This window comes from Leopardus geoffroyi, chromosome D1 (genome assembly GCF_018350155.1).
Source record: "Leopardus geoffroyi isolate Oge1 chromosome D1, O.geoffroyi_Oge1_pat1.0, whole genome shotgun sequence".
Classification (NCBI taxonomy): Eukaryota; Metazoa; Chordata; class Mammalia; order Carnivora; family Felidae; genus Leopardus; species Leopardus geoffroyi.
The window spans coordinates 100,923,395-100,995,483 of record NC_059329.1 but is presented as its reverse complement, the minus strand read 5'-3'; the positions used below and the strand labels follow the sequence as shown (position 1 = coordinate 100,995,483).

At 37.5% G+C, this 72,089-nt stretch overlaps 6 protein-coding genes across 6 annotated transcripts; 1 reads left to right on the top strand and 5 right to left on the bottom strand.

Moving 5' to 3' along the window:
- Window positions 1-1,435: 1,435 nt before the first annotated feature.
- Window positions 1,436-2,371, bottom strand: LOC123602645 (olfactory receptor 4P4-like). Its single transcript, XM_045487106.1, has one exon. It carries the CDS (start codon window positions 2,369-2,371, stop codon window positions 1,436-1,438), a length of 936 nt encoding a protein of 311 aa, XP_045343062.1.
- A 13,680-nt stretch (window positions 2,372-16,051) lies between these two features.
- Window positions 16,052-16,981, bottom strand: LOC123602644 (olfactory receptor 4P4-like). The gene has a single exon (XM_045487105.1). It carries the CDS (start codon window positions 16,979-16,981, stop codon window positions 16,052-16,054), a length of 930 nt encoding a protein of 309 aa, XP_045343061.1.
- Window positions 16,982-28,184: 11,203 nt separating this feature from the next.
- LOC123602643 (olfactory receptor 4C46-like) lies at window positions 28,185-29,114 on the top strand. The gene has a single exon (XM_045487104.1). It carries the CDS (start codon window positions 28,185-28,187, stop codon window positions 29,112-29,114), a length of 930 nt encoding a protein of 309 aa, XP_045343060.1.
- An 8,455-nt stretch (window positions 29,115-37,569) lies between these two features.
- LOC123602642 (olfactory receptor 4P4-like) lies at window positions 37,570-38,505 on the bottom strand. Its single transcript, XM_045487103.1, has one exon. It carries the CDS (start codon window positions 38,503-38,505, stop codon window positions 37,570-37,572), a length of 936 nt encoding a protein of 311 aa, XP_045343059.1.
- An 8,933-nt stretch (window positions 38,506-47,438) lies between these two features.
- On the bottom strand, window positions 47,439-48,389 carry LOC123600502 (olfactory receptor 4P4-like). Its single transcript, XM_045482539.1, has one exon. The coding sequence runs from the start codon at window positions 48,387-48,389 to the stop codon at window positions 47,439-47,441; it is 951 nt and encodes a 316-aa protein (XP_045338495.1).
- A 9,670-nt stretch (window positions 48,390-58,059) lies between these two features.
- Window positions 58,060-58,989, bottom strand: LOC123602641 (olfactory receptor 4P4-like). The gene has a single exon (XM_045487102.1). The coding sequence runs from the start codon at window positions 58,987-58,989 to the stop codon at window positions 58,060-58,062; it is 930 nt and encodes a 309-aa protein (XP_045343058.1).
- Window positions 58,990-72,089: the final 13,100 nt, after the last annotated feature.

Genomic DNA, 72,089 nt, shown 5'->3' with positions numbered 1-72,089 from the left:
AATTTTAGGCAGGTAGGGGTTAGTCAACACTTACATTTTGTTATTCAGTCCCTTAAGTTTTAGGGCAAATGTTTTATATTCTAGTCAGTAGGTGGAATAAGAAATAGTTATGTTTGGACTATCTTAAATTATTGATTCTTGTTCTGTCTTAACTAGATATTTTTGTTATTTTTAATATAAATCAGAAGAACTGATCACCAAGAACCACTTTAAAACAGGTTCTACTATTGATTACTTTGTAACACAGATGATTTCTGGGTGCCACTAGAGGAGAAATAAAGACATTCATGATGAGTTAAAGTCATTATTTTAATTGTATATTTCAACTTCACTACTGCAGAACATGTATCATTTTGAGGACTGGTGTATAAGCGCAGTTTATTTACTATAATTATCATTAAAATTTTTTTGCCTTTATAATTCACTGACTTAATAGCATTGCCTTATTTGCTTTGGCTCAGACGGTTTTTTCTGCAGGTGATTCTATCCACACCTCCTTAATACTCCATAAGATTAAGTTTTTAATTAATTCTGGTAAGTGGGAATTCATATTCATTTAGCTATTCCATTAAATTTCTTTCTAATTCTTTTTCTTATGCATTCTATTCATGATAATGATGTTATATAAAGTCTATGAAATATTTCTCAGCGTTTTTAAATTTTATTTAAATTTTTAATTTTTTTAAATGTTTATTCATTGCTGAGAGACAGAGAGAGAGTGTGAGCAGGGGAGGGGCAGAGAGAGAAGGAGGCACAGAATCCAAAGCAGTTTCCAGATTTCAAGCTGTCAGCACAGAGCCTGACACAGGCTGTAACCCATGAACTGTGAGATCATGAGCTGAGCCAAAGTCGGATGCTCAACCGATTAAGCGACCCAGGCGCCCCATCTCAGCATTTAAAAGAAAATTATTTTGGAGCACGTGAGTGGTTCCGTTAGTTAAGCGTCTTATTTTGACTCAGGTCATGATTCCACAGCTTGTGAGCTCAAGACCCACACTGGGTTTTGTGCTGACAGCTCAGAGACTGCTTTGGATTCTATTTCAGTTTCTCTCTCTGTCCCTCCCCCCTACTTGTGCATTCTCTCTCTCTCTCCCTCTGTCTCCCCCACCCCTCTCCATAAATAAATAAATAAATAAATAAATAAATAAATAATAAAGCATTAAAAATAAAAAACAATATATAAAATTTTATTTGAGAGAGAGAGAGCAGGGCGGGGGGGAGGGGCAAGAATCCCAAACAGGCTCCACGCTGTCAGTGCTGAGCCTGATGCGGGGCTCAAACTCATGAACTGTGGGTCATGACCTGAGCCAAAACCAAGAGTCAGATGATTAACCGAATCAGCCACCCAGGCTCCACCCAGAAATATTTCTTAGCTTTTCTAGTTACATCAAGCCCTTTTCGTTTATAAAGATGCTTAGCTGTATGTTTCCTCGGATTAATTGTGTGCTTCTTTCGAAAATAATATTTGACACCAAACTTTCCTCATCGCGCTTTTCATCTCTGTATTTCTCAGGGTGTAGATTAAGGGATTGAACATAGGAGCGATGATGGTGTAAAACAGAGCGAATATTTTGTCCTGGGGAAACGTAGTCGGAGGTCGAAGGTAGGCAAAGATTGAAGGCCCAAAAAATAAGATGACCACAGTGATATGAGACCCACAGGTGGAGAGGGCTTTGTGTCTTCCCTCGGCGGAACGATGTCTTAGACTAAACAATATAATGACATAAGAAACAAATAAGACAACGAAGGTCACTAAAGCGACCAGACCTGAATTGGCAACCACAAGGACACCAGTGATGTAGGTATCAGTACAGGCAACTTTCAACAAAGGCAAGATGTCACAAAAATAGTGATCAATCTCATTCGGTCCACAAAATGGCAACTGGATGGTCATCGATAATTGAGGAAGAGAATGGAGAGCCCCACCAGCCCAAGCAGCCAAGACTAGAAGATTGCATCTTGTCCTGTTCATGATAAGCAGGTAGTGGAGAGGTTTACAGATAGCCACGTAGCGATCAAAGGCCATGACTGTGAGGACAAAGACCTCAGTACTCCCAAAGAAGTGCATAGCAAAGACCTGGAACATGCAGTTACCGTAGGAGATCGTTTTTGTCCCCCCTCGTAGGTCAGCAATGAATTTGGGTGTAACACTAGAGGTATAGCAGATGTCCATACAGGATAAGTGGCTGAGGAAATAGTACATGGGTTGGTGGAAAAGAGGGCTGCATCGAACGGAGACGAGGATCAGCAGGTTTCCTGCCAACAGGGCAACATAACAGAATAAGAAGAGCACAAAGCAAAATATTTGTACGTTCTGGTCATACGAAAGTCCTAGAAGAACGAATTCTGAGGTGTTTCTCTGGCTCTCCATATACTTGAGTTTGCTGTATGTGACACTGAAATGAATTAGGTATCTGAAGGAAAGAAAACATAAATTTGTTGGACACAGTATGAACACAATGATATAAAATTTAGTAAGTAGCTTGACATGAATATAATATTAATATTAATTATTCTCAATTTATTAAATTAAGCTGTCTTATCATTTTCATTAAGTCTTTTAGTCTATAAAAGTATTGCAGAATAATTCTATAATGGGGATAGTGGGAATAATGACGTATTTTTCTCAATCTTACTGGTAATGATTTTTAAATATTTAAATATTTAAAAAATTAAAAACTATCATTGTTAATTACATTATTATGTAGCAAAGAAGAGTTTTAAAACTGAGCTTAAGTCAAAAAATGCTTTGTTGCATGTATTTTAAATGTGTGTGCTTATAACTGAAGTCCACTTTCCTATTTTTATCATTTTTTTGGTCAAATGCCCTGACTTATCTGGCACTGAATCCTCAGGAAATGCCAATATACAAGACCAAATTGCTAAACTTAATTTGTTTAAAGCACACTCTTTTTTTGCTATGTGACCAAACATTGCCAATGGGTCATACTAAACCAATGGAATTGCTGTTATTTTAGAAAGCAAAGAGCAGTGAAAAAGTATACAAGAAAATAAGAATGTCAACTAATGGCTGAAAATTGTGGAAAATATTTAGCAACTTCATTCCTTTTTCTATTTACATTTCATGTGTTAAAGACAATTTTAAAGCTACAAATACTGTTTGTGATAACAAACATTAAAGATTGGATAAAATCATTAAATTGCCCAATTTTGGGGGTGCCTGGGTGGCTCAGTTGAGTGTCCTTTGGACTCATGTCATGACCCTAGGGTTGTGGGATCGAGACTTGCATCGGGCTCTGTGCTGAGTGTGGAGCCTGCTAAAATTCTCTCTTTCTCCCTCTGCCTCTCTCCCTTGTTCTCTCTCTCTCTCAGGAAATAAATAAATAAATAAATAAAATAAGCTGCCCAAGTACATTTGAATGGTGCACACGTCATGACTCTTGTATTTGAATCTTTTGTATCCGATACATAATTTTAAGACATTATTTAATCAGTACAAAATTAGTCAAGAACTGAGAGAGAATGGACTTCCAGGAGTTATCTTCCTCATTGATGAGGAATTCTCTGTCCCCAGTGGGTTTGGACAGCTAGTGCACCTTCTACATTTCTCCAGACCTGATATGACAGTCATATCTGAGCCATCAAGTGTCTATTTAAAACAAAACAAAACAAGAGAATGCTTTGGTAGCAAAGTTATATAGAAACCATCAACTCTAGGGATTCTCAAAATAAGTATCTATGCATTTTATAGTTTTGGACTCTATTATATATACACATACATATATACACATATATGTGCAGTATATCTCTACAGATATAGATTTAGATACAGATGATATATATATATATATATTCTTTTTAAGAAAGAGACATTTAGGAAACGGTCCTTACTGTAGGACAGCAATTCTGTTTTAAATTGTTATTCAAAACTCTAACTTCACAAAAGAGTAATTTTTAGTTTGTTCCTACTTTTTTTGAAAATAATTATCAGTTACAGAGTATTCAGCAGTTCACCTTTCCTAAAGAGCATTGACAAGTTTTAAGAAGGTAGAGTTCATTGACCTAAATCTACTCATGGCAATTGATGTTGATTCTTTGATAATGAAGTGGAAACAATGTGAATTTTTCAGATACATTTATTTACCTGAAATGATTTGATTTAAAAATAATTATTATACAACAAGACTGCAAACAGTTTAAAGGCAGAATTCACCTGACCAATCCAAATCTCTGAATTTATATAGAAAAGACTTAGATCAAGAGAATCTAAGCAATTCTCAGGATGTGAAAGGAAGACACTGGAGATGTGGCCAGACAGAAATCCTGATTCTCCCTCAATCTGGGGCTAATTTCATGGGGACAACTGAGAGGGACGCGATGGATGTCATAAAGGGCAGCAGGAAAAGACCATTTTGAATCCTTATCTGGGTAGAAAAGAATATGCACGATGGGTTAACAGACAGCCAGTCTGTCTTTCTGAGTATTTATGTAAATAAAGATATATGGACTATTTAATATACATGTTTTTGGAATTCTCTCATTTTTAATCATTTTGAAACAATTTCCATTCAGTTTTACCAACATGTAAATTGCTTAAATCAGGATTCTTCTTTGTTTCTAAATCATCATTGGCATTGAATCCACAACAGTTCTTAATATGTATCTTATCCTGTAATCTGATGGAACATTAGACATGGTCGCTGCAGTGAGAATATGTAAAAGGGAAACGTCAGGACAGGAGAGTTATTGTCATAAAAACATTTTGATCACAGAGATATTAAGGACCCTTCTTATGTAAAAACTAAAGTTACAGTTGATGAATAAAGAACTTCAGCCAACCATTGTACAAACGGTTAGAACAGTAACTACAGAGAAAGAGGTGGAAACATTGAGGCACCTTCAATAAACTGACCAGGGGGATCCTTGAGAGAATCACTTCATCTCTTTAAACTTCATCTTACTCATTTTACAATCAAGATATCATGACATAATTCAGAATTTTAATGAGGAATAAATGAGGCAATACGAAATAGCCCATGACACGTGTGGTTCAAAACATTCATCTTTCTTTTACAAACTTCCTTCTCTGAGTGATTAGTTTAGAACCACAGAAAGTGTCAGGCACACATATGCAACCAAGGCCAGTGGGAAAATTAAAAAAAAATCATAACACGGATTTAATAACTGATGAGGTAAACCTCAATTTCAACAATCTGCTAGGGAAAACATTTAGGTTAGTTTAATGGCAGATTGGTCCTCTTAGGGAATGTTTAACCCCAATCCTTAGCCTGATTTTTTTACACTATAAAAGTATAGTTAGGGGCATCTGTGTGACTCAGTCCATTAAGCGTCTGACTTTGGCTCAGGTCATGATCGCACAGTTCCTGGCTTGAGTTCATATTTTCTCTTAGTGTAACAGAATGTAGCATGAACTTACCTTCGTTGACTCGGATGAAACTAGTCTATTCTAGGATGGCAAGTGTTTTGAAATACAGGAAATTCTTCATTATTGTAGATGTTCAAGCATAAACAAGGCTGTATCTTAACCGCAATATGGAGAATTGTAGACAAGCCCAAGAATGGGGCACAAGGAAATTCACTGCCAACTTGAAAACGTTTTAATTTTCCTTAACTAGAACTTCGCTTATAAATAATGCATAACTAAAACTAACGTATGCTAAACCATTTTTATCGTAACCAAATTATCACACACTGCGAAAGAAGTTACAGTCTTTAAAATGAAATTATATGGAATACGAGCATATAAATAGTTAAGCACATGGTTGGCGGGACCCTAGCAAACCCACATGACATGGGTAGCTCCCTAACCATCAGATCTGAGTGGCTGTCAGGTTGGTTTTAGGCTACATTAGGAAGAATTCCACCCCCAGATACTCCATCTGCCAAATCATCCCTAGTATCAAAATCTGGAATAAAATGAAGAGAATGATAAGTCAGTAATTTCAATACATCCAGATTAATTCTTTGCAAATACTTTGGAAATCTCAATATGACTTAAACCTTCGACAGGTTTACAACGGACTTCAAACATTTACTGAAACTATCCGTGATGAAGAAATGTATTGCTTTGTCCCAGGAAAGCAGGCTAGGAATTTTGAAGGATGATTTCAGATCTCAATCTTAGCTCACTAAAAAAAAAAAATTCTTTTTAAGTATTTTTTAATTCTTGCAAAAGCTAACAAGAGTGTTTAGGTCCTGAAAATCATCTATTTTATACCTATTCCTGAAGAAAATTTCATTGGGAAAAATAGAATGTAAACCTAAGTGACAGCACAGATATTCATAATTCGTGGAAAGCTGTAAATAATTACATTCCCAAAGGCATTTCTAAACAGATTCTGGCCAAGTATTGCTAAACCACTGTCCAGAGTAATGTTGCTGGTTCTCCTGGGTGTTTTTCCATCTTTGCATTAGCTTGCCTCAGGCACCATTTCTCTGGAGACCCAAAAAGGCCATTGAGCAGTTCAAAAAACTGACTGTTCTGTATTCATCCAGCTTTCTGAATAATCAGAGGGAAACCAGGGTAGCCTGTAGCAGTATTTGGTTAGCTTCCAGGAAAAATGTGAGACGAAATAGAGCCAAGAGAACCACACGCAAGCATTTGTAGTCCAAGTGCGAGCCATTGTCAAGATCTTATGCGAGTAGAATAGACAGATCAATAAAATCAATGACCAGCAATATCAGAACTGGTGAAAAATTATTTCTTTTTCTTTTAAGTTTATTTATTTTGAGAGAGAGAGAGAGAGAGACCACATGCATGAGTGAGCAAGAGAGGGACAGAGAGAGCGAGAGAGAGAATCCCAAGCAGGCTCCCAATGGTCAGCATAGAGACCAGTGCAGGGCTCAAATTCATGAACTGTGAGATCATGACCTGAGCCAAAGTCAAGATTCAGATGCTTAGCTGACTTAGCCATCCAGGCACCCTGCAAAACTATTTCTTGTTCAGGACTAACATTGTTGGAATAGATGGTTGGATGATGGGAGGCAAAAAGAAGGAAAGATAAAACAAGAAATATTTCTTTCCCCATGAACTTGGAAGGTAGGAGAAGAAGAAAGAAAGAAAGAAAGAAAGAAAGAAAGAAAGAAAGAAAGAAGAAAAGAAAGAAAGAAGAAAAGAAAGAAAGAAAGAAAGAAGAGGGGAGGGGATGGAAGGGGAGGGGAGGGAAGGGAAGGGAAGGGAAGGGAAGGGAAGGGAGGAAAGGAAAGGAAAGGAAAGGAAAGGAAAGGAAAGGAAAGGAAAGGAAAGGAAAGGAAAGGAAAGGAAAAAAAAGAAAAAAATTCAGAGGAGGGAAGCATTCAAATACAGCAAAGCATTCATTCTTCACCAGAGTTCTCTCTTCTGTCACTGAGTATTCAGTAGTTGCTTAGACTCCATTTCATCAGCCCATATTGAGTTTAATTAGTCTCTACCTCTCTACCATATACAAATCCACACCTAAAGTTTTCTCTTGTAATGAAAATGTCAGGAAAAATCAGGCGCCTGGGTGGCTCAGTCAGTTAAGCCTCTGACTTCAGCTCAGGTCATGATCTCACAGTTCATGAGTTTGAGCCCCGCATCAGACTTTCTGCTGTCAGCACAGAGCTGCTTTGGATCCTCTGTCTCCCTCTCTCTCTGCCCCTCCCCAGCTCACTCTCACCCTCTCTCTCTCTCTCTCAAAATTAAATAAACATAAAAAAAAAAAAACGAAAAAGCCTTGGTTGGTTCAACTTACCTTAAATTCATTAAATTATCTAATGTTTTCACTAATGCATATTTTGACGTAAGTATTATTACTTCTATTATACAAATAAGAACACAGAAGATTCTAGCACTTAAATGCCTAATTCAAATAGCCAGTCAGCAACAGAAGCAAGAAAATGAATATGTGTAAATGTAACACTTGCTTCCAGGCTTGAAAGTTTAGTATCCTGAGAGATATGAAGATTGTAACTGAAGGGTTTCAGGACAGGTGTCCCAGAGCATACTCCTTTGACATGTGGATTGTTTCGAGCTGAAAAGAATCAGGCCCAAAGGATTGAAGAGGAGTTTTTTCTTCCCCACTTACTGCCCTGGAGAATTTAGACAGAGGGTCTGGTCTGGTCTATGAAGAGAGCTAACTACAAGAAGTCTATGAAGGAGATAACTACAAGGTCTATGAAGGATATAACTACAAAGAGTATGGGGTGGGCTTGGTAAACAGGGGGACTCTGCAGGGCCTCCTGGTTCAAATTCCCCTCGGTGGCCCATTAAATCCCTACCCCCTTCTCCATAGCTTAGGATAGCATATAAACCTATCAGGGACCTCATTTTTTTGGGGTTCCCATACATATGAAATTAAAATTTGTTTTTCTCTTGTTAATTTGTCTCATGTCCATTTAATTGTTAGACCAGCCAGAGAACGGAAAAGGGAAGAAGGGAGAAGTGTTTTTATCCCCTATGTAGCGCTCAAGCACAGAGGTTATCAAAGCCAGATGACTTACAGATCGCCCACTCCAACAGTAAGCCCCATGTTGACCAAGCTTTACTCAAGCTGGCCTGTATCAGTCCCCAGAGAAGATAGCTGGTCACATCTCTAATACCCTCCCCTGAAAGACACGCCCAAGGACTCCGGTTGGAGACATATACAGGTGTTCCATTAACATCCTCAAATCTTGAATTCACCCCCCGGTCATAAATTCGCCCCTGCTGAAAAAGTTTTAATCATGATGAGGTGCATTTTATCTTTATTTAATGCGGACCACACTGTTGACACTTTATTTTTTTTGTTTCTGTATTTATTTATAAAAGTTTATTTATATTTATTTTGAGGTAGTGTGTGCAAGCGAGGAAGGGCAGAGAGAGAAGGAGGGAGAGAGAATCCCATGCACTGTTCACTGACAGACATGAGGTTCAAACCCACAAACCGTTAGATCATGACCTGAGCCAAAATCAAGAGTCTGACGCTCTATCGACTCAACCGCTCTGGTGTCTCTATTGATGTTATATTTAAAAAATTTTTTTTCTGGGGCTCCTGGGTGGCTCAGTTGGTTAAGCGTCCGCCTTAGGCTCAGATCATGATCTCACTTTTTATGAGTTCAAGCCCCATGTGGGGCTCTGCGCCGACAGCTCGGAGCCTGGAGCTGCTTCAGATTCTGTGTCTCCCTCTCTCTCTGCCCCTCCCCTGCTCCTACTCTGCCCCTCTCTGTCTCTCAAAAGTAAATAAACATAAAATTTTTTAAAATTATTTTTCTAAGCAAAGATCACAAAGACCTTGCCTCATGTTTTATTCTAAATATTTTGTGCATCCACATTCTACGTCTTGATCTATGATTCATTTGGAAATAAATTTTTACGAGCTGTGATACATGTGTTTTGTGGGATTGTTGCTGTTGGCACATATGCATGTCCAACACTTCACTTCCATTTGTGGTGAAGACTATGTTTTCTCCACGAAATTGCCTACAGACCTCCAATGAGAATTAGCTGACCGGTATGTGCATGTCTATTTCGGACTGTCTGGTCCAGCCCATTGACAGGATTGTCTATCTTTGTGAAAACAATACCCCGTTTTGAACACAGCAGCTCTATAATACACCTCGAAATGAGATAGTGTAAGTGCTCCAGATTTGTTCTTTTTGCAGTTGTGTGAGTTCATCTTCGTTACATTTCTATATACATTTTAGACCACCTTGGAAAAAGAATGAATACATTCCCGTTCACATTTTATATGGGGTTGCTGGAATCTAAAGATCTATTTGGAGATAATTCACATCTAAATGGTACTGAGTTGTCTGGCCCATGAACACAATATTTCTTTCTATTTATTAAGTTCTTCGTATATTCTCAACATAGTTTTTAATTTTCGGTATGTGTCTTGCCCCTCTCTTGGCACATTCTTCCTTAGGTACATTGTATATTTGAGGCTGTTGGAGAAGGAATTTTAAAAATCCAGTTTCTGTTTGGTAGTTTCCAGTACAAACCATGCAACTGATGTTATATATTGATCTTATATGTCACAACCAGGCTAAGCTCACATTAAAAAGAAAGTCTCTCATGTTGCATAAGAGCGGTGGAACTGACAGTTTTCATCATGAAACAATTGTATATATAGAAAATTCTGAGAAACGGAGCACCTGGGTGGCTCAGTTGGTTAAGCGTCCAACTTCAGCTCAGGTCATGATCTCACAGCATGTGAGTTCGAGCCCCGCATCAGGCTCTGTGCTAAGAGCTAAGAGCCTGGAGCCTGCTTCGGATTCTGTGTCTCCCTCGCTCTCTGCCCCTCCCCCACTCAAGCTCTGTCTCTCTCTTTCTCTCAAAAATTAATAAACATTTTAAAAAATTAAAAAAAATTCTAAGGAATGTATAGAAAAGCTATCATAATTTAGCAGTATCAGAGAAATGCTGGACAGATGGAATTAGTTTAGATATATTCAATTCTGTTTTACTCTTGTGAAAAATACTTTTATGAAAAGAGTTTGTGGAGAATAAGAATTATTTTTCTTTAATGTTAAGTAGAATTCACCACCAAAGTTTTCTGGATGGGTGTATGAAGATAATACAATAAATTCAACTACTTTGAGATGCAAATGAACTATTGAGCATATGTATCTTTATTTTTTAAGGACCCTGGGTAGTTTATATCATTTCAAGAATGTTTTCCTTCAATCTAAAGAGTTGAACTTATTGGCCTTATTATGATCACTGTACCTTTTATTATTCCTTTAAAAACCTGTAGAATATGTTTGGATGTAAATTTTAAAAAATAAAAAATAACATAAAATAAAACAAAAAACCTGGAGAATGTGTACTGATATCACCTCTCTTATTGAAAACAACTATGTGTGCTTCTTGTTTTGTTTCTTAAACAAATCATGAGTGAAATGATACGGTACTTGTCTTTCTCTGACTTATTTCACTTAGTGTAATATTCTAGAGAGAGATAGAGGTAAAATAAGAAATAGACTCTTAACTATAGAGAACAAACTGATGGTTTCCAGAGGAGACGTGGATGGGGTGGGGGGCAGGGGAAATAGGTGGTGGGGATTAAGGAGGGCACTTGTGTTGAGCACTGGCTATTTTATGGAAATGTTGAACCACTCGGCTGTATATCAGAAACTTACATTACACCGTATGTTAGCTAACTGGAACTTGAATAAAAACTTTAAGAAAAACTGTGTGGTAACCTCTAAGCATTATAAATATCTCAGGAATTGAGATCCAGGAAACTAACAACAAATTAAATCCAAACAAAATAGAAATCATGATATAATACACTAAGGGAAGAAATCAGTGGCATTGCTAAAATTCTAACTAACTCATATGGAGAATAGCAAAAAATTGCTGAAGGTTAGTTCTCTAAAAGAATGAATAAAATTCAGAAAATGCCATCAAGATCAATTAAGAGAAAAGAGAAAGAGAAAACGCAGATTACTAATATGAAGAATGGGACATTGCTGAAAATTAGGGTTAATTTGTACAAAATCTTTGAAATACATGTTGACAATATCTACTCAAGCGAATTATAAGCTACTCTCCAACAATTCCGCCTCTAGATATTTGTGTAAAATACCATAACACTGCATGACTAGCACCAAGTTATCGTCAGATATAGATGGAACTTCATTAGAAATGGATTCATACCTGGTCTTTGGAAGCAATATATTGCATGAGCATCTAGCTCACATATAAAGCACCAGACCTTGCTTGTCATGCATTTCAAAGAGCCAACGACCAAATTAAGCTCAAGTATGGAAAAATAAATCATACTTGCCATTAAAAGTGAGATTATAGAGCTGTTTCAGAGTCAGAAACCAAGAGCTCTGAGGCCAGGCTTCTTACAACATGTGCCCATTTGGATGAGACACATGGGGTAGGAACCTCAGAAAACTGGGCAGGGCGGGCATTCTGGATTCTCAAGTGCCTACTAGGCCTGGTGACTATGGCCTGAAACCTCTCCAGTTGGATTCAGAGGTGAATTCAAGTATAACTTGCTTATTTGGATAGATTGAAGGAAGAGCTTAGGGAAAGCATATTTGCAGAAGGACTAAGAAGCAGCTTGACAAAGAATTAGTTAGAAACAAAGAAGGAGCTCTCAAGACAGTATTAAAACAGTAATAAAACTTTTTCATTTGGAAAAAAAAGAAATATATTTATGTAAAACACGTAGTGTAAAAGGTATGGTCAAATCACTATACACGTTATCTCATAAATTTACCATAGAGTTTAAAATATTGGTGGGGGGAGAGCTAAATAATATTACTGAAAGTAAAACATTGTAGATAAAGCATCTGACGAGCATAATATGCTAACAGTGCTTGAGAATCCAAACAGAAAACGTTGCACGTGCATGAAGAGACCAATGGCCGACCTTGAGGATATTTAGTAAATGGAGAAGACCACTCAAAAGGCTTCCAAGGTGTTTCCTCCCTTCTAGGAAAAAAATAAAGTCAGGGTACCCTCTTGTTCCTCAGAAAACAAGTTCCAGTCAAGACCACAGTTACCTTCACAGAGAAAATCAACGTTGCCGCCTGCCTTCAGCTGGAGAGACAACCAAGAAGCATCAGTGCTTCTTTTACTAACTTAATGATTAAGAACAGAACTTTTGCTGTTGTTAATAGCCTGGCAAGGAGCACAGGTTTTAAAAACTTGAAACTTCAGACTCAGAAAGTCTGGAGACAATCTCTTACCAGTCACACGGTTCATCACCTCTAAACAAAGTACGTAAATTGTAAAATCCTAAAACAAGAGCAATAATGACAATCGCTTATAGGATATTTACTATATCCCAGGAGTTAAACTAGGAATGTCATGTCAATTACATTCAAAATCACACAGTTAGCCCGTCCTACCCAGGTCTTGCTAATTGATACCTTAAGTTCCTGGCCACCACAATGCACCTGGCACACCACATCCCCTCAGAGTCACCTGCATGTGAGAACTTATTCTAATAATTGAGGCTCTAATATATGAACTGGACAGAAATGTGAAGGCCCAAAGCCAAACACAGACTTTCCATGCTCCTCTGACACCTTTAGCTGCTAGACCAGTTGTTATTGTGGTGGCTGCAATTCAGATTGTGGTTCATTGGACAGTAAAAAATATCAGAACTTGATGTAAAATATGACTATTTCATACACTTTCAGATGCAGCAGCTTGTCTAAGAAATATTTATGGTAAAATCCAAATTCTCTGGAAAAGTTGATGATTTGGGTACAGAGTAAAGGATGAAGGATTTGAAATTGATGGCTTTGATATATTTATTTTATGTGACGCCATGATCATGAGGGTCTCTCTGGTGTTGACAAGAATACTAGAAGAGTCTAGAAGTATCTAAATCAGCCCTCACAATGGACGCCTGAAGACAAATATGTGGTTGAGAAGGGATGAAGGATTAGGAGAGAGTGCTGGGATGGGAAATCACATAAAACTATGTCACCCGCAGCTAGATGGGGCCACCAGTCTTTCTCTTAGGCCTCTTGCAAGATATCAAGCTTCTTCCAGCTTGGTGTTTTCTGATAACACTGAGGCTTAAAGAAAGAGCCCATGTAACATAACTGTTTCCTAACTGATTAGAGATATTCCTTTAATTGAAGATGAATTTTTAAATTAGCAATAAATTCCTATGTAGATGGAAAGTCTACCTCACAAGTTGATTAGTAATTTAATTTGCTGTGTTTTGTTTTTTGGCTTTTTATATAATATCATCAGATTTTGCCAATGATATCTTGTGGACCTTCGGAAAAAGAGAAGAAAATATGATAGTAAAAGATTTTTTGTTTTGTTTTGTTGCATAGCATGCTTTCTGATGGGGTGGGAAATTCCCTGATCTGTCCTCAAGAACTCCAAGAATCTCCAAACAATACATGCACAGACACAATCATCATACACTCACACGCACAGACATATGCACACACAGGCACGTGACATTTGTATACTAAAAAAAAAATTCCAAAACCCCTTTGGACAGATTCTGCATTAAACCATCGACTTGTCAAAGCTCATTTCCTATGGAAGGGACAGAACTTTTTCCCATCATATTCCAGAGGCTTGCATGGCTCCGGGAGGAAAAAAAAAAATACTAGTTACATCTGTGAAAGTTTCTAAGAGTTCAAGTATCAAAGAGTGGTGCCAGCCACTAAGCCAATCACTATTACCTTCATGATTTCCCTTGGATTTTGCTTTGGCTCTGGGGTAGGAATATTTGAATCAAGCAAACTTTGTGTGGAAGCATTGTAATCATTCTGCTGAGAAAAGACAAGTCTCTGGGCAGTGAGAGATGTCCAGACAAATACGAATGGAAGCACAGAGCTGAGATTGGGTTATATCATTCAATGGACAAAGAGGTAAACAATAATTAGGAGAGAAGTCCTCCTTCATGCAGAAAATAAATAAGTAAAAATATTCTAGGGGCTCATGGGTATCTCTCTTAAGCGCCCAACTCCTGATTTCGGCTCAGGTCATGATCTCACGGTTTGTGAGTTCAAACCCTGCATCAGGCTCCATGCTATCAGCTTGGGATTCCTTCTCTCTCTGCCCCTTGCCTTCTCTCATTCTCTCTGTCTCTCCCTCTTTCTCAAAAATAAAAAAAAAAAATAAACTTTAAAAAATACAAAAAATAAATAAGTAAAAATATTTTAAAGTTCTGGTAGTCTGCTGAATTTCGTTATATCCCTAATAGATACATGGCACTGTATGTTAAATCTTAAGGCTTTTTGATACTATTTATTTTGTTATTAATGCATGATTGTTCATGACAAAAGGAGAAGCTCTAGATATGTAAGAACAATACTTGCAATCAAATAAAAAAAAGATATTACCTTGAATTTACTTCAATTCAATTACTTTGTTTACCATTTTAATTTGTGCCAAGTTTATTGTTAGAAAAAAAGAAAAGGGTGCCTGCGTGGTTGAGCATTCAACTCTGGATTTCGGCTCAGATCATACCAAGGTCATGGGATCGGGTCCTGTGATGGGCTTTGCGCTGAGCATGAAGCCTACTTAAAAGTGTCTCTCTCTCTCCCTGTGCCCCTCTCCCCTACTCACACACTATCTCACGCTCTCTCGCTCTCTCTCTCTCTCAAATTAAAAAAAAGCAAAGAAAAAAGGAAGATAAAAAACTAAAGATATACCACATACTCTTCCTGCTCAAACTAGAAAAAAACGCAGTCCACACGAAGAAGCCACTAGTATAGGACATAGGATTATTTGAAACAGAGAAAACATACCGCTGAATAGGAACAAAAGAACAGGGCAGAAATCTGGTCTGTTGGATCTGCAAAATCTTCCCGAAGAAGAAAACATTAAGTATGTGAATTATACGCAAGACATGGACCTTCGAGCATGGGAGTGGGGAATTCCGAGCAGAAGAAGAGCTGAAATACAGCCATAGAGCTGATAGATTCCAGAGTATGTTTGGGGAATATAGATGGACCCAGTGTAGGCGGATGAAAGCATCCGCGCAAAGGGACATACAGGAGGAAAGGCAGGGAAAGAGGGAAATGCATAACTTGAGTTTTCATTACACCTTATGCCAGGCTAAAGCTTGCTTCACATGTGTTGGTCTAAATGATATTACACCTTCATGAGGTATAATATTACCCCATTTCATAGACACTTTGAAAATGCGACTTAAATAATTAAAGCAAATTGCCAAGACCCAGAGACAGTATGTCACCCATTTCTCCTTGACCCCAAGCCTGTCATTGTAACATCGTACTTTCTCCCAATGTTGTGACCTCTGATATTAGCAAGTCAGACCAGGTCCAATTCGGGATTATTTATGATAAACAAGTGAGAAGGTTGGATTTTATTCCAAGGAATATCAGATTCCATATATATATTTTTGGAGCTAGCAGTGATAGGATCAGAGATGTGCTGTAGAAGGGCATCTCTTAAATTCCTCAAATCCAAGCGCTCACGTCTGGGACTAATTGGACACTTTAAAGTGCAGACTGCAATGTGGAATTACAGTGACTTGTGTCTTTGGCTCATATGATGTCAGAAATCATTCAGCCCAGCTCCCTCAAAGAAACCTTATATGCCTTCTATAACATCTCAAATGATAAATTCTCTGGGCACACAGGATTGAAAGCATAATGAATATGACCTGATTTACTTGCATTCTGAATGTGCCATTTTAGACCACACCTTCCGCATGGCAGTTTTCATCTCCGTGTTTCTCAGGGTATAGATGAGAGGATTCAGCATGGGGGCAATCACAGTGTAAAACACGGAGATTTCCTTATCCTTGTTCTCACTCCCTGCAGGTAAAACGTAAGTATAGATACAGGGCACAAAGAATAAAACCACCACCATTACGTGAGAGCTGCAGGTGGAGAGAGCTTTGCGTCGCCCTGCGGAGGAGCGGGTCCTAAGATTATATAATATGAGTATGTAAGAAGCCACCAGGACAAGAAAAATGACAACCACCACCATCCCGGAATTAGCAATCACTAAGATACTAACAACACGAATGTCTCTGCACACCAGTTTCAAAAGAGGCTTCACATCACATATGTAGTGATCTATCTGATTAGGACCACAGAAAGGTAAGTTGAGTACCATGAGCAACAGAGCAATGGAGTGCCAAAACCCCACAGCCCAGGCCGTGAAGATCAACACGTTACACCTCTGCCGGTTCATGAGGACCGTGTAGTGCAGGGGCTTGACAATGGCAACATAGCGGTCAAAAGCCATGGACACCAAGATGAATATCTCCACACCCGCCAGCAAGTGGGCAGCGAAGAGCTGGGTCATGCAATTGTTATAGGAGATGTTTCTTCTGGCGGCGCCTAAGTCCCTGATTAGCCTGGGGACCACGGTAGAGGTGTAGCAGAGATCCATGAGGGAAAGGTGACAGAGAAAGTAGTACATCGGCTGTTCGATTAGATGGCTGCAGGTGATGGTGAGCAAGATGATGACGTTGCCCATTAAGACAGCCAGGTAACAGAGCAGGAACCAGAAAAAGAACAGGAGCTCCATTTGCTTATTTCCCCACAGACCCATGAAAACAAATTCTGTGACATTGTTCTGATTTTCCATGAGGTTGAGGTGAGTCCAGGGACACAATAGAAATTTAATTCATCTGAAATGATACAGAACATACGACACGTTTAAGAGTACTTTTTTGGAGGATATTTACACTGAAAAACATGTAGGTCACAAAGGAACTATTGCATTTAATCTTTTAAATCCCTCTGGTTTGATGCCATTATTATATTTCAAATGATACTTAATGACAGCATACTTTATGCTGGGAGGTTTTACAAACATTTTGCATGCATTTAATTCATAATATCCAAATAGTTACTATTCTGATACTCATTTGACAAGTGGGGGAACAAAAATGGGTGGGTTTGGATAATAATACCAATTCTTTCAGATATAAGTAGCAACCTAAGATATCATCCTGTATCTGATGCTAAGTTGTATGCTCTTGAGAGCTATGCTACATTATCCACTGACCAAATGGACTTCCGTCTATTTTCCACCTCCTTAAATAGTATGTTTTTTTCATCTCTAGCATTAACACACAAATAACTGTAAGTAATCCCCTCCCCTTCTCTATGCCACATATAATGATTTATAAAATCCCAACCTAACACCACATTCTGTGCATTGAGTGGAATTAATATTCTTCAAATGAAAGCAAAATCAAGGTTCTTAATTGTAGCAGATAAATAACCTGAATTCATTGAGAACAAATCCAGTGACTCTCCTTCTTGGCAGTTTGGTCAAGAGTCAGGACATGGAGATACAGAAAATAGGTATTTGGAAACACTATTTGGGCCTCTGAAAACAGGAACACGGGTTCTTGTTATATAAAAGCTTTCCCTTTTTCCTAATCATTCTAAATACACATGTTAGAGGTTGCTGTTAACATGTTAGAAACACTGAGGACAGGTAGTTGTCGTCTGGTACATATTGAAGAACCCAGTGTGATTAAAGAATGTCCTGCATATTTAGCGATGCGTTTAGAACAGTGCAACCACTTAGACGCAGTAGACCCAGGAGCAGAGAGTGAATATGTGGAAACGTCACCTTTTACCCATAACCAAGCGTCCTCCACAGCAAAATCATGATTTGCCTAAAAGACTATTGATGTCTCGGAATTACTTTAATGGTACCAACGGCGGAACAATATGATGTAGTGGACAGATCCCTCATCTGATGATCATGAAGGTGAGCATCCAGGCTCCCATGTCTGGTTAACTATTTTTTGTTCACACTGAGCAATCCATTCTCCCTGATCCTCCCCCTTCAGCTGGTACGTGGAACTAAAACTTCTGGATCCAAGAGCAAAATGAAATCCATTTAAGAATATACAATAGAAGGTCTTATCATTCTAACTTGTCAGGTCCACAGAAGAGTACCCCCGACAATGTTTGAAGAGGAACAAATGGTTATATAAGAAGATACGTACCAGCATTTTCATCAGCTGATTGCCTTTACCTGTGGATTTTGTTTTCTGCCACAACGGGACGGATTGAAGAACTTATATTCGACATACATTGAGGTTAAGGAAAAACATTCTGTTGGTGTAAGTTTGTCCTGATTTCCACATAGCGCTTAGCAAAGCACTTTTATGTATAAATTGAGAATATCCAAGATGAATGTTTGTTTATATGGAAGAATATGATCAGTTAAAGGACATATAGAAATCCCAGAGTAGGTTTTCATTAAAGGCGTAGAATAAGAACTAGAGAATCAAAACCGTAGAAAATGCAACTTTTGGTTTAGAATGTTTGCCGACATTGGCATAAGCCTCAACATCTAACAGATAGTCCAGTGCTTCTCAACCTACAATGCTTAAATATCAATTGTGAAAATAGAGATCAGTATAAAAAAAGATCCTTCCAAGCAGCTCCCATAAACTCTGTGCCGGGAATCTTCTGGGGAAAAAAAAAAAATGAATTCACAAAATCTCCCTGTGCCTCTTTCTTTCCTTTCCCTTCCCATTTTCTCTCTCCTTCTCACTCTCAAAATATCAACTATACTCACCCTTAGTGTACTCACCCTTCTTCTTGTGATGATAGGAGATGATAAAATGCCTACACGATGAGAGGAAGTGAGGTGGATGAGATAGGCACAGGGAAGTAGGGTTAGGCTACTATTGACCTTCTCACAGTACATCAGATAGAGATCGTCTGCCTCCAGACCGTGGTTGACAGAAGGTGGCCGAAACCATGGAACATGAACCATGGGTAAAGGGGACTGCTGTATTACTGCCCCTGTTTTGCAAATAAGGGAACTTGCATCCAAGGTTACATAAATCCTAAGGGGGAGATCTCCATCTAAACCATTTCTGTATGATTTGGAAGCTTCTGCTTTGTTTCATCTATGCTTAGATGTCTTCTGCTAAGTGAAAATAAAGGCTTAAAACCCTCCTCAGTTGCACTCCAGCATTCTCCTGAATGCCCTCTCAAAATTGCCACCAAGAAGGGGAGCCTGGGTCGCTCAGTCAGTTAAGCATCTGCCTCTTGATTTCAGCTCAAGTCAGTATCTCCCAGTTTGTGAGTTCGAGTCCTGTGTCGGGCTCTGTGCTAAAAGTGAGGAGCCTGCTCGGGATTCTCTCTGTCCCCCAACCCTCTCAAAATAGATAAATAAACTTTAAAAAACACCAATGAAATTACAGAAGAAATTAAAAATTTTAATTATGACATCAAATTTTGTATTAAGTGAAGACTTGTGGAAATCATAATGATTTCATCTTTGTCTATATATTATATGTATTTTTATATATAATATTGTATATAAATGTCAAGGTGATCCTTCTGGCGGTTCCCTTTACTCTCTGTGTCTGTGTTATATTACAGCAGACATGGAGCATCTCCAACTCTCCTGTGAATCTTCCATCCAAAGAGCCTTTCACGAAAACATTGTTGGGAATACCTTGAGTTAAAGCATGAGAGGGTCCTGAGGGGAAATCTCCCACAGGCATTTTACAGAAGCTGATGTGTGTGTGATTATAATTTAAAAAATACAGCCCATGTTAATATAGCGGTCATATAGACGACCTTGAGGCTTACTTCATTTATCTCTAGTAATTCAATACTTCTGAATGTTGTAATACTGATGTAATATGGGCATCTATTTTTCTCTCCCCCTTCTCCTGGGATAATTTCATCAAAGCCTGGAGATATGTATTACATACACATATAGATTTTAAATTGTTCATATCATCTAATGAGGTAAATATGCAAAGAGAGTATAGAAGAGTATTAATATTTTACTCATCAACGTGGAATCATTGCCATTAGCGTGAAGATTTGGAAATTATCCTCAATGGTTAATTACACCCATTGGAAACTTAGAAGTCATGCACATTGTTTTGTGTTACCAGGTATCATCTAATATTAAGGTACCAGTTAGAATTTGGAAAGTGCCACAATGCATCATTAGTTATTTTCCTTATTTTAGTTTGTTTTTGTTTTACTTTGAGTAAATCAGGTTTAATAAATTGAAGCCCTTAGTTCACGCTAGGTCCATCTAAGGTCTAATTTTATTTTATTTTTTCTGCATTGCTCATTTCCATGTCTGCTTGCCACTTCTGTGCCCCTACTGTACTCAATCATACTCAACTCCATGAGCCCCAGGACCTTGCACATTCCTTGTGATTTTCCTCTAATTGTCCACATCTTAAAAATAACCTCTCGCAACACTCCTTAAATAATGGTAGTTGCCTCTGTCTTCTGGCTGCAGACCCTGCTTCATGCATGCACTTAATAATGTAGCCTCTAAATGCACACAACAAGGTTAGAGAAATCCACATGAGGAAAAATATGAATCCACCTTCACAGTGGAAGATGGCAATGTTCCTTTTTCAATTATTGGTGAGGAGAGAAGGCAGGAAGTTCAGAGGGTCTAAAAGATCTGAACAACAGAACTTAAAATATATAGAAATGTATGTAAAATTACACATCTAGCAAGGAGTATATATTTTTGCATGCATAGATAGAATATGCATAAAATTGGTTGTTAGATTATTTTTAAAAGTCTCACCATATTGTAAAGAAGGAAACAATACAAAGTTCTGAGCATGATGAATAGTATAAGTAGGTCTAGATTTAGATACAGGTGGTTCTGAATATAAACACACACACATATATACTATTAGGAAATTACATCTATATTCTGCAAAATAGCTAACTTGTTAAGAAGTAAATAATACTGGAAAATTTAAAAACTACCTAGACTTAAACTATAAGGAACCTACTACCTGTCCAGGTTTATAGGATGCAGAGATAGTGGTGCTTTTGAAGAAAATTATAACCTTAACATTTTCATTAGAAACAAAGAAAATCTGAAAAAGATGCTATCTTTAGAAGACAGGAGCACATAAAAAAGTAATAAGGCAAATGCCATATTATTACACTCATGTGTGGAATTTAAGAAACACAACAGATAAACATACAGGAAGGAGGGAAGAGAAGAGAGGGAAACAAACCACATACCCTTAATGACAGAGAATAAACTAAGAGTTGGTAGAGGGAGGTGGGTGCGAGAGGGGCTAGATGGGTGATGGGTATTAAAAAGGGCTCTTGCTGTGATGAGGACTGGGTGTTGCACGGAAGTGATGAATCACTGAATTCTATTCCTGAAACCAATATTGTACTGTATGTTAACTAAATAAAATATAAATATAAGAAATTTTTAAAAAGTAATAAGAAAAAACATAAGGCAAATCATAGTAGAAATTAAAAAGAAACAAAAAATACAAAAGAAAGAGCAACAAATTTTAATGTGGGATCTTGGAAAAAGCCTTTCAAAATAGTTCAGCTTTTATCAATATGGATCAGTATACATTAAAGAAGATAAATATATAATGTTAATGAAGGATAACATAACTACTGATAAAACTGGAGATGAAAAATATAAAATATTATCAACAACTAAATGCCAATAATTTTGAAGGCATACACAAACAAACAAAGATGTTTCTACAAAAAATTATACCCAAACTAACTTCAGAGGAATTGCCAAAATGGCTAGTCTATAACTAGTAAAGAACAGAATTCATTAAAATTAATCCCATAAAAGAAATACCAGTCACAAATGGATTTACAACATTTTATCAAAATAGATTACTCCACTCTTTTACAGTTTCTCATAGATGAGTAAAAATCAAACTTTCATCCATTCATTGTGAAAGACTAGATTTCAAGGAAATACAATTGTTCACTGGTGCTTTTCCTCCTGAAATTAAGAGTGTAAAAGTCTTAACAAAATATTAAATTACTTTAACTGTCTATAAAAATTAACATTCCATTACCAAGTTTTATCTATTCTATAATAGGTTTATTATTAGAAACTTGATAAATATATCCACAAAAGTGGAAATTAAAAGTGAAAACCCAAATAGTCATTTCAACAGATGCCGAAAAAGTACGTGATAAACTTATATGTTTATCATATAAATGTTTACCAGTATTAAATTCAAAAGTATATTAATGATATAAAGGAATTTTCTTGACGCCAAAAATAATGGTTCTAATGGTTCTTAAAAGCTCTACTGAAAACATTATCCTAAAGGGATTAAGTTAGATACATTCTCCCTACATCAAGAATGAGACAAAAAGATGGGGCGCCTGGGTGGCTCAGCCAGTTAAGCATCGGATTCTTGGTTTCTGCTCAGGTCATGATCTCACAGTTCGTGAGTTCTAGCCCCACACTGGGCTCTGTGTTGGCAGCGCGGGGCCTGCTTGGGATCCTCTCTCTCCCTCTCTGTCCACCTCTCCCCTTTTTGTGCTCTCTGTCTCACAATAAACAAATAAACTGAGAAAAAAATGAATGAGACAAAAATGTTCCTTTCTATCACGATTTCTATTCAACACTATTATGCAGCGCAGTAAGACAGAAATCTGATATGCAGGTAATGGGAAGGAGGAAATAAAGTTGATATTATTTGCAGATGACATGATCATTCACATCAAAATCCAAAAATTTTATAGATATGGTTAGAAATAGCAGAGCTGCATAGTGCCAACCATAAGATTAATATACAATATTCAAATACATGTCTATTTGCCATCAATAAACAATAAGACATGTAATTAAAATAGACATGATTTACACTAGTATTAGATAATGAAATATCAAGCAACTAAGATTTTCTTTAATTTGTTGTGTAGTATTGTGTTGTTTGGCTATGTCACAATTTGCTCATTCATTTACTAGTAAATTTTGAGATTATTTACAATTTTGGGCTATTACAAATAGCCCAAGTTAGAGTCTTTGTATGCACATACATTTTTGTTATTCTTGCATAAATACCAGAGGAATGTCTGGGCCACATGTTAGGTGTCTGTTTAGCTATTTAAATCACTGCCTAGGATTTCCCAAAGTTTAGGAACTACTAAACCTATTTAAAAGCTACCACAACCAGTGGAATGATTCATGAAGAAAGAAGCTGATACGCTTTGGAAAGAAAACATTGTGGAATTTTAACTTACTCAGCATTTCCCACTTCCCAGCTCAGTTGCAGCCATGAGGATGATGGCTCACCTTCTTCCTGTGGCTTTGCTGGTGCCACAACTTGACCTCGAAAACTTGGGATGGTATGTTTTGCACTTTTGGTGGCTCCCTGAAGAATTGGCTCACTGGCTTGATTTTGTTTCATCTACCTTAGAGACTTCTAGAGGCTGGAAAGACCTGCAGGGCAGATTTTATCAAAAGCATTTGGGGGCGCCTGGGTGGCTCAGTTGGTTGAGTGTCCGGCTTCAGCTCAGGTCATGATCTCGCAGTCTGTGAGTTCGAGCCCCGCGTCGGGCTCTGTGCTGACAGCTCAGAGCCTGGAGCCTGCTTCAGATTCTGTGTCCCCCTCTCTCTCTGCCCCACTCCCACTCATGCTCTGTCTCTGTCTCGGAAATAAATAAAAATTGAAAAAAAAAAAAAAAGCATTTGAGCAAATGTACTGGCTACAACTGCCTGAGGCAAAAAGTAAGATAAGGAAAGCAGTAAATCGACTGAAAAATTTAGGAAGAATGAGGTTTGGAAAGTAGATACATGTGAGAATAAGGGCTATGAGAACCACCTATGTATATACCAGGGAATCTAGAAAACCATCCGTAGATGCTCAGGGCTGGATGGGTGCTGAGCAATGTTCAAGAAGACACTAAAATATTCACCACTCATGAAAGCGAGAAGTGAAGGCTAAGGCAGAGTTTTAAACAGCCTGGCAAAGTACAGGCATACTTCAGGTATTGTTGACTCAAGTTCCAGATCACCGCAATAAAGTGAATATCGCAACAAAGTGAGTCAGTGGCTATTTTGGTTTCCCAGGGCACATAAACATAAATTCAAGAATTCTTATGAAGCTCCATGATCAATGCTGTTTGGTATTGACGAAGAGGTAAACATTGAGACCTTGAAACCGATAGAATGCCCAGAAATAGGCCTGATTATGTGACTTTTTACAAAATGTCAAGTAATAAAATGGGGAAAGTATAAGCTTTTCCACAAATTATACTGGATCAATTGTATATCCACATGAGAAAAAAAAAATTAATCTTAACCACAATCTCACGTCATACCATGAACAAAAATTAACTCAAAATGAGACAGAGACCTACATGTCAAAGTTAAATATCCATAGTTAAATCCATAGAAATTCCAGAAGAAACCATTTTGACCTAAGCAGTACACCAATATTTATTAGATACAAAATAATAAACATTAATCATAAGAAAAAAATTAAAAATTAGGATTCATCAAAGTTTTAAAACTGCTGCTATTCAAGTGGCACCATTTTTAAATGAACAATCTATGGACTAGGAGAAAATTTTGTATATATACATAACATATGTATGACAAAGACCTGTACTATATATAAAGAACAATTGTAACAGTGAGAAGGAAACCAGAACCGTTATTTTTGAATTATGCAAAGGACTTGAACAAAATTACACAAAACAAGGGTTACAAATGGTCAACAATATGAAAAAAAATCTCCTCGTTAGCCATCAGGAAAAGAAAATTAAAACCACAGCCATACATCACCACACGTCTCCTAGAATGACTCGAAGGAAAAACTAACAGTACCAAGTGACAAAGATGTGGAGCAACTAGGTCTCTCCACTCGTGTTCTGCTGTCTCGCCACAATTTCAATGTTGCCTAGTATTCTGTACTGACCAGACCATAAATCCCTAAGATAACTCATTGGGAGCCTTGTAGAGTTTTTATTCACATCCGTAGCTTCCTGATACATGTGAAAACCAGCTTTTGGAGTCTTGACTTCAAAGGGGCTGCATGATCTTATGCCCTCATCGATCTAGCTCTCAAGCAATCCTTAGCAGGTTCCAAAAAAGTTTTATTATTGCCATGGAGACAGAAGTTCTCTCTGTGACGTGAGTCAATGGATTAATTACATCACAAGCCCCCACACTGGAATTATGGCATTTTTCCATTCACAGGACATGTAGCTTTCTTAGACACCAAGTTTCACATAGAGAAGGGAACTCTCACATGGTTAGGTTCCAAGTACAAGGAATGCAATTCCCTGTTCACAATTGGATATTTGTCAAACATGTCTCTTTAACATGGCTTTAACACAAGGCCTTTCCATCTGAGGAGATAATTAATTCCTGGGAGACACAGTAGCAGCTACAAGACAAGGTCCTTGAACCTTTATGGAAACCTCTTTAAATATCCATGCAGTGCAAGTTGAAAATGGTTTCTGTTGATCACATTTTCCAGAGCAAGATTCATTATGGTTGGAATGACCCATTTGAATGTGTTTCCTCCATGCTTCTTGCCTCTTGCCTATGGGACCAAAGCCATCTGTAGATCTTTTCTCCAAAGTGTTTCAAAAGAATCCATTCTACATTCAAATCCCAGGTCTTCTGTAACAACTTTTTGAGGCTTTGGGCTAGAAGGGAAGCTTTTGACTTATAAAAACACTTCATTAAAAACTGGTAATTTGATATGGGATTATTTGAAGAATCTCTTTCCAAGCGTGTCATATCTTTCATATTGAAAGTTACTTATCTAGAGAAGGTTACTTTGAAGGTGGGATTATTTCCAAAACTCTCCAAACATCAGGAAGATCTATGTCTGTAAGGTAAGTGTTCAATATTGCTGATGTGTCTTAAAGATTGTTACTTCCCACATGTATTAAACATTGTTTCAGTCCCTTCAAACATAGTAATGGAGTATTTTATCCTCACCCCATTTCTTCAAAAGATGGTTGGTAAATATCATTTACCTAAGTTGACAGATGAAAGCTTTGAACTTCATGGAATTTAAGCCAATTGTAGAACCCAGCTCTCTGTCACCAGACCACTTACAATTGCAGGGAGGTATCTAGTTTAATAATCTAGATTAATCATGAGAGAGGAAAAACTATAAATATACTTCTCACATAGAAAAGACTGAAGTATGAATACAAATGACATATATCATCAGCCATTTAGTCCAAGCATGAGTGGAGAATTCTTCTTGGTAACAACGGCTATGGGTAATGGAGTCTGCATATCTTCTTTAAAAGTAAAATTGCAGTTGATTTTTCCTGAATGCTTGAATAATTAAATTATTGCATAATTATCACTCAACATGTCAACCATTCCATTATCCTAGATGCATAAACAGTTGAAAAATAGATGAGAGCCCTCTGTGTGTGCAACACTGTGGTAATCTGCTCAAATATATTTCCATAATCAATTCTCATAAAAATCTGTAAGATGGATATTACTAATCTTGCTTTATGGGTGAGGAAACAAAGATGTGATGTACTAGATATATACTCCAGATCAAAGAAGATGCAAGTAGAAGAATCAAGATTCTAATCAGGTCTTTTTGATTTTCAAACCAAAACGTTTACTTAACCACATGGCAATCCTTGTCAACATTTTGCAGGTGGTTTGCTTTGGAAGTGGATTATAGTAGGGAGAACTAGGTCTGAGGGAGAAGTCCAGATAAAAAGATTTTTCAGTGAATGTAATACCACATTTGATAATTGGGAATTTAAACATGTCAGTGTGTGTGTGTGTGTGTGTGTGTGTGTGTGTGTGTGTGTGTGTGTCTACTAATGAAACCATTTTATATACCCTTGCCTCCAAAGTAGTAATAAAGCAATTATAATTATTGTGGTCATATAAAGAGGACATTACTAGTTCAATGTTGTTAATTATAAGAAAATAGGGCACAGGTAAGAATTTTAAGGAAAAAATTAACAAATATAATCGGAACTAATCTTGGCTCTGTCCTTAATTAGAATATTGATATTGGCAGGATCTTTAACTTCTCTATGTTTCTATTACATAATGTATAAGACAAGTATTTAAAAAATAGCAGTAATTATCTTACAAGGTTGTAGTGGGGATTATATCAACAGATGTCTACAAAATATTTAGATCCACTAAACATTTAATTTTAGTTAATATTACTGTTATTATTACCATCAACATAAGTCTCTGACTGTTTCCTCATCACAAAATGTATGAGATAATACCAGCCACACAGGATGTTACCAATATTAAGTAGGATCATAGGTACAGGGCACTTGTTACAATGCCACGAACATAGAAATCAGTTGTTGAGGTATATAAAAATTGTTAGCAATTGTAATGTTATTGTATTTAGACAACAAGCATTATGAATTATATTTATAGCAGCTTTGGTATACTCTCTTTACCTACCCACCACCAATGCCCTGTTCCTCCTATGTCCACTGTTATAAATAATCTCTTAACTGGGCTTTCTGTCTCTGGCTTCTGTCTCCTTACTGAACCTCACCCCACTTCATCCAAGGCACAGTAAGATCTTTACTAAAATCATATCCCTTATTCCCCCTTCCTCAAATTCCTCTTCATTTTTCCACTTGTATTTTTGATTTGTGCCAATGGTTCCCCATTTCCTAAGAATAAAGGGAAAGCTCCTTAACTTTGCATTCATAGACTTTACATCATGTTCCATCTCCCTTTTCTTACTTAGCTGCCACTCTGTGTATGATGCACTACTTTCTGTTAGGCTTTGTCATCTCGGGTGATTATGTGCACAAACATGGTCTTCTACCTATTTGTTTACAAAAGTTTCTCATGTCTACATGCAACAGAATCTTCACCCAGGAGATAATGTAAGTAATATTCAAGAACTCAGAACTTATCTCAACAACCTCATAAGAATTCATGACTTGGTAGAATTTGGAATTTATTATTTACTACAAGAAGGAGGTTAATAAATTCAAGGCTGCATTAATCACAAAGGCTTTTTCTTTTCAGGTAATGTAATTAACCATAATATGAAATAATGGAGAATAGGAACAACGTGACAGAGTTTGTTCTACTGGGGCTCACAGAGAATCCAAAGATGCAGAAAGTCATATTTGTTGTGTTTTTGGCCATCTACATCGTCTCTGTGGTAGGAAACGTGCTCATTCTGGTCACTATCTCTGCCAGCCCATTATTGGGGTCCCCCATGTACTTTTTCTTGGCCTATCTCTCCTTCATTGATGCCTGCTATTCCTCGGTCAATAACCCTAAACTGATCACAGATTCACTCTGTGAAAAGAAGACCATCCTATTCAATGCATGTATGACCCAAATCTTTGGGGAACATTTCTTTGGAGGTGCTGATGTCATCCTGCTTACGGTGATGGCCTATGACCGCTATGTGGCCATCTGCAAGCCATTGCACTACACAACCATCATGAATCAGCGGGTATGCGGCCTGCTAATGGGAGTGGTGTGGGTGGGAGGTTTTCTTCATGCAACCATACAGATCCTCTTTATCATCCCATTACCCTTCTGTGGCCCTAACGTCATAGACCACTTTATGTGTGATCTGAACCCTTTGCTGAAACTTGCCTGCACTGATACGCACACTCTAGGGCTCTTCGTCTCTGCCAACAGTGGTTTCATCTGTCTGTTAAACTTCCTCCTCTTGATGGTCTCCTATGTGGTCATTCTGCGCTCCCTCAGGAACCACAGCTTGGAGGCAAGGCGCAAAGCCCTCTCCACCTGTTCCTCCCACATCACGGTGGTCGTTTTATTCTTTGTGCCCTGCATTTTTGCGTACATGAGACCGGTAGCTACTTTATCTATTGATAAAGCAGTGGCAGTGTTCTATACTATGATAACTCCCATGTTAAATCCCTTAGTCTATACCTTGAGAAATGACCAGATGAAAAATGCCATTAGGAAATTGTGTAGTAGGAAAGCTATTTCAGGGGAGAAATAAATATGCCTGGACACCCACGTTGATTCAACTGAGGCAAGGGTCAAAAGGACATTTTGGATGATCTCAGAAAGGAATGCTTACCAAATAAGGAAAAAAATAAACTACAATGAATTATAGATTCTGCAGTGAGTGGAGCAGAAATGTGTGCAAGAGAAAGCAAACATAAACATGGACTATGCTGCAAACTATATCGTATATATTGTCATATATATCATATATATTATCATTAATTATATGAATTATAGTCATTATCTTTAAATTACAACATATTCTTATTAATAATTCTGCTCCTTTTTATACATCAGGGTTGACAGTAATGTGTTGTCTATAAAATTATGGCAAAAAACTACTATAGAGCTGTAAAAGCAAAGGGCCACTTAACCCCTGAGGCGTAACAAAAATTAGCCAAGTTTCCAATTTCCTTGTAGACTTCAGAGCCATTTTGAATTGTTTGTGTCACCCGTTGTTGAATTCCAACCCATCGTAAAGAATGATGATTCAAATAAATGAACATTTTATTATTTGACAGGAATTTCTATTTATTAAATAAAGTCACACTCCCTAGGGTACTTCACTACTTGCTAAAAATGGTTTCTGCACTAAGGTTTAGTGTCTGGTGCACAATAGATATGGAATGAATGAATAATGGTATAAAAGAAGATGAATGAAGTCAATAAAATGTTGAACCATAAATAGTACTGGAGACAAGGGACTTTTTCCTACTTTTATCTGATAAAGACTTTTATCTGATAAATCCTAGCTAGATCTCTTACAGAAACCACAATTTCTTTTAACTCCTGCTTGGCCTGTGTAATGAGAAAGAATTTGAAACTCTGATTCTCAGTGAAGGAGAAAATAGCTTACCTTGATATTCTCCCTGCTCTCAGCAAGATTTCATCATCTTACGATTGTGGGCTGTTTATGTTTTTCTTCTCTGATAATTAGTTTACTTCTTGGTAACATCTCATTATGAAAAGGTGTTTTTAAAAATATGTGGCTCCATTTACACACAAAACAACTTGAGGATAAATATATTCCATTTGTTCCTTCCATCCCTCACTCATGAGTCAACAGTAATTTCTTGAGCCCAAAGGTACATCAGACACATTGATAGTTGCTGGAACTTCAGTGGTGAATAGAGAGGAACCCAGATATTGCCTTCACAGGGCTTAGGATCCACTGACAGACACCCAGAGGGGCGCAGAAAATGACAACACCATGTTATAAATGGTAAGAGAGTGGCAGCACAGGGTGCTATGAAAGCATGTTTGGGGGACACATGACAAAGACTTGGGGGTTCAAGAGACTTCCTAGATGAAAACACAACTAAAATGGGATACAAAGCATGAAAGGAAATCATCAGTGTGAAGAGGCATGTGTTGGGATGAGAGTATTCTAGAAGAGGGTCCATAACAAAGGCCACTGGGTGAAAAAGAATAAGCAGAAAACCTTATCATTTCATATGGTTGTGGCTATTAATTCATCTATTTATTCAATAATGAATTACGGAGCCCCTCCTGTGTGTCAGGTTATAAGCTGGACACTGCGCTTGTAAAAGTCTAATTAGTAAGATGTGAAACTGGCAAATTAGCGACAGAGAAGACCAAGAAGAATCTTGTGTGTTAAAGTTGAACGCCTGCACACGGGGAAGACATTGCGATGTTCTTCCACATCTTTTCATGGCCTGATAGCTCATTTCTTTTTGCACTGAATAATACTCCATTGTCTGATGTCACACAGTTTATCTCTTGTAACCTACTGAAGGACATCTTGGCTGCCTCCAATTATTTTGACAGCTATGAATAAAGCTTTATGAATAAAGATCTGTGTGCAAGTTTTTTATGTGGACATAAGTTTTCAACTCCTTTGGGTAAATACCAAGGAGTGAGATTGCTGGACTGTGCAGTAAGAATATGATGGTTTGGGAAGAAACTGACAAACTGTCTTCCCAAATGGCTGCACCAATTTGCCTTCGCACCAGCCATGAATGAGAGTTCCCATTGCTCCACATCCCCATCAGCTGCATTGGTGGCAGTGTCCCACATTTGGGCCAATCTAATAGGTGTATGGTGGGAAAACATACGTGAGTCACCCACTTATCCAAAATGTGCAGATGAATTAATAAAAGAAAGCTCAGGAAGTTGAAACTAATTGGACGAAGCCTCACAGTTAAAATATGACAGGGTCAGAATCTATGCCATGTTTGACTTGACATAAACCCCAGCCCCATCCGTCATTGTGAATTCTCAGATCAAATTAGTGTGTTTTGGTCAACTTATGTTGAAGTCTACTTACAACACTGCTCTTATACAAAGAAAGAGTTTAACCCAGGGGCAATGGGATATTACCCACATTTTCTGAGGAGGGAGCAGTGGGATCATATTTGTCTGTTAGAATGCTGTTTCCCTCATTCTGCAACTCTACAGACTCACATTTTACAGGTAGACCCTTCACAGTTCAGATTCAAATATGAATGTCAGATTGCTGGGTGGGATGGAGTGACTGACAGCAGACACACATTCCTACATGAAAAGGTGGAAAAGATGGAAACAGAGAATCATCTCCAAAGAGACTGGAGAGCTACTAAGGGAAGAAGGACTAGAAGGAATGAGATGAATAATGGGGGGGGGGGGCGGTAAACACAGAGCTGAGGTGAACAGCGACAACCACATTTACCCTGAGAATTTTCGTTTCTGGGTACAGGATGGAACTGAGGATCCAAGTGTGTGGGTTTTTTTTTTTATTTTTTAACTTTATTTATTTTTGAGAGAGAGAGAAAGAGAGAGACAGAGCACTAACATTGGAGGAGAAAAGAGAAAGGAGACAGTGAGTCCCAAGCAGGTGAGTTGAGTGGAACCTGGGGTTCCATCTCACCTATAGCAAGATCATGACCTGAGCTGAAGTCAAGAGTCAGATGCTTAACTGACTGAACCACCCAAGCACCCCAAGGTTACGTTTTTATACACATTTACAGCTACTGCTGAGACATATAGGAATCAGCAGAGCTTTGGTCAGAGACTAGAGAACCTCAAAGATACACCAGTTTTTCCCTCGATTCGTATGTGAAATATTGAAACCATATAACACAACCCCGAGAGAAATGGACTTCCTTAAAAAAACGACGTAGTGTGTAATTTTGTTACCTTCTTCATTTACCATAATGTTTTAGAGGTTTATCACGTTGTATTATGGTAATTCCTCTTCATTACCGAATAGTATTCACTGCATGGCTCCGCCATATTTTGTAGACTTATTCACCAGTTGGTGGACATTTGAATTGTGTACAGTCAATGGCTACGATGAATGATGCCACTGTGAACATTCATGTACAAGTCTTAGTATGGAGATATATTATCGTTTCTCTTGGACTGATACTTAGGAGTTGAATTGCTGGGTTTTATGTTAAGTGTATATTAGCATTTTAAAAGTGGCGGCGCTATGTTACATTTTTCATGAGCAATGTCTAAGAGCTCCCTGTTTCTCCACAACCTCACCAACACTTGGCATTGTCTGTCTTTTTAAATTTAGCATAGACTTGTTCAAAATATTCTCTTATGGCTCATAATTTCTGTAGGTCTACACAAAGAGTATCCCACTCAGTTTTGATACAATTCTTATTTCCATTCTTTTGTTTGTTTCTTTGTTTGACTTATTGCTTGCCTAGGACCTTCAGTATAATATTGAATAATGTCAATTTCAATTGTTGATACTAAGGGGCATTTGGGTGGCTCAGTAGTTAAGTGTCTGGCTTTGGCGCAGGTCTGGATCTCAGGGTTTGTGAGTTTGAGCCCCACATTAGGCTTTGCACTGATGGTGCAGAGCCTGCTTGGGATTCTTTCTCTCTCTCTCTCTCTCTCTCTCTCTCTCTCTCAATTCCCCTCCCCCCACTCTCTCTCTCTGAAAATAAATAAACTTTAAAAAAATGTGTTAAGTTTAAACTGGTGATACTGAGTGTCACTTCTTCCTGATTTCAAAGGAATAACTTTTAGTATTTCGCAGTTCAATATGTTGTTTGTTCTAAAAGATTTTAGGTGAGGCACCTTGGTGGCTCAGTTGGTTAAGCATCCAACTTTGGCTCAGGTAATGACCTCAGGGTTTGTAGGTTCAAGTCCCACACGGAGCTGTGAGTTGACAGTTCAGAGCCTGCTTTGGATCCTGTCTCCCTCTCTCTGCCACTCCCCAGCTTGCTCGCTCTTTCTCTCTCTCCCAAAATAAATAAACATTAAAACAACTGTAGATAATTATTTTAAATATTTATAGGGAACACTTTGGGGATTAAGATACAATTAGGTTTATTTTCAAGTTTTTATTTCAATCCCAGTTAACATGCAGTGTAGTATTAGTTACAGGTGTAGAGTTTAGTGATCCAACACTTACATACAACACCCAGTACTTTGGCTAAGATCAAGTGTAGTTACAGTAAAGTGGAAACAAATCATCTATGGATGCCATAATGTATGGTTTTGTGCTAGAAATTTACCTCTAAGCATTGGTATACTTTTTTTGATAAATCCTATTTTTATACTTTTATTTTTAGTTATTCTCTAATTTCTCTTATGATTTATTTTCACTTTTTATTGTAAACAGTTTTTAAATTACCATTTGTTTGAGATTGAAAGTTGCCTTTATTTTTTGTTTCCTACTTTAAGTGAATTATCATCAGATAAGTTGCTCTGGTGGTGCAGAGAATTTGACACTTGTGGAGAATAAATCTGTGGCATCAAATTAGGTGAGTTCTTTTGTTTAACTTATATTCAGTCACAAGCTAATGAGTGTAGCATTTTTATATATATCCAGAGTTGGCTGCTTATTGGTTTGGATCAAATCCTCTATATCTTTCCGTATGCACACACATTCAGATTTGTAAATGCTTCAATGTTGCAAATTCTATCAATGTTTAAGAATTTTAAGAATTGAGAATGGCTCTTATCTGAAAGTCTGTTTGGTTTTATATATATACGTGTATATTTGTATAATATGATATATATCATATATATAATTTCTTCAAATGCCAACAGCATTTTGACTGTTCTAACATTTTCATGCCTTTATTTTCAATCTTTTCATGGCCTAGGGGTTAGGTGCATCTTTTGTAAAAAGTACATATCAGCAGATGATAGAGAGTCACCAAAACATGTTTCAAAATGTTCAAAGCAGCTCAACTCATACTATCCGTAAATTACAAATGGCCTCAATGTCTAGCAACAAGAGAATGGATCAGCTGTCACATGTCCATGCAGTGAGCAACTATAAAGGAATGAAAACGACCAGAATGTAGATAAAGCATGAAGACTGAATCGCACAAACTTGATAATGAGAAAAGAGACCCTTAGGAGCACAGTATGCACTGCTCTTTCTCTACAGAATAAAAAATTGGTAATTTTAATCGACTTTATAGGTGAAGATAGTGATTACTTTCAGAAGGTGAGGATTTCACAGAAGTACAAAGAAGACTTGTGGTGTGGTCTACTGGTAACATGTGACTCAATCTGATTGCTCATTACATGATACTGCTCATTTGAATGATCTACCTACTCTAAACATGAAAATTATTTTTCTTCTAGTAATGAAATTGGTTTTGCTTTGTTTTGTTGGGAGAGGGAGAGGGAGAGAATCTTAAGCAGTCTCCAGACCCAGCACAGAGCCCAATGCAGGGCTCAATCTCAGGACCATGAGATCATGGCTGAGCTCATGGCCTGTGCTGAAATCAAGGGTCTGATCCTTAAGTGACCTAGCCACCCAGGTGTCCTTGAAATTGGTCATTTTAAGCACATACCCTTTCAACCTTTCGACTGACAAATGTTTTTGTGATGTTTTTTTAAGAGATAACATCAAATCTTGGGGCGCCTGGGTGGCGCAGTCGGTTAAGCGTCCGACTTCAGCCAGGTCACGATCTCGCGGTCCGTGAGTTCGAGCCCCGCGTCAGGCTCTGGGCTGATGGCTTGGAGCCTGGAGCCTGTTTCCAATTCTGTGTCTCCCTCTCTCTCTGCCCCTCCCCCGTTCATGCTCTGTCTCTCTCTGTCCCCAAAATAAATAAAAAACGTTGAAAAAAAAATTTAAAAAAAAAAAAAAAGAAAAAAAAAGAGATAACATCAAATCTTGCAATATTTTCTTTCTTCCCTTAGTAGTCACTGTGATAGCAATTCACCCAATTTCTCTTTGCTATAAAAGCTCTAATTTTATCTCCCTCATCACTTTTGCCTGCTCTTTATGTTTCTTTGCACAGTTCTCCCAAAACGATTGTACCTCCCGCATCGCACTTGCCTAACCTAAAACTCTTTCAGTACGGTAACTATCTTCCTTTTCCCGAAAATTCCACCATCCAGTCCCTTCTCTGTTATAATTGCTGTGTTTCTTAGGCAATCTTAAGTTTAAAACTGTTGCACATGAGGAAAACACTTTACACTAAAGTTGAAAAGCTTTATCTGGTCCCAGTAGAAAATCTTTTTCAGAAGACTCTTCTTCATTTAGTGACAAGATGACTTCGTTTAGCTATTGTGCCACAAGGTATTTTTAATTAATAAAATGCCGCTATTCTCCCCCTTACTGGGAGAATCTCTCCCTGCAAAGCGTTACATTTGTTATAAGTAAATGAACTTACATCGACACGTCATTATCCGCCCCCCCCAAATTCAGTTTACATTAGAGTTCGTCCTTGATGTTTTACATTCTGTGGCTTTTGACACGTATAATGACAATATCCAAATGAGGTAACATACAGAACAGTTTCACTACCCTAAAGATCCTTTGTGGCCCACCTATTTACCCCTCTCCCTTCCCTAATCCTTGGCATCCACTGACTGATCTCTTTGCCGTTTCCATAGTTTTGCCTTTCCCAGAATGTCATGTATAGGTGGTCCCCACTTACAATGGTTGGACTTATACTTTTCTAACTTTCCCATGGTGCGAAAGTGATACACATGCAGTAGAAACTGTACTTTGAACTTTGAATTTGAATCTTTTCCTGGGCCAGTGACGTGAATTATGATATCTTCTCATGATGCTGGGCAGGGGCAGAGAACTGCATCTCCCAGTCAACCAATCGATCGCGATGGTCAACCATAAACGCACCTGTAACCGTTCTGTGCCCGTACAATCATTCTGGTTTCCGCTTTCAGTACAGTATTCAACAAGTTACATGAGACATTCAATACTTTATTATAAATAAGCCTTGTATTTGATGACTTTGCCCCCACTGTAGGCTAATGTAAGTGTTCTGACCACAGTTAAGGTAGGCTAGGCTAAGCTATGAAGTTTGGTAGGTTGGGTGTATTATATGCATTTTTTACTTAAAATTTTTTCAACAGATGATGGGTTTATTGGGACATTACCCCGTTGTAAGTCAAGGAAGACCTGTAGTTGAAATCATATAAAAGATAGCCACGTTACATTGGCTTCTTTCACTTTGAAATATGCATTTATGTTTCCTGTGTATATCTTCTTATCTTAATAGCTCAGTTTTTAGTGCTGAATTATATTCCATTCTCCCTATTTCCAATAGTTGATTTATTCACCTACTGAAGGATATCGTTGTTGCTCCCAACGTCTGGTGATTATGAATAAACCTGCAATGAGTACCTGTGTGCACCCAAAATGCATTTTGTTTCTTCATTTACTTTGTGGTTAGATCACATCTTATTTATCTTTTGCTATTCTCTCTCTCTCTGTCATTTCAGTAGGAAAAGTCTTAAGTTGTGGATCCAGTGACCAACCATGTACTTACCAATTGTAGGCAAATAGCAGTGAGTCAACACTTAAAGTTTAATAGATATAGTTTCTGAAGTTAATGGGAAATGTTCTTAAACTCTGCCCAGTAGGTGGAATACCAGTACGTGTGTTTCAGCATTCTGAATTCTAGACTTTCATTCTGTCGTCACTACTCATTATTATTGATTTCAATGGGACATGAGGAGAGCTGACCCCCAGGAACCACTTAAAAGCAGATTCTACTCTAAATATTTATTTGTTTGCACAACTGATTTCTACATGAACTAGAGGCTGTATATAAGCATGTTGTACATGAAATTTAAGTTAATTCATTTAATTTTAGATTATAACCTTTTTTTTTGGATTTCAACTTCTGAGCTACCCAAGAATGTCTGTCATTGTGTGGTCTGGCTTCTACGTCTGAAATTTTAATAAAATTATCATTAAAATATTTTCCATTATAATTCACTAATCAATATACCACTGGTTTATTTGCTTTGACCCAATTGTTTTTTTCATGTAGGTTACCCTACATATACACCATAAAACTAACTTAGTTGCCAATTAATTTTGGCATGCAAGAATTAATAGTTGCTTAGTGATTACTTTAAACTTTAGTCCCATTGCTTTCATTCATTCCATTCACAAGAGTGATGGTTTACAAAATCTATGAGATAGTCCTCACCTTTTTCATTCACACCTCCCCCTTTTGTGTCTCAAAGTTGCGTAGCCAATAAGCTTCTTCACATTAATTGTGTGTTTCCTTTGAAAATAATGTGTGACACCAAACTTTCCTCATCATGTTTTTCATCTCTGAGTTTCTCAGAGTGTAGATTAAGGGATTGAACATAGGAGCAATGATCGTGTAAAATAGAGCAAATATTTTGTCCTCAGGAAAAGTAGTAGGTGGCCTAAGGTAGATAAAGATTACTGGTCCAAAAAATAAGACGACCACAGTGATATGAGACCAACAGGTGGAGAGGGCTTTGCGTCTTCCCTCAGCTGAGAGATTTCTTAAAGTGAATAAGATAATACCATAAGAAACAAATAAGACAATAAAGGTAACTAAGGCGACCAGACCTGAAAAGGCAATCACAAGGATACCAGTGACGTAGGTGTCGGTGCAGGCAACTTTTAGCAAAGGAAAAATATCACAAAAGTAGTGATCAATTTCATTAGGACCACAGAAGGGCAAACCAATCGCGGTAGAAAAGAGAGGGAAGGCATGGACGGCCCCACCAGCCCAGGCAGCTACGACTAGCAGATTGCATCTTGTCCTGTTCATGACAATCACGTAGTGGAGAGGTTTGCAGATGGCAGCATAGCGATCAAAGGCCATGGCGGTAAGAACGAAGATCTCGGTGCCTCCAAAGAAGTGCATTGTAAACACCTGTAACATGCAGTTACTATAGGAAATGGTTTTTCTTTCCACCAGCAGATCAGCAATTAACTTGGGTGTAACAGTAGAGGTATAGCAGATGTCTATTAAGGATAAGTGGCTGAGGAAATAGTACATGGGTTGGTGAAAAAGAGGACTGCATCGAATGGAGACGAGGATCAGCAGGTTTCCTGCCAACAAGGCGACGTAACAGACTAAGAAGAGGACAAAGCAAAATACTTGTATGTTCTGGTCGTAGGAAAGTCCCAGAAGAATGAATTCGGAGATGTTTCTCTGGCTTTTCATATATTTGAGTTTGGTGTATGCTTTCACAAGGACTTCTGTTTCTGAAAGAACGAGAACATAATTGGAGGTGAGAATTAACTGTATGAACACAATAATACAAAATTTATTAAAATACATGCTGACATAAATGGAGTTGATAACAATTGGTTTCTTGAATGAGGCTAACGTTTTAATGCTGTCTTTTATAAATGTGTCATGAAATAATTTTGTAATGACAATAATGAGAATAATTATATACTTTACTCAATATTACTAGCAGTTGTCTAAAATATTAAAATGGTTTTGGAAAATAAAGCATTAATACCATTAATTATATATTTAGATAAAGAACTCTGCTAATTATATTATTTGGTCTCATTGACCTAAAACAGAAAAAAAAGTATCCTATATTTCTCAATTCTCGTAACTTACGGATAAAATCAACTTTCCTTCTTTAAAAATTATCTGAGTACATTTCCTTAATTTCCTGGAAATGAATCCCAAAGAGATTCACATTTGTTTAAACATCCAGTTTTAACTCCTGGAGTTTAATTTGTGTAAAGCATACTATACATTGTTTTTTGGCCAAACATTGTCAATGGGTCATGTTAAACAAATGGAATTGCTCTTACGTTAAAAAACAAAGAGTGTTTGAAAACTATACAGCAAAAGGAAGATGTAAATTAATGACTGGAATTGTGAAAAATACTCAGGAAATCTATTCATTTATCATTTTTATATTTTATGAGTTAAATACAATTTCAAAAATATATACTGTCATATCATCCGCATGGCTCAGTGGGTTGAGCACCCAACCCTTGATTTCAACTAAGGTCATGATCCCAGGGTCATGGGATCAAGCCCCACAGCGGGCTCTACGCTGAGTGTGGAGCATGCTTAAGATTCTGTCTCTCTTGGGGCACCTGGGTGGCTCAGTCAGTTATGTGTCTGGCTTCGGTTCAGGTCATAATCTCACATTTCGTGAGTTTGAACCCTGCATCGGGCTGTGCTGACAGCTCGGAGCCTGGAGCCTGCTTCAGATTCTACATGTCCCTCTGTCTCTGCTCCTCCCATATATATATATATATATATATATATATATATATATATATAGTGATATGTATATAGACATGTATAAGTATATATATAGAGAGAGATTGAAGTTTGAGATAGCAAATATTAAAGAAAAGATAAGCATGTTCAATTGCCCCAGTATATTTGAATTATGAATATTCCATGGCTTACATGAAAAATTTCATGTTTTAATTATAATCTGAAGATCAAATGTCAATAAAAGGAGGTAATACAGAAAGCAACTTGCAGACAAACTTTGTGGTGAATTAGCCCTCAGTGGTATTTGTTACAATAATATATGAATGAAAAATTCAGGAATTTGCATCTTTGCATCTAACGTATATCTTAAACATTCTTTAGTTAGTGCAAAATGAGTGTAGAATAGAGAGAAAGCTTTTCCAAGAGCTATTTTACCCACTGTTGAGGAAATATGTGCTTCTAGTGGGTTTACAAAAGCTAGCACACCTTCCACCTTAGTCTGGATCTAGAGTGACAGTTCTTTCTGGCCCCCAGATGCCTATTTAAAATTAAAAAAAAAAAAAAACACAGAAAATACTTTTGTTGTAGTATTACTTAGAAACCATCATCTCTGGGGGTGCCTGGGTGGTTCAGTCGGTTAAGGTTCTGACTTCGGCTGGGGTCATGATCTCACAGTTAGTGAGTTCGAGCCCCACATCAGGCTCTGTGCTGACAGCTCAGAGCCTGGAGCCTGCTTCAGATTTTGTGTCTCCCTCTTTCTCTGCCCCTCCTCTGCTCATGCTCTGTCACTCTCTCAAAAATAAATAAACATTAAAAAAGAAACTATCATCTCTAGGGACTCACAAATTTAATGTCTATGTTATTCATAGTCTTTGAGAAGATTTCAGATGGCCAACGGTTGACAGTTACGGCATTTTTAAAATGGCCTGTACTGTAAGACATCCATTCTATTTTAAATTACTAGTCAAAATTCTGCATTCCTAAAAGTATAAATTTTCGGTTTGTTCTTACTTTGCTTTCAGAATCACTAACAAGGATTCTCCATCCCCATTGATATAACAAAGTAAAATAATTATTGTTACAGTGTCCGGAAGTTAGCAGTCACTAAGGAGTACTGAAAAGTTTTAGGAGTGTGAGGGGCATTGGCCCACCTTCTTCCTGTTGCCTCTGATACTGGGTAGAAAGAATGTTAATTTTCAGATACACTTCTTGATATAAAACAAATTGATTTACAGGCAACCATTATTTCAGGAGACTGTGAGCAATATACATGTGGAAATCACTTGACTGATTCAAAACTCTGATTCTAGATAGAAGAAACATATCGAGAGAATCTAAGTAATTTCTCAGGTTTGAAAAGTAATACACTATGAATGTTAAAAAGCAGAAATCCTGTTTCTTCCTCAATCTGGGGCTATGTTCCAAGGCAGAGTGCTGAGAGATGCCATGAAGGGCAGCAGTGAAAAGACTGTTTTGATTCCTCATCGGAGTAGAAAAAAATATGCAAGATGATGGGTTCACAGATACCCTATGTGTCTTTCGAATATTTCTGTAAGTAAAGAGATAGGGAATATTTAAGATAGATATGTATTCTAGAATTCTCTGATTCTAAAACATTTGAAATTCTTTGCCTTCAGCCTTACAAAAATGCAAATTCCTCGTCAAGATTCCTCCTTGTTTTCTGGGGCACCTGAGTGGCTCAGTCAGTTAAGTGTCTGACTTCAGCTCAGGTCGTGATCTCATGGTTTGTGAGTTTGAGCCCCACATCAGGCTCTGTGCTGACAGCTGGGAACCTGGAGCTTGCTTCAGATTCTCTCTTTCTCTCTCTCTCTCCCTCTCTCTCTCTCTCCCTCCTCTACTTGTGCAGGCTCTCTAAATAAATAAATAAACTAAAAAAAAATGCCTGCTTGTTTTCTAGATCATTATTGGAATTTAATCTATAATAGCTCGCAACCCTGCCCATGCTGTATGATCAATGCTGTTAGCAGGGGTGAAAGCGAAGAGGGGAAAAAATCAGTTGAGGAGAATTACTATCATCAAACAATATAGCGATACTAAGGAACCCTCTTATGGGGAAACTGAAATCACAATGGATAAATAAAGGACTTCGGGCAATCACTGAATAAGTGGCCGAAACAGTAGCAACATAGAAAGAGTTGGAATCTCAAACTGGCCAGGGCAATCCTTGAGTGAATTCTTTAATCTCTTTAAGCATCATCGCACTCATTTTACAACTGACATATCATTACAAAATTCAGAATTTTGATGAGGAATACACGAGGTGATATGAAATAGCCCAAGACACGTGTGGTTCAAAACATTTTTCTCTCACTGTCTTTCTTCTCCGAGCGATTAGGTTAGAACCACAGATTGTCATGCACACATTCGACCAGCAGAAAAACTAAGGAAATAAAGAAGAAGATACGTAACATGGATTTGACAAGTATGATCAGGTAAACGCCGATTTCAACAATCTGTTACTGAAAATCTGTTAACATCATAATCTATTGGTTATCTTAGCATGTTTGTCTACAAAGTGTACTCAAACGATTACTTTATTTTTTGGTATTATTGAATCCAAATTATGTGTACTTTTTGGATCATGCTGTCCATAAAGGAATAGAAGGTCTTATACGTAACTACAAGTTACTATCATACGTTCAAATCTTCTCTTAGTGTAACAGAATGTAGATAAACTCACCGTAGTTGACTCAGATAAAACTATTTTAGGAAGGCAGATGTTTTGAAATAAAAGAAAACAATTTGTTATTGTACATATTCAAGTATAAGCTGGTCTGTTTCTTAATAGTAATATGAAGGATGCCGTTAAACAAGAGTTGGGGACACGATGAAATTCACTGCCCACTTGAAAATGCTTTATCTAGCTCTACTCCTATTCCCCAGAAAGGGAATTTTGCTTGTAGGTAATGCGCAATTGAAACTAAAGGATGCCAAAACATTGTTATCGTAATCTAATTATCCTATGCTGCAAAAGAAGCTATAGCCCTCAAATGAAATTATATAGAATAAATACAAAGTACATATAATCGGGGCACCTGGGTGGCTCAGTCAGTTAAGTGTCTGACTCTTGATTTCAGCTCAGGTCATGATCTCAGTGTCGTGAGTTCGAGCCCCGCGTTGGGCTCTGTGCTGTCAGCCTGAGATTCTCCCTCTCTCTCTGCCTCTCCGATGCCCCCACTCCCTCTCTCTCAAAAAACAAAAGAAACAAACAAAATACTTAAAAGCACATTCTCTCTCTCTCTCTCTCTCTCTCTGTCTGTCTCACACACACATACGCACAATTAGCCTAGCACATGTGTTGTGGGACCGTTCCCAAACCAAGGTGACAAGGGTAATTCACTAACCATGAGATCGAGTGGCTGTCGGGTTAGCTTGGGCATGCATCAGGAAGCATTCCGTCCTCGGACACTCACTCTGCCAGTTCGTCTCTAGCACCGAAATCTGGAATACGTTGCAGAGAGTTTACAAACCCATGATTCGAACACATTCAGGTTAATTCTCTGCAAATATCTGGAAAATTTCAACATGTCTCAAACCTTCTACAGTTTACCAGGGAAGCGGACTTCAAACATTCACTAAGACGAAGTGATGAAGAAGTGGATCTTCAGCCCCCAGAAAAGCAGGAATATTGAAGGCTGATTTAACTTCTTAGTAAGAGCTCGGAGGAAAAAATAAGCAACATGTATTTTTATATTCCTGCAAAAGCTAACACAAGTATTTACGTCCCAGGAATCGTGCATTTATTTTATGTCTACACCCGAGGACAGTTTGGTTCAGAGGAACAGAATACAAACTGACGTGGCAAGAATTAATAGGTCTTTGAAAGCTCTGTGTAATTATATTCCCAAAGGCATTTCTAGACAGATCTTAGCCCAAGTGCTGCCAAAGCCACCGTCGATAGTAATGTGCTTGGTGCTCTTGGGTATGAACTTTCCATATTTGCCTCTTTGGAAAACAACTTGGCCCGTTTCCCCTGCAGGCCCAAAAAGGCTACAGTCAAAGCAATTTGTGAAACCCTGGCCGCCCTGTGTTCTTCCAAATTTCTGAGGAATAGGAGGGAAATTTTAGGCTGTAATAGGGTCAGGTTTTCTTTCTGGAAAATCTGAGATGAGGTAGGACAAGGAGAACCAAAGATGGCCGCTTACAGTCCTTCTGCGGGGATTATCAAGATCCTTGGTGTGCGGAGCAGATAGATAAATAAAATCAATGACTTGTGATATCATACTTGGTATGAGGTTACCATTGATGACATACATGTTGAAAAATGGAAGACAAAAGAAAAGATAAGAGTAAACATCTCTTCCTCATAACTTGGCAAGGAGGAAAAGCAAACATGATATGGAAAAATCAGAGGAAGGGAGCAAAGAACCACAGAGCTTTTATTGTGTTTAACATCCAGTTCTTTCTCTGCTCACTGACTCTTCACATGTCGTTCAGACTCAGTCTCATCTGCAGGCACTGAAACCAGACAGTCTCTCTCTACCATTCATGTAAAGGTTTCTCACGCAAAAAATGTCAGAAAATCAAATTGTATAATGTTTAATCTGTTTCAGATCAAACAACTTAGCCAAACAGTAGCAAAAATACACTGAGAGATGATTGGGCGGATCGGGTTCATCATATTATTCAATGCTTATAATAACACATATTTTGACACAAATATTATTAGCTTTACTGGTAGATAAAAACACGGAAGGTCCTGGAGGCTAAGTAACTAGCTCAACTAGCCAGTAAAGATCTGAAGCAAGAAAGCGTGTTGTTCTAAGTTTAGTGCTTGCTTCCAGGCTTTAAAAGGTTAAGAACCCTGAGTAAATGAAAGATTCTACAACTTCGGCATCAAGGACATCAGGGCCCAGTGATTTCCAACTAGTCTACCTCAACGTTATGCCCAGTGTTGACCGAGCTGTACTCAAGAGCTAGCCTGTAGCAATCTACAGCAGGAGATAGCCAGTCGTATCCCTAACCTTGCCCTGTCCACACCTTCAGAGACAGCTACTAATTGCATTTACGTCTGCCACTATTTAGTTCATCTCTCTTTATATAGTAGTTCTCCTGCATAGTCTTAATATTGGTGAAACACAAATCATTTTTTTTTACAGACACTTTTGCTCCACACGTTTAGAAAATTTTTATCTCCAATTCAAGGTCACAGAGATCTTCTACGTGTTACTCCACTTGTCTCGTACCTTTACATTTCATATAACATTCATATTGCATTCATACATCTAGTCTTCCTGAATGACATGACACCACGGGTGTGAATTACATGGAAGACATGGACCTTCGAGCCTGAGGGTGAGGAATCCTAAGCAGAAGAATGGCTGAAGTAAAGCCCCAGAGCTGATAGGTTCTAGAATATGTTTGGAGAATGGACGCGGACCCAGTGTACCTGGATGAAACCTTCTGAGCTTAGGGACACACAGAGAGAAAAGCAAACAAAAGAAAAATAACTCACATGAGGTTCTGGTAGCCACGTGCCGTGCTAAAACTTCACACGTGTTAGCCAAAGTAATATTACATCTTTGCGAAGTACAATATCTTTTTAAAAGAGAGACTAATATAATTAGAGCACGATGTCAAGACCCATGGAAAAATCTGTCAGGAATCACCCAGCTCTCCCTGACCCTAAAGCCTATCATTGTAATACCACACTTTCTACCAACGTAGTGATTTCTGAAATGGGCAAATTAGACTCAGATAACTTATGGAAGATTTCTAACAAGCAGGAAGGTTGGATTTCATTCCAAGGAAAATGGGATTTCTTACAAACTTTTGGAGAGGGGAGTGATAGGATCAGAGAGATGCTTCAGGACATTTTTAGCTTCCTCACATGCAAGTGGGCACACGTGGAACCAGCTGAATCTTTTAAGGTGCAGATTGCAATCTGATTCCCAGTAACTTGTTTCTTTGGCTCATGTGACAGCAGTCATGGGTGATTTAGCCCAAGTGTCCAGGGAAAGCTTATGTACTTTCTACAACACCTCAAATGTTAAATGCCTTTGCTACACAGGATCAAAGCACTATGAATATCACTCATGTACATGAATTCTGAATGGGCCATTTTAGACCATGCCTTCTCCATGCTGGTGTTCATCTCCATGTGCCTCAGGGTAGAGATGAGACGATTCAGCGTGGAGGCAATCACTGTGTAAAACCCCACATGTAGAACATAAGGATAGACACAGCGGGCAAAGAACAAAACTACCACCGTTATGTGAGAGTTGCAGGTGGAGCTTTGCAGTACCCTGAAGAGGAGCGGGTGTTAAGGTTAAATCACACGAGTAGGTAAGAAGCCAGCAGGGCAATAAAATGTCTGCCACCAACATCCCGGAATTAGCAACCGCGAAGACACTAACAACACAAATATCTTTGCGTCCCTGTTTCAAAAGGGGCTTCACATCACAGATGTGGTGATCTACCTGGTTAGGACCCCCAAAAGGTAAGTTGAGTAAATTTGGTTAAAAGCAACACATTAAATAAAGGGTAAAGCTTGAACTTTTAAATCTGGCAATATTTTTGTTTTATTAGTAACTCGACAAACTGATTATCTGTCCAATTTCTCTGTTATAAAAACTCTATTGAATTACATCTTCCTCATAAACTTTTCTACTTTTCTATCCTTCTGTATATAAGGCCTTTATAATCATCGTAATTTTAGTATTGCATTTACATAGGCTAAAACTATTCGTGTATTTTCATTGTCATTCTGTTCATATAATCTGGTTACACAATCTCTTCCGTTTTGTGATATTTCCTGTTTTCAAAGAAAGCATTTATTTTTGCATCTTATTAGAGATACAAATGAACACATTTCATCAAATTTGTTTCAGGTTCTTCTAGAGAATCCTCATGTTCGTTTCAAAGATGATCTGCCATTTCCACTCATTTCCATGATTTGTATCAGAGGGTTTTTTGATTGAAGTTTGTTTGTTTGAACTCGCTTCTTGTGTAAATAAGAAAGACTCTGGATCTTATAAACAGTGTCCGTCCTCCTAATTTCTGGCATTTTATGATTCAGTTCCTGTATGGATTTTTTTTAATGGACCAATATGTAGAAAATCAGCGAGTGTGTTTTTAATATCTTGAGTAATTGATTTCACTCTATGTTTACTCGTTTATTTCTTATCATTAAAAAAATGTTAAGTGTATTTATTTATTTTGAGAGAGAGAAAGAAAGAGAGTGAGCACAGTGACGGGGTGGCATGGGGGGGGGCGCAGAGAGGAGAGACAGAATCCCCAGCAGGCTCCACACCACCAGCCCAGAGCTCAACACGGGGCCCAAACCCATAAACGCCAAGACCACAACAAGAGCTGAGACCAAGAGTCATACACCCAACTGACTGCACCACCCAGGTGCCCCTTTACTAGTTTATTTTTATTTCCAATGTGAAGTCCAGAGAGTTAAAACCACAGAATCACTTTAAATCAGATTTCATTATGCCCACTTCTTGCTATGTCATTAATTTCTAAATACCTCTGGAGTTCATTTAGGTGACGATCCTATCATAAACTAAAATTTGGTCTTAAAATCATGGAATTTAACCGTCTCTTTGCCTTACAGAATGGCTCATCGTGTGGTCTGGCCACCAAACCTGCATTTTCTAACACAAGATAACTCCAATTTTCTTTTTCACATCACAATTCTCGGCTCCTATAATATTGTCTTAACTATGCATATAACTGATTTTGTGCATGTCAATCTGTTCATAACATCTCAAAGCCCGCAAAATGAACTAAGTTTTAAGCTTATATTTTGTATGGATGACTTACTATTTCTTTATAGTCACTATGAAACTCCAAGTCCTATTTCTGTCACTCATAAAATGTTACCAGTGGAAAAATTACTCTGTGAGATGGTTTCCTCTCTCCCCTATCCGTACCTAGCTGCCCCTCTGTTTTCTATAAAAGATATTGAGCTCCAATATTTGATTCCAGACATTTCTCATGGCGTTTTTCATCTCTGAGTTCCTCAGAGTGTAGATGACGGGATTGAACATCGGAGCGATGATGGTGTAAAACAGAGCAAATACCTTATCCTCAGGGAAAGTGGTTGGAGGTCGAAGGTAGGCAAAGATCGAAGGCCCAAAAAATAAAACTATCACAGTGATATGCGACCCACAGGTAGAGAGGGCTTTGCGCCTTCCTTTGGCTGAATGATTTCTTAAAGTGAATAATATAATGACATACGAAAAAAACAAGACCACAAATGCCACTAAGGTAACCATTCCTGAATTGGCAACCAAAAGGACACCGGTGACATAGGTGTCAGCACAGGCAACTTTTAGCAAAGGAAAAATGTCACAAAAATAGTGATCGATCTCATTAGGACCACAGAAGGGCAACCTGATTACCAGAAAAAATTGAGGAAAGGAGTGCGCGGCCCCACCAGCCCAAGCAGCTAAGACGAGGAGATTGCACCTTGCTCTGTTCATGACAAGCAGGTAGTGGAGAGGTTTGCAGATGGCAGCGTAGCGATCAAAGGCCATGACGGTGAGGATTAAGACTTCAATCATCCCGAAGAAGTGCATGGTAAAGACCTGTGACATACAGTTACCATAGGAGATGGCTTTTCTTCCCACTAGGAGGTCAGCAATGAATTTGGGTGTAATGCTAGACGTGAAGCAGATGTCCATACAGGATAAGTGGCTGAGGAAATAGTACATTGGTTGGTGGAAAAGAGGGCTGCATCGAATAGAGATAAGGATCAGAAGGTTTCCTACCAAGAGAGCAGCATAACAGAATAAGAAGAACACAAAGCAAAATATTTGTGTGCGATGGTCATACGAGAGTCCCAAAAGAATGAATTCTGAGACATTCCTCTGACTCTCCATCTGTTTCAGACTGGCGTATATTATAAACGAATGGGTTAAATACCTGAAAGAAAGAAAACATGAATCTTTATAAAACCAATTAGCAGCACGGCAACAATAATTAAAATTCACTAAAAAAGTAAATTGAGGCCATTGAATGAGTAAAATTAATTATTCCTGATACATAGATTTACACTTCTTTTTATTTTATTTTAGTCTAGTTTAATTTAGTTTAGTTTAGTTTCAGTTTATTCATTTAATATTTCTGAGAGAGAGAGGATGAGAGCACAAGCAAGGGAGGGGCAGAGAGAGAGAGGGAGACACAGAATCCGAAGCAGGCTCCAGGCTCTGAGCTGTCCACACAGAGCCCAACGTGGGGCTTGAACTTACAAACTGTGAGATCATGACCTGAGCGAAAGCCAGACGATAACTAACTGAGCCACCCGGGCACCCCTATTTCTCTCATTTTAGAAATCTAAGAAATAATTCTATAATGGGGAAAATGATGTTAACTTTTCAACATTAACAATAATGATTATGGAATATTTAAATGTTAGTTTGATGTTAAAAAAAATTAGCTATTGTTAATTTTGTAAATTAGAAAACAAAAAGAGTATAATTTACGTCCTTTAAAAAAATTGTGCACATTTTAAAATGCATGCTTTTATCCATAGAGTCAACTTTTTTTTTTTTTTTTTTCAGAATGATCTGGACAAATTTCCTGTTTGATTTGGGAGTATCCTTGGGAATAAAAATTTATCAGAAATATGTCAGTTTGTTCTCTGTAGTTAAGAGTCTGCCTCTTGGTTTTCTCTTTTTCCTCCCCTGTGTTCATCTGTTTTGTTTCTTAAATTCCACATATGGAGATTAAAGACGGCACTTGCTGTGATGAGCACAGGGTGTTGTATGTAAATGTTGAATTGCTAGATTCTACTCCAGAAACTAACACTACACTGTGTGTCAACTAATTAGAATTTGATAAAAAGCTTGAAAAAAAAGGAAAGAAATACATCAGTTTGAATTGTTTCATTTGTGTAAAGGATGATCTTCCTTGCCCTGTCAATAAACATACCAGTTGGACACCTTATACTAAAATAGTTTTAGGTACATTAAAAGCAAAGAATGGTGGAACACTAAGCAGCAAATAGACTGACAATGGATTAAAGTTGTAAGAAATAAAACCAATTTATTCATTTATCCAACTTACATTTTACAAGTTAAAATTAAAAAAATGGTTAAAATTAATCTAAATTTGTGATGGCAAGTGATAAATGAAAGGTAAAAAGAAATTGCCCAAGCATACGTGCATTGTTCATATTTCATGACTTTTCCTAAGAATTTCACTCTCGGCGATAAAATTCAACAAAGGAAGATGATACAGAGGGTAGCTCCAAGAGAGATTTGTTTCAGCACTCAGCAACTAGATGTTGTATTAATGAATGGATCAAAGATTCTCAAATTTGCATCTTTTGGACAACCTTGAGATATTATTTATGTAGAGGGAAATAGTGTGTAGGATAGAGAGAATGCGCTCCGGGAGCCATTTTCTCCAGTGCTGAGGACTGAACTGACACTCCATGAGATGCAAACACTATTCCACACTTTCCACCTTTGTCTGACCCGATGTAGCCACCTTATCTTGGCACTCTGGATGACTATTAAAAAAACAGAGACTATAGGGGCACCTGGGTGGCTCAGTTGGTTAAGTGTCTGACTTGGGCTCAGGACACGATCTCACGGTTCACGAGTGTGAGCTCGGGGTCTGGCTCTCTGCTGTCAGCGTAGAGCCCACTTCAGATCCTCTGTCCCCCCTCTCTCTGCCCCTCCCCTGCTCGCTCTGTCATTCTCTCTCTCTCTTTCTCTCAAAAATAAATAAACATTTTTAAAAAACCACCAAATGCCACTGTAGCAAAACTATTTAGAAGCCATCAAATCCCATGACACACAAATTCAAACTTTTGTCTTTAAGATCAGTTTAGATGGGGAGTGGGTAATTGGTGTAGCATTTAAAATGGTCTATACTATGAGAAACGAATTCTATTTTAAATTATCGTTCAACCTCATTTCATCAAGAAGAAAAAAACTCAGTCTCTTCCCGCGATGACTTCTTATTGCTACAAGGCTTCCTAACCTCTGTATTGTTCTTAACAAACCAAAAATAATTATCAAGTTCATCGTGTTCAATAGTGACCTGTTCTTAAGTAGAGGTTCATAATTTTATGATTTAGTGATCAATTTTCTCCTTACCTTATTATAGTTAATGCTGATTCCTAATGTAGGAGATGGCATGCTGTGTACTTTACAGATAGATGTGTTTGCCTAAAACAAATTGACTTAAAGTTAATTGTGAGATAAGTCGGTTGGTAAACAACGTAAAATGGATATCACTTGACGTATCCAAACCCCTGATTTTCAATAAAAGAGACTCAGATCAAGATACTCTAAGTTATTTATTAACATCAGAAAGTAATCTTCTGTGGAGGACAGATATCTGGATTCCCAGTCAGTCAGGGGCTGTATCCCACGCTTGTGAGCAGAGCAAGAAAACGGGGTGTCCCAGAGGCCAGCAGTGAGGGGAAACACTTTGAATCGTGTCCCAATTTTAAAAAGTATGCAAGGTCACAGATTACCAATCACCCAGTCTATGTTTACGGATATTTGGGGGGATATAAACATGGGGTCCAGGCTTCTTGATTCCAAATTATTCTGAAACAATTTTAGGTCATTTTTAGCAAAATGTGTATTCCTTCAGATAGGATTTTGGCTTGTTTTCTAGATGATCACAGATGTTTCATCCACAATAGCTCTTAAACTCTGATCCTGAAATCTGGGGAAAGTGCTATTATAATCACTGCTATTAGTGGAAGTAAAAGGGACATGTGGACGCAGCCCAGTGAGAGGATTATTGTCGTTGAGACATGCAGTAGATTCTTGAGCACATCTTCCAATTTGTCAAATAATTGAAATCATAAGTGATGATAGGAAGAAATATTACACTCCTTCTAAAGGTGGTTGGAATCACGGAACAAGAAAGATGTAGAAACATGGAGAAGTAGAATTACTGAATGGTGAACTGTTTTGATTCATATTGTGTTTCTATGCAGTAATAATTTGAACGTAAAAAGAAAACCAATTACCTAAATATGTCTACAATATGAAGTGAAATATGCCCTTATATTTGCCTTATTTCACTTTAAATATAGGTATTTAGAGTTGAAGCATAGAGTTTAAAATGGGCAATCTGGCCCATGTTCTGTGAGAAGTCAATCACCCCATTTGAGTAAAGACACTATGCAAACATTTTTCTTACTAACTTTATTAATGTCTTCCTTTCTTATAGACCAATAACTTTTAATAAGAACTCATAAGCAGAATTCACTTTCTCCCCTTCCATGTCATTTATGAACATTGAAGTGATTGCTAATCTCTTAAATCTTCATGGCCCACATTTATAGAATCGATAAACTATTACATAAGGCAAAAATATAATGAGGAATAAAAAATAATATGAAATACCGCAGGGTCATACGTGGTTCAAAACTACACATTATCTTTTTCTCTTTATTTTTCTCTTTATTTGAGTGACGACATTCTGAAATTGCCATGGCTACATATATAACCAGTCTAACAAGGAAACAAGAAACCTGAAACTATCACTATATGTTAATGAGGATGACCATGATAAATTTCAATTTGGAGCAATCTTTTAGTAAAAAGAAACAAAATTACTCTAAACAATTAGTTGTCTTTAGTCATTTCTTTTTTCGGTGTTTAAAACTTTTTATCAAAGTATAGAAAAGGATGTAATATATAAATCTGAATGACCCAAAAAACACAATCCATTAAAGATAAAGTTGGTAAATTGGACTCCATCAACATTAAAGCTTCTGGTCTTTGGTCATTTCTTAATGCTAACCATTAGCATGCAATTTTCCTGTACTCTAAAAATCCAGTCAGATTTTTACTTTATTAGTTTGGTCGTATTGCATAAAAACGCTGCATTTTGACTGTGCTATTAAAACAACAAGAATTATTGCTCTCAAAGTAGTTTCCACTGTAAGTTCATATTTCCTCCTAATGATACCAGAATATGGCCCGCTATAAAGTTAACTTAATTCAATCAAACAAATCTAGTCCATTGTAGGGTAGCAAAATTTTTGAAAGGTAAAAAATAACTCATCATTGGGATATGCAGTCATAAAAGCTGGGCTATTCCTTCATAAGAATATGGGGGAAATATATAAAAGCACCAGAAAAGGACTCAATAAATTTTGCTGAAACTTGAAGATTTCCTTAACTTCGACTCACCTATTCTTGTTCACCCATGGAATTCCGCCTGCGAATAATGTACAATAAGACTAAAGTCAGCTACATTATTTTTATAGTACCCAAATTATCTTATGCTGCCACAGAAAATACACCGTAAGAATGAAATTAAGTGGAATAAATTTAAATAGCATACAACCACCTCAAAGCAGATGGTGAAGCATCTCCAAAGGAAGCGGCATGGTTAATTCACTGATCATTAGATCTCAGGGGCTGTAAGATTAGTTTTAGACCAAATCAGGAGAGCCCCCTCCTGAGGTACTCACTCTACTGATTCTTCTCCAGTGTCTAAAGCTGAAAGAAAAACGCAGAGATTTATACACCAGTCATGCAAACATGCGTAGGTCAATTCTCCAAAATTATCTTGAGAATCTCAGCATGTCTTAGAACATTTTATACATCTGCAAGGGGAGGGGGGTGGAGTTTAAATATTCATTAACCGTCAGGGATGTAAGAAATGGACCTTCAGACTACAAAAAAAAGAAAAAGAAAAAGAAAAGAAGAACACGAAGTATTTTGAAATTCTTACAAAAACAAACACGCATTTTAAGTTTTAGAATGTCATTTATTGTATGCCTTTCCCTAAAGGAAAGCTGATTTGGAAAAGCAGAATATAACATATGACAACACAAGAATTTATAGGTCTTTGAAAGTCTTAACAAATTACATTCCCAGAGGCATTCCTGAACAGATCTTCACCAAAGGCCTCTGTATTGCTCTCCATGAGACTGGCCCTGGTGCCTGTGGGCATTTGGGCATTTTCTGGATATAAGTTTACATCTTATCCTTTTTACATCTATCTTTTTTTTTAAGAGATAAAGAGAGTGAGGGGGTGGGGGGGTGGGGAGTGGGCAGAGGGAGAGGGAGAGAGAGAATCTTAGGCAGGTCCAGGCCTAGGGCAGAGCCTAAAGTGAGGCTTGATCTCATGACCTGAGCCAAAATCAAGAGTTGGACTCTTAACTGAGAAAGGCACCCTAGTACCCCTTTACTTCTTATCTTTGTGTTAGCCTGTGTCCAGCAGTTTCCCTGAAGGCTCCCCAATGCTCTATTCAGACAGAGCAATTCAGAAGCTCTGTCTGCCTTGTGTTCGTCTTACTTTCCGAAGAAAAATAATATAGCGTGGAATAGTATTAAGCTAGTATTGACTTATTAAAAACTTATTGAAAAAATTAAAACATAGAAACATTTATTTGGGCAACTGCAATTGTAATTGGGGAGGCACAGATTCTGGTAGGAACCTAAACTGCATTCCCAGGAAGACAAAGAGAGGCAGAGTTATAGAGGCAAAAGGCTATGAGTGTAATTCTCATTCAGGTCCCTTCTGCAAAACAGAGATTGGAATTAGGGTAACTGGGATTGGTTGGGTTAATATGCAAATGAAGGATTGGAACACTTTTAGAAGCAAAGAATGCTGATGACTCAGGTGTCATGAGGAGGAAGGAAGTTAAGTCCAAGCTAAAGGCTGCCAGCTCTCTGAAAAGTTCAAAAATCTTCATGGTTTCTCCAATGCGGATGTGCCTAAATGCTTCCTACTTGTGGCCTCCTGATCCTTTTTGTAAAAAGAGACTATCTTAAGTAGGCTTGCTTGCTCCATTTTGGAATTTTCCTTTTATAGTAGCTTCAGAAAGATCTGACTTGGGGAGAGACAAACAGAGCCAAACACACGCGGTACTGTCCAATATGCATCGTTATCCAGAGTAACGTATGTGGGTAGAGCAGACAGATGAATAAAGTTAGTGACCTGTAATATCAGGACTGGAACCCAAGGTATTTGTTGCCAGGGACCAATACTGATGAAATAGATGGTTGGGGAATAGAGAACAGAAGAAAAGGAAAGATTCAAGAAGAAACAATCTATCCTATATATATATATATATATATAATCATTAAGTGAGAATATAATAAAATATGAAGGGACATCCAGTCTCAATATGTAGCCCAACTTTTATTCTCTTTACCATTTGGCTTAGTCCTGTGTTACTTCATTTCTGCAGGGTAGTTGGTTCAGTCCAAAATGTGTGCACTGATACGAGGTGAACCAATTCTCCTCCCTCATACACAAATTCATATATGAAAAATTTCCTTAATACATGTAAAACTTTAGGAGATCAACTTTTATAGGAAATTATCTGGTACAAAATAACAAAAATAGCTAGAACTTATTGAGAGTTTATTTTGTGCTTTAACTTCCTTGTATCGTTTTATCTCACAACTGAACATATTGTGAGATAAATAGAGTTAGTTCTGTGGTTCCAATAAGAACACGAGCTTCCAGAGGTTAAAAAGATTCACTCAAAGAGCTACCAAATGAGCATAAGAAAAAGAACGCTGTGCCTTCTGTGTGTGAAAGAAACAGGTTTTTATGTGTTTACTGCTGGCTTCCAGGCTTTTAAAGTAGAGTAACCCTGAGGAAATGAGAGATTCTAGCATGTCAGAATGATGGATATCAGAGCTCATGTTTTACTGGTTGTCCATTTCAGTATAATGCATCTTGTTGACCACGCTTCACTCAAGCTGGCTTGTGTCAACACACAGAAGGAGGTAGCTGGTCATATCTCTACCCATAACACAAAAACACAGCATCATCCTTATAGACATGTGTATAAGTGACTCACTTACAACCCCAATCCCTGCATTTGTCTCAGTTCTCTGCTGAGAATTGATTTTGTTCTTTTTATCCTTCTTTTCTAATCCCCTTCTAAAACCTTCTGTTTTAAGGAGTACATGGATTTAATTATAAAACCGAGATTTTAGGGGTGCCTGGGTGGTTCAGTAGCTTAAGTGTCTGACTCCAGCTCGGGTCATGATCTCATAGTTAATGAATTCGAGCCCCACGTTGGGCTCTGTGCTGACAGCTCAGATCCTGGAGCCTGCTCTAGATTCTGTGTCTCCCTCTTTCTCTGCCCCTCTCCTACTCACGCTGTCCCTCTCTCAAAAATAAATAAATATTTTAAAAAAGATTAAAAAAAAGAGATTCCAGGTATTTTTGAAGTTATTAAATATTGTTCTACAGACTGGAAAGAGAATTCTAGAAAGAACAACTTATAACTGGATAACTAAGTTATCCAGCGTGTGTGTGTATATATATATATATATATATATATATATACACACGCTGGATAACTTATATATATATATATATATATATATATATATATGTATATATACACACACACAAAATATAGCTCAGTATATTTTTGGTGGGCTTACTATATAAAACAGTCATAATTTTTTGCCAATAAAATCTTATGAATTCTTGAGAAAAAACAAATGATAAGAAAATGTTTTGGTTTTGTTGTGTAGTATTCTTTCTGATGGGTCATGTATTTCCTCTGACCCGTCCTCAAGACCATCAACCTGCCCCCTACTACACACACACACACACACACACACACACACAGAGAATTATCACAGACACACAGGAAGAAATATACACACTACATTTCTATATTAAAAATAATCCAAATACTCTTTGGAGAATTACTATATTAAGCCAGTTCAAACCAAACTATGACTAGACAGACTTGATTTCCTATGAAATAGAATGTTTATCTTTGATAATCGACAGGTGTTCCTGGATCCACGAAGAACAAAAAAGGAATTCGATGTGTGAAAAGTTCTAAGAGTAAAACTATCAAAGGAAGATTTCCTGACATTAGAGCAAACACTATCTCATTTATGTTTTGTCCTAGACTTCTCCTTGGCTCTGGGGCAGGAGTAATTCAATCGAGGAAACTGTGAAAACGATGCAATCGTTCTGCTAAGAAAAGCGAATACTTTCACAGGGAGAAATGTCTACACAAATGGGAACCAAGACCCAGGCTATGTGATTCAGAGGGCAAGGAATAAATGAAAATTAAAATAGTAGTACCTCAAAATGCAGAAAATAAGAAAAAAGATATTATAGGGGGCTGAGAGTCTGTTGGACTTCATCCCTGATTGCTACAGGGAATGTATGTTGAAGTTCTAACCTTTCTGACATTACACATTTTATTATTAATGCATGATAGCTCATAACGTAAGGGGAGGTACTGGATACGTGAGAACAATGTATAAAGGCCAATAAAAAGAGAAGATAGGATCTTTGAAAGTAATTCATTACCTGTTAACTTCTTAATTTGCACAGGTTTATTGCTAGAAAACAGATAAAAGAAAATAAATATATACCACTTCTTTGAGTTGGCTCAATCAAACTGGAAAAACACATAAGAGACACTAATACGGGGCACAGGATTATTTTAAAGGAGTAGATGTACAGTTTCATATCAACAAAAGAACAGGGAAGAAATCAGAAATGCTTCTGGTCTGTCCATGAGTCAGCAAAATCTTCTGGAATAAGAAAACATCAAGAGTCTGACTTAGAGGTAAGACATGAACGCTAAGGCATAGTGGGGGCAACATTATTAGCAGAGAAGAGAGAAGAAACAGTCATAGCGCTGACAGACTTTAGAGTATGTTTGGAGAATGTAGAGAAGTCCAGTGCAGCTGGTTGAAAGCATCCAAGCACAGGGAATAAATGAAGAAAGGTAGAAAAGAACGAAAATATGTAACGTTTCCAGCAGCCATATGGCCTGCTAAATCTTCACATGTGTTAGTCAAAGTAATATTCCAACTTTCTAAAGTACAATAGTACTCATTTCGTAGATATTTGAGAAAAGGGGAGGCATATGGGGCACTTGGGTGGCTCGGTCGGTTAAGCGTTGGACATATTATGTCCAGGTCATAATCTCACAGTTCATGAGTTCCAGGCCCATGTCTGGCTCTGTGCTGACAGCTCAGACCTGGAGCCTGCTTCGGATTCTGTGTTTCCCTCTCTCTCTGCCCTCCCTCGCTTGCACTATCTCTCCCTCTCTCTCAAAATTAACTAAATATTTAAAAAGGGGGAAGGATGCATATATGAAGCAAATTAACAAGACACAGAGATAAAAACACACCAGAGTCAATAATCATTCACCTCTCCCTGGCCCCAATATCTTTCATTGTAACTCCATGCTTTATACCAATGTAGTGACTTCTGACATTAGCAAGTTTGGCCAGGAGAAATTTTCACAAACAGCGAGAAGTTTGGATTTTGTTCCAAGGAATATAGGGTTCTTTGCATATCTTTGGAGAGAGTAGTGATATGATTGGGCATGTGTTTTAGAAAGGCATTTCTAGCATTCCTCAAACCCATGCAACCATACCTGGAACCACTTGGAAAGTTTAGAGTGCAGACTACAATCTGAACTGCAGCGACTTCCTTCTTTGGCTCTTCTATGTTAGAGGCCATTTGGTCCAGCTTCCCCCCAAAAGTTATATGTTTTCTATAACACCTGAAATAATATGCTCTGGGGACACAAAGTTGGAAGTGCAGTTAATACCACCTTTACTGGAAATTTGAATGTGCCATTTTAGACCACACCTTCTGCATGGCGATTTGTATCTCCGTGTTTCTCAGGGTATAGATGAGAGGATTCAGCATGGGGGCAATCACAGTGTAAAACACGGAGATTTCCTTATCCTTGTTCTCGCTCCCCGCAGGTAGAACATAGATATAGATACAAGGCACAAAGAATAAAACCACCACCATTACGTGAGAGCTGCAGGTGGAGAGAGCTTTGCGTCGCCCTGCGGAGGAGCGGGTCCTAAGATTATATAATATGAGTATGTAAGAAGCCACCAGGACAAGAAAAACGACAACCACCACCATCCCGGAATTAGCAATCGCTAAGATACTAACAACACGAATGTCTCTGCACACCAGTTTCAAAAGAGGCTTCACATCACATATGTAGTGATCTATCTGATTAGGACCACAGAAAGGTAAGTTGAGTACCATGAGCAACAGAGCAATGGAGTGCCAAAACCCCACAGCCCAGGCCGTGAAGATCAACACGTTACACCTCTGCCGGTTCATGAGGACCGTGTAGTGCAGGGGCTTGACAATGGCAACATAGCGGTCAAAAGCCATGGACACCAAGATGAATATCTCCACACCCGCCAGCAAGTGGGCAGCGAAGAGCTGGGTCATACAATTGTTATAGGAGATGTTTCTTCTGGCGGCGCCTAAGTCCCTGAGTAGCCTGGGGACCACGGTGGAGGTGTAGCAGAGATCCATGAGGGAAAGGTGACAGAGAAAGTAGTACATCGGCTCTTCAATTAAATGGCTGCAGGTGATTGTGAGTAAGATAATGAAGTTGCCCAGTAAGATTGCCAAGTAACAGAGCAGGAACCAGAAAAAGAACAGGAGCTCCATTTGCTTATTTCCCCACAGACCCATGAAAACAAATTCTGTGACGTTGTTCTGATTTTCCATGAGGTTGAGGTGAGTCCACAGTTAAACAGAAAGTTAATTCATCTGAAACGATACAGAACATACATTGTCAATAGCACCTTTTGAGTTTGGGGGTATTTACACACTAAAAAAAGACGCAGGTCATAGAGAATTTGTCACAGGCTCAATCTTTGAAATCCTTTTGGGTTAAGGGAGTCATTATATTTCAAATGATATTTGTTTAATTTTTTCTTTCTTCAAATTTTTATTTACATTCCAATTAGTTAACATACAGTATAATGTTAGTTTCGGTTGTAGAATTTAGTGATTCGTCACTTACATACAACCCCTGGTGCTCATCACATTGCGGTCCTTAACACCCATTCATCCATTTAACCCACCCCCACCCACCTCCCCTCCAGTAGCCATCAGTCTGTTTTCTATAATTAAGAGTCTGTTTCCTGATTTGTCTCTCTGATTCCCATTATTTTCATTTGTTTTGTTTCTTAAATTCCAAATATGACTGAAATAATATGGTATGAGTCTCAAACTGACTTATTTTGCTTAGGACAATACTCTCTGGCTCCCTCCATGTCATTGCTCTGTATACCCCACATCTTCTCTATCCATTCATGAGTCAATGGACATTTGGACTCTTTCCATAATTTGACTATTGTTGATAAAGTGCTATAAACATCAGGGTGCATGTGTCTTTTCAAATTGGCATATTTATATCCTTAGGGTAAATAGTAGTGCAATTGCTGGGTCTTAGGGTAGTTCTATTTTTTAACTTTTTGAGGAGCCTCCATATTGTTTTCCAGAGTGGCTGTACCAGTAGGGACTGTAAATGGTATTCAATGAAAGCATATTTTCTGTTTGAAACTCTTGTAAGCATTTTGCATTCATTTAATTCATAACAGACCAATGGTTACTATGCTGATACTCATTTTACATGTGGGGAAACAGAAAAATATGTGGGTTCAGTTAATCCCACCAAATCATTAAGGTATCAAGTAGCAACCAAAGATATGAACCTGTTTCAGATGCCATGTCCATGCTCTTAACAACTCCGCCATATTACCCACTGAGCAAATGGACTTCCAGCTGTTTTCCATCTCCTTAAAAGATATGGGTTTTACCTCTCTCTGCCATTTACCACCTGTATAACTTTAAACAAGTCCCTCCCCTTCTCTATGCTGTATATAATTTATATATAGTGTCCCAATACACACAAACATTGCATGTATCCATTGAAACTGAAGATATATTCTTAAAATAAGAACAAAATCAAGGCTCTTAATCATAGCAGAGAAATATCCTTGATTAGTGGATAATAGTTTCAGTGATTCCCCTTTTTGACAGGTTTGGTCAAGATGTAGAACAAGGAGATACAGGAAATAGGGCTTTGGAAACCCTGTTTGGGCATCTGGAAATAGGAACACAGGTTCTTGTCATATAAAAGCTTTCCCTTTTTCCTAACCATTCTAAAGACACATATTAGAGATTGTTGTTAACATGTTAGAAACATTGTGGAGAGCTAGGTGTTCTCTGTTGCCATATTGAAGAACCCAGTGTGATTAAAGAATGTCCTGAATATTTAACGGTACATTTAGAACAGTGCAACCACTTAGATGCAGTAGACCCAGGAGCAGAGAGTGAATATGTGGAAACATCACCTTTTACCCATAACCAAGCATCCTCCACAGCAAAATCATGATTTGCCTAAAAGATATTAATGTCTATGAAATATTTTAATGGTACCAACGGGGGAAACATATGACGTAGTGGACAGATTCTTCATCTGATGATTGTGAAGGTGAGCATCCAGGCTCCCATGTCTTGTTAAGTATTTCTTATTCACACTGAGCAGTTCATTCTCCCTGATCCTACTCCTTCAGCTGGTATGTGGAACTAAAACTTCTGGATCCAAGAGCAAAATGAAGTTCATTTAAGAATATACAATAGAAGGCCTGACAGTTCTAACTCGTCAAGTCCCAAAAATGTTTGGAGAGGAACAAACTGTTGTATAAAAAAATAGATATCAGAACTTTCATTGGCTCATTGGATTTACCTATGGATTCTTTATTTGGCCACAATGGTATGGGTTGAAGTACTCATGTTAGATATACAGTAAGTACAAGGAAAAACTTAGCGTTGGTATTTATTTGTCTTGCATTCAAAACAGAGCTTAGTCAAATACGTATTTATGTGTAAATTGAGAATATCTAAACCTAACCCTTGTTTGTGGAAGAATATGATCAGTTGAAGGACATATATGGATCTACAGATAATTTCTCATAAAGCTGTCGAATGAATCTGTAGCAAGTTCAGCTGTTGGTTTAGAATGCATCCTGAACAAGACTCAACTTGCATTCTTGTGCAAGATTCAACATCTCTCAACATTTGGTCCAGTGATGCTTAGAGTACAAAGATTGAACATCAGTTGGGAAAACACAGGCCCATATAGAAAAATATTTTCCAAAGCAGAATATATATATATATATATATATATATATATATGTATATATATATATATACACACATATATATGGATATATATGTGTGTGTATTTATATATATTATATATTTATATATATTATATATTTATATATAAATATTTATATATATAATTTATATATACAATTTCATATAATCAAATTTTTATACAAGATGAATTGTTAAAAATCCTTATTATTTTCTCCCAATTTAAATATATATTATATATAAATGAATATATATAGAAAATATATATAGAGAGAGAGACACACATATAATTACATATATATATCACCATATGTATGCTTAGATGCACAGGGGGTTTGGAGTAAAGAATTTTTTGAGTCCACTTTTTTACATACCTTTTATTTAAAGAATTTCTTTCAAGAATCTCCTTAAACTTTAAATTACTTGAGAAATATCTGTGAGGAATGTTTGCAAATACACAACCATAGGTTGAAAGGGAAAAAAAGGTTCATAAGGTGATTTGGAAGATGGATTTATGACTAAAGGACATGAGAGTCTGTGGATAATGTAAACATCCACCAAGGACAATCTGAAATGATTTTTCTGGCTTTTAAAAACTACTTATCACATCCATGAGGCACCTGTGTGGCTCGGTTGGTTACGCATCTGACTCTTGATTTCGGATCAGGTCATGATCTCACAGTTCATGGGTTTGAGCCTTGCATAGGGCTCTGCGCTGACAGTGTGGAGCCTGCTTGGGATTCTCTCTCTTGTTCTCTCTCTGCCCTTCCCCACCAAAAAACAAATAAATAAATAAATAAAAATCTATTGTATTCATAATAAAGGAAAAATTGTGTAATAAAAAGTTATGGTCTTAACTAGGTGCTGTAGTTAGACTAAAATGTTTAGACACAAAATACTAAGTAATAATATATTCTAGGCACTTTAGTAAATATTTTTAATTTAAAAACCATTTCATCTACAGTATGACTTGATCAGCTATTATACTATTGTCCCCGTTTTTGCAAATAAAGAAACTTTAACCCAATGTTATATACGTACTAAGGGGAAGTCTGTATGTAAACCTTTTTCTGTATGATTTAGAAGCTCATACTTTATTCATTTTGCTTAATACTCTCTCACAAATACATATAAAAGCTTTAAAGCCTCAATTTTCCCTCAAATTATCCATATTTTCTCCTGAATATTCTGAATGCCCTCTCTTGCAAGTAACCACAAAGAAAATGCATTCCAGAAGAATTTAAACTTAAAGATAGGAATTTCATAAGATCAAATTTTTATATAAAATGAATTATTGTTAAAAATCCCAATTATTTTCTCCAAGCTTATATATGCATATTTTTATATAAATGAATATATAATGTATTATATATTTATATTAATATATATATATATGTGTGTGTATATACACACACACACACACACACACACACACACATATACTTACTGATCAGGAGGCTCACTTCTGCAACATTTTACGTCTCTTTGGAATGTGAAGATGATCCTTCAGGCTGTTTTGTTTTGTTTTGTTTTGTTTTTTACTTTCTGTGCCTGTGCTATAAAACTGCAAACAGATGAGGAAGGCCCCTGACTTTCCTGTGAAGCCTCCAGCCCGATGAACCTTTCAGGAAAGCATTGTTGGGAATACCTTGAGGTGAAAGCACACGAGGGACCCGAGGGGAAAACTCCCGTGGGCATCGTACGGTGGCCAATGTGTGTGTGGTTATAATTTGAGAAACAAAGCCTATATTTTTATAAGGTCATATATATGGGCTTGAGGCTTATTTCATTTATCTCTCGAGAGTTATTACCTGAGTGATTCAATACTTCTGTAATGTTATAGCACTGATGTAATAATATAGGTCTTTGTTTTTCTTCCTCTCCTCTCCTAGAATAACTTCCTTGAAGACTGAAGAGTCTGTTGTTTATCATGATACATAATAATTAAATAAATGTAGAATTATTTATCATTCTAAGTATAATCCTTTTGTTTAATTGGATATTACCTACTTAGGATACTGGTTAGAATTTGGAAGTGCCACAATGCACATCTTCTCCCTTTATTTTGGTTTGTTTTTGTTTTGCTTTGTATTATCTCCCTCTCCACGTTGTGTGAGAGAGAAATAGAGTGTCAGTGGAACCTAATGGGAACAGATTGAATAAATCATAGTCTTTAGTTCACAGCAGAAGATCCTCCTAGGTCCATGCAAGGTCCATCTAAGGTTTCATTTCATAATATATTTTTCCTTTTTTTTTTTTTTTTTTTTTATATATTTTTTTTTTCAACGTTTATTTATTTTTGGGACAGAGAGAGACAGAGCATGAACGGGGGAGGGGCAGAGAGAGAGGGAGACACAGAATCGGAAACAGGCTCCAGGCTCTGAGCCATCAGCCCAGAGCCCGACGCGGGGCTCGAACTCACGGACCGCGAGATCGTGACCTGGCTGAAGTCGGACGCTTAACCGACTGCGCCACCCAGGCGCCCCTATTTTTCCTTTTTGCATTGCTTATCTCCACTTCTGCTCATCCCTTCTGTTCACGCACCATACTCTAACACACTCAGCTCCACTAGCCTGAAACATTGCACATTCCTCGGGTTCTCCTACAGTGGTCCACATCATGAAAATTACCTCTTACAAACTGCCCTTAAATTACAGCATTTGTCTTCTCCTTGCTGCATGACCATGACTCACACATGCACTTAGTAATACAGCCTCAGAAGGCATGAAACAAAATTAGGTAAGTCCATTAAAAAAAAATGAATCCACCTTCACAGTAGAAGATTTCAATGTTCCTTTTTATATTATTGATGAGAAAAGCAGGCAATATGTCAGGAAGGATAGAAAATATCTGAATAATGCAGTCTAGGGGCACTTGGGTGGCTCAGTCAATTAAGCGACTCTTGATTTCAACTCAGGTGATGGTCTCCTGGTTCATGAGGTGGAGCCCAGCATTGGGCTCTGTGCTGACAGCGGGGAGCCTGCTTGGGATTCTCTCCCTCCCTCCCTTTCTCTCTGCTCCTCCCTTACGTGCACGCACATACTCCCTCTCTCAAAATAAATAAATAAACATTTTAAAAAAGACAATGCAGTTTAAAAGGATATAGATGTATATATAAAATTATATAAATAACAAAGAATACACATTATTTGCCTTGTGTAGATGGAAGACTTACACAATTAAGTATTAGATCATTTTTAAAAAAGCCTCAATATATTGTGAAGAAGCGACATTACACAAAAGTCTGAACACAACCGAAGATAGATCTAGATCAGTGTTCTCATTATTTTTGTGTGAATTGTTCAAAGATGTCTCTGTCAAATACCTAGCTAACCACTAAGCTAATAGAAGATATAGTTCAGGGCGCCTAGATGGTTCTGTTGGTTAAGTGTTCGACTCTTGATCTCAGCTCAGGTCTTGATCTCAGGGTTGTGAGTTTAAGCTCTGAAATGGGTTCACACTGGGTGTGAAGCCTACTTAAAAGAGACACAGAGAGAGAGAGAGAGAGAGAGAGAGAAGTTTTCATAACCACACATAGCAAAGAATATAGATTTTAGGAAAATAATTTAGATAAATCACTCAACAAACATCCACATCCCACAAAATATTTCTCTCAGAAAGTCAGAGCAATACCAAGATGCTCACTCTCACTCCTTATATTCAACATTTTACTAAAGATTATTACCAGAGAGGGATGCATGGGTAGCTCAGTTAGTTAAGCATCCAACTTTTGCTCTCAGCTCAGGTCTTGATCACAGGGTCATGAGTTCAAGTTATGCATTCGGCTCCATGCAGTGTGAGGAAAAAAAACATGTCACTTGCAAATATGTCCTCCAATCCCATACGCTGCCTTTTAGTTTTGGTGATTGTTTGCTTTGCTGTGCAGAAGCTTTCTTTCTTGGTGAAGTTCCAAAAGTTATGTTTGCTTTCATTTCCCTTGCTTCCAAAAACATGTCTAGTAACAAGTTGCTCTGGCCAAGGTCAAAGAGGTTGCTGCCTGTGTTTCTTTCTATGATTTTGATGGTTTCTTGTCTCCCATTTAGGTCTTCCATCCATTTTGAATTTATTTTCGAGTATGGTATAAAAAAGCAGTCCAGTTTCATTCTTCTGCATGTCACTTCCCAGTTTTCCCAACAACATTGGCTGAAGAGAATGTCTTTTTTCCACTGGATATTCTTTCCTGCTCTGCTGAAGATTAGTTGACCATAGAGTTATAGGTCCATTTCTGGGGTTTTTTTTATTCTGTTCCATCGAACTATGTATCTGTTTTTGGGGCAGAACCATGCTGTCTTGATGACTACAGCTTTATAACACATCTGATAAATGTCTAGTATCCAAAAGTTATAAAGAACTTATTAAACTCAAAGTAAATTACCCAGTTAAGAAATGGGCAGAAGACATGAATAGACACTTTTCCAAAGAAGACATCCACATGACTAACAGACACATGAAAAGATGCTCAACATCACTCATCATTAGGGAAATACAAATCAAAACCACAATAATACACCATCTCACATCTGTCAGAATGGCTAAAATTAACAACACAAGAGACAACAGGTGCTGGTGAGGATGAGGAGAAAAGGGAAGCCTCTGATACTGTCGGTGAGAGGGCAAACTGGTGTAGCCACTCTGGAAAACAGTATGAAGTTCCTCAAAAAACTGAAAATCGAACTACTCTATTACCCAGCAATTTCGCTATTAAGTGTTTACCCAAAGGATACAAAAATATGAATTCAAAGGTGTATATACATCCCAATGTTTATAGTAGCTTCAACAACAATATCCAAACTATGCGGAGGGCCCAAATGTCCATAAATTGATGAGTGGATAAAGAAAATGTGAGACTTGTAATTGCATATATACATACAATGGATGTATGGAATATTAGTCAGCCATCAAAAGGAATTGAATATTGCCATTTGCAATGATGAGGATGGAACTAGAGAGTACTATGCTAAGAACAATAAGTCAATCAGAGAAAGACAGATAGCACATGATTTCACTCACATGTGGAATTGAAATAAAACAAATGAACATATGGGAAGGTAAGGGGAAAGAGGACAGAGGGAAACAAACCACAAGAAGTTCTTAGCGATAGAGAACAACCTGAGGGTTGACAGAAGGAGGTAAGTGGGAGTGGGGTTAGATGCATGATGGGTATTAAGGAGGGCCCTTGTTGCGGTGAGCACTGGATGTTGTATGTAAGTGATGAATCACTGAATTATATTCCCGAAGACAATATTGTACTGCATGCTCACTAAATAAAGTTTAAGTTAAAAATAAATAAATAAATAAATAAATAAATAAATAAATAAAATTTTAAAAATATTTTTACTAGAGAAATTAGATTTAAAAAATAAATGAAAGGCATCTTATTGAGAAAGGAAAAAATAAAGAAGTTTCAAAACATTTTTTCTCTTTTTATTTATTTTTTTAATATGAAATTTATTGTCAAATTGGTTTCCATACAACACCCAGTGCTCATCCCAACAGGTGCCCTCCTCAACGTGCATTACCCACTTTCCCCTCCTTCCCACCCCCCATCAACCCTCAGTGTATTCTCAGTTTTTAAAAGTCTTTCACGGCTTGCCTCCTTCCCTCTCTGTTTTTTCTCCCTTCCCTCCCCCATGGTCTTCTGTTAAGTTTTTCAGGATCCCCATAGGAGTGAAAACATGGAATCTGTCCTTCTCTGTATGACTTCTTTCACTTAGCATAACACTCTCCAGTTCCATCCACATTGCTACAAAGGGCCATATTTCATTCTTTCTCATTGCCACTTGGTACTCCCTTGTGTATATAAACCACAATTTCTTTATCCATTCATCAGTTGATGGACATTTAGGCTCTTTCCATAAACATTTTTGAAAGAAATTAAAGAAGCACTATAATAAAAAAAAATCTCATATTTATGGATTAGTATAATTAAGATAGCAATATGTCTCAAAGTGATCTACAGATTTAGTGTAATTTCTATCAAAATATCAATAGCCCTGTTGGTAGAAAGAGAAAGTTGACCCTAAAATTCTCCATAACTTGTCTCAGAAATAGAGGAAAGAATACTAAGCACATCATTTTATGAAGCAGCATCGTCTAAAGGTCCTCACATTACAAGAAAGAAAATGGCAAATAAATATCTTTTACAAACATACACACAAAGATTTTAAACAACATAAAAACAAATGAAATCGGTCATTTTTTAAAAATAATAATTTACTGAGACCAAGTAGAGTTTCTGCCAGGAATAAAACATTCAACATTCAAAAATCAATCAATGATTTTCACTGAATTACTAGAAAAAAGGAGAAGAAACACACGACCCTTTTAATAGATGTATATAAAGTGACAAATTCCAGCTTAGATTTATGACTTTTTATAAAATCTTTAAACAAATAAAGAATAAAGAGGAACGTGCTCAACCTGATAAAAGCATCTGCATAAAACCCACAACATACATCCTACTTTATGGTGAGTACTAAGATTGGAAGCGACAGTCTTCCCACTCCCCATTTCATTTCTGCGTTGTACCCTAGGCTCCACCCATTGCAATAAGGCAAGGAAAAGAAATAAAGGACTCACAGATTAGAAAGAAAAATATTGAAACTGTAAAAATATATGTATGTGCAGATGACACAATTGTATAAGTGGAAAATGTTAAGGCTCTACAAAAAAAAAATCTAATAGATCTGATCAGTTAATTTAGCAAGGTTACTAAATACAATGCCGATCCAAAAGATCAAGTGTATTTTTATAATAACAACAATTAGAAATTAAAATTACAAATAAAATGCTATATAAAATACTACTAGAATCATGACATTTGAAAATTACATTTTCAAAATATATTCAAGACCCATATAGGAAACTCAGAAGACACTACTAATGTGTGAAAGTAAATACATAAATAAATAAATAAACAAACTATGTAATGGATTCAAAGACTTGATATATTTACTACATTAATTTCACAATTTCAATAGAATTCCAGTAACACTCCCGACAGAATGCTTGGAAAAACTGGCAATCCTATTCTGAAATTGTATTCTATTGTATAGAAATATACAATATTAAAGGAATCTGGAATAACAAATCATTGTCAATAAAAAGAACACAGGTAGAGAGCTGATTCTATCTAAATAAAAAAAAAAAGCCTTATTAAGCTCCTGTAAACAACATTGTGGTATTGATATATACACATATAGATCCTTGAAGCAAAATACACTGTCCATAAATACACCTCAATGGGTGAATTTTTTACAAAAGTATTAAGTAATTTAGTGAGGGAAAGAACAGACTCTTTCTTTTTTCCAAAAAAACTATGCTGGGTCAATTGGATATCCATCTGAGAAAAAACCAACCTCCACTACTACCTCCCACCACACACAAATATTAACTCAAAATGAGTCAGAGATCTAGGTGTGGAAGGCTAAACACATAAAAATACTAGAAAACTTATTTTTAGCCTTGGAGTAGATCAATAGTTCTTAAATATCACACGATAAGCACTATAAGAAAAACTGAAAGTTGAAACATTAATATTTTAACTCTTCTACTGGTCAGATGTTATCTTATTAAAAATGAAAAGGCGGGGCGCCTGGTGGCTCAGTCCGTTGAGTGTCCGACTTCGGCTCAGGTCATGATCTCACAGCTTCTGAGTTTGAACCCGGCAACGAGCTCTGTGCTGACAGCTCGGAGCCTGGAGCCTGCTTTGGATTCTGTGTCTCCCTCTCTCTCTGCCCCTAACCCACTCGCATCTGTCTCTGTCTCTCTCAAAAATAAATATTAAAAAAATTTTTAAATGAAAAGGCAGGGCACCTGGGTGGCTCAGTCGGTTAAGCAGCTGACTTCGGCTCAGGTCATGATCTCGCGGTCCATGAGTTTGAGCCCCGCATCAGGCTCTGTGCTGACAGCTCAGAGCCTGAAGCCTGTTTCAGATTCTGTGTCTCCCTCTCTCTGACCCTCCCCCATTCATGCTCTGTCTCTCTGTCTCAAAAATAAATAAACATTAAAAAAAAATTTAAAAAAAATTAGAAAATAAATATAAAATAAATAAATAAATAAATAAATGAAAAGGCAACCCATGGACTAGGAGAAAACTATATAAATATATTATGTATAAATATTTTATATTATGTACAACTTATATACATGGCATTATATACAAGTTATATACAAATATATATATAATTTTTAATATATAATTTATAGTCAAGTTGGCTAACATACAGTATATGCAATGTGCTCTTGGTTTCAGGTGTAGATTCCATGATTCATCGCTTACATACACCACCCAGCGCTCATCCCAACATGTGCCCTCCTCAATGCCCATCACCCATTTTCCCCTCTCCTGCCCCCCCGCCATCAGCCCTCAGTTTGTTCTCTGTATTTAAGAGTCTCTTATGGGAAGGAGGCAAACTATAAATATATATTTTATATTTATTACATATATATATATATATATACATATAAATAGGTATGAAGAAAGATCTATATCTAGAAAGTATAAAGAATTTTTATAGTCATAAAAAGCCTACAACTGCCATTTTTAAATTGTACAAAGGACTTGAAGATAAATTTTTTAAAAAATACACAAATGGTCAATAATATGAAAAAAAATGCTCAACCTCATTAGTCATCAGGGAAAGCAAATTAAAACCATAATAATATAACACTACAAACCTCCTAGACTGACTAAAAGGAAAATAATTAACAATAGCAAGTGACAAGAATGTGGAACAATTCTGGTGGTTAAAATTAGAACTTTCTGCCTGTGTTTTGATATCACTCCACAATTTTAATGTTGCCTAGTATTCCTTACTGACCAGACCATAAGTCCCAGCGATTACTAACTGGGAGACTTAGAATTTCTGTTTACTTTCCATAGCCCTCTGATGAATATGACCAACAACTTTTGGAGTCAAGTTCTTTCATGGCTGCCATTCCATTGATTTTATGCCCTCACTGCTCTAGCACTCAAGCAATCAGAAACAGGTTTACAGAAAAGTGTTAATATTGTTAAGAAGGCAGAAGTTCTGTCTGTGACATGGGTCAACAGATTAACTCCATCACAGGTCCCCACTCTGGAATTATGTCATTTTCCTATTCCCATGACATCCAGCTTTCTTGGAAATCCGGATTTACATAGAGAAAGGGAATTCCCGTAAGTTCAGGTTCCAAACACAGGGAATGCAATTCCCTATTCAAAATCGGACATTTCTCAAACATGTCTCTTCAGCATACCTACTTCTAAGACAAAGCCTTTCCGTCAGAGGGGATAATTAATTCCAGAGAGAGAAAGCAGCAGTTAAAAGACAAGGTCCTTGAGCCTTTATGGAAACCTCTTTAAATATCCATGCAGTGCAAGGTGAAAATATTTTGGAGAAGTTACATCTTCAGAGCAAGTTTCATTATGGTAGGAATGACTCATTTGAAAGTGTTTCTTCCACACTTCTTACCTCTTGCCTCTAGGACCAGAGCCATCTGTAGGTCATTTCTCCACAGTGTGTCAAAAGAATTCACTCTAAATTTAAATCCCAGGCTTTCTATGAACAATTTTGGGGCTTTAGGCTAGAAGGAAAGATTTGGACTAATAGAAACACTTTCTGCACAGCTATTGATTTGTTACTGAATTACCTAAGTAGTCTCAGTCTGAGTGTGCCATAACTTTCATAGTCTAAGTTTCTTATCCAAGAAGAGGTCAGTTAGAAGATGGGATTATTTCTGAAAACCCCCAAACATCATTAAGATCATCTAAGAGTACAAGGTAAGTTTTTCAACAGCGTTGAAGCATCTTAAAGAGGGTTACCTTCTCTATATACTAATCACTATGTTTCAACACTTTTAAGTATAGTAATATTTTATCCTCTCCCAAGTTCTTCAGAAGATAGTTGATAAGTATCATTGGCCTAATTTGGCAAATGAACAATCTGAGGCTCATAGAGATTGTGAAATGTTGTAGGACCCAGCTCTCTGATCAACCAGGCACTTGGTATTGCAAGAGACCTCTCCCTTAACATCCAAGACAAATCATGAGCATGAAAATCAAATGTAAATACACTCCAAACACAGAAAAGACATACATATGAGTAATACATGAAATAGATCATCCGTCATTTAGCCCAAGCATGAACAGGGACAGCCCTTCCTTAGATTAACTGCTACAGATAATGTGGGTCCCTGTGCCTTCCTGAAAAGTAGAATTAGAGATTAATCTTCCTGAGCTTGTTGCATGGTCAAATGTTTTTCTGTATTTCGCTCAAAATGCCAATTCTCCCTATCTCTTAGGTGCAGGCACAGTCACAAAAATTGGTGTAAGTTTTTTGTGTGCCCACAGTAATGTGGTGGCTATGTTCATGTATGTTTCGTCAATCAATTCTCATAACACCCAGGACATGGATATTATCATTCTCACTTTATACCTGAGGAAACAAGGATGTAGGGTGCCAAGAAATGTACCTGGGATAAAAGAAGTTGCAAGTAGAAGAGGCAAGATTCCAATATGGTCTCTCTAGTTCTACAACCAATACATTACACGTAACAACTGTGGTCGTCATTTTCAACATTTAGCAGAGTCTGGGGACCCATGCTTGCAAGCAGATTGGGAAGGGAGAAAATGGGGCTGTGGAAGAGGCCAAGGTCAAAGGGATATTCAATGAAAG

Excerpts from the sequence above, each read along its gene's own strand:
- LOC123602645 (XM_045487106.1), bottom strand. The coding sequence starts at position 2,371 with ATGGAGAGCCAGAGAAACACCTCAGAATTCGTTCTTCTAGGACTTTCG.
- LOC123602644 (XM_045487105.1), bottom strand. The coding sequence starts at position 16,981 with ATGGAAAATCAGAACAATGTCACAGAATTTGTTTTCATGGGTCTGTGG.
- LOC123602643 (XM_045487104.1), top strand. The coding sequence starts at position 28,185 with ATGGAGAATAGGAACAACGTGACAGAGTTTGTTCTACTGGGGCTCACA.
- LOC123602642 (XM_045487103.1), bottom strand. The coding sequence starts at position 38,505 with ATGAAAAGCCAGAGAAACATCTCCGAATTCATTCTTCTGGGACTTTCC.
- LOC123600502 (XM_045482539.1), bottom strand. The coding sequence starts at position 48,389 with ATGGAGAGTCAGAGGAATGTCTCAGAATTCATTCTTTTGGGACTCTCG.
- LOC123602641 (XM_045487102.1), bottom strand. The coding sequence starts at position 58,989 with ATGGAAAATCAGAACAACGTCACAGAATTTGTTTTCATGGGTCTGTGG.